At 40.3% G+C, this 72,089-nt stretch overlaps 2 protein-coding genes across 8 annotated transcripts; both read right to left on the bottom strand.

Moving 5' to 3' along the window:
* Positions 1-23,744: 23,744 nt before the first annotated feature.
* On the bottom strand, positions 23,745-45,656 carry LOC134069169 (tenascin-N-like). 5 transcript variants are annotated; one of them, XM_062525048.1, is made up of 14 exons: positions 45,633-45,656; positions 45,231-45,303; positions 41,535-41,624; positions 41,350-41,436; positions 40,726-40,773; positions 40,243-40,495; positions 37,857-37,896; positions 37,447-37,710; positions 34,925-35,185; positions 34,378-34,647; positions 31,338-31,607; positions 27,574-27,843; positions 25,356-25,622; positions 23,745-24,411 (listed from the first exon to the last, which is right to left on the bottom strand). In XM_062525048.1, exons 4-14 carry the CDS (start codon positions 41,427-41,429, stop codon positions 24,383-24,385), a joined length of 2,052 nt encoding a protein of 683 aa, XP_062381032.1. In that variant the 5' UTR covers positions 41,430-41,436; positions 41,535-41,624; positions 45,231-45,303; positions 45,633-45,656; the 3' UTR covers positions 23,745-24,382. The 5 variants fall into 5 exon arrangements, 4 of the variants coding, with proteins under 4 accessions (XP_062381032.1, XP_062381035.1, XP_062381033.1 ...); XM_062525051.1 differs by lacking the exon at positions 31,338-31,607; XM_062525049.1 differs by lacking the exon at positions 45,231-45,303.
* A 1,386-nt stretch (positions 45,657-47,042) lies between these two features.
* Positions 47,043-59,567, bottom strand: LOC134068422 (uncharacterized). Of its 3 annotated transcripts, XM_062524026.1 has the most exons (10): positions 59,385-59,567; positions 55,765-55,863; positions 54,059-54,157; positions 51,845-51,892; positions 51,197-51,256; positions 50,337-50,435; positions 49,835-49,882; positions 49,448-49,544; positions 49,314-49,353; positions 47,043-48,639 (listed from the first exon to the last, which is right to left on the bottom strand). In XM_062524026.1, the coding sequence occupies exons 2-10, from the start codon at positions 55,854-55,856 to the stop codon at positions 47,462-47,464; spliced, it is 1,761 nt and encodes a 586-aa protein (XP_062380010.1). In that variant the 5' UTR covers positions 55,857-55,863; positions 59,385-59,567; the 3' UTR covers positions 47,043-47,461. The 3 variants fall into 3 exon arrangements, with proteins under 3 accessions (XP_062380010.1, XP_062380011.1, XP_062380012.1); XM_062524027.1 differs by lacking the exon at positions 51,845-51,892; XM_062524028.1 differs by lacking the exon at positions 55,765-55,863.
* Positions 59,568-72,089: the final 12,522 nt, after the last annotated feature.

Genomic DNA, 72,089 nt, shown 5'->3' with positions numbered 1-72,089 from the left:
TCGCGTGTCAAAAAAACTTGGCGATGCCCATCCGTATGCAAATGATTCCGTTGAATGCGAGGTGACTATCCAATGACAGCACGAGGTTGTAGGTCCTTTGTTTTTACAGTGCATGTGAAACTTTAGTTCCGCTAACAAGAGAAATTTATGTTTTAACAATCTCTTCCACGACCATCTAGTGGTCCATAAAACAAACGACACATGGACTTGGAGAAATACATTGACTGTTGGTGTTTCTGGTGAGGATTTGAGATTGCATTGAGTAGTTATTCGCTATACCGTATATATTGACATGTGCTGTGCCAAAGTTGTTTGCTGGAAAGTGTGCTGGTTAAAAGATATTTTTTTTATTTGAGAATTTATTACCAATGACAATTTGCAGATGGAGTTATAGCAACATTTTTCTTCTCAGTATTTTTGGTAGCACTTGCGATGCAGGATATAAAACGTGCATCTACTGTACAACTTTAACTTTCTAAATATTGTCTCACCTGTCTTAATCTTCTTAGAAGCAGGCTTGCTCTTTCCTCCTTGTTTAAGCTCAGTGTAGACTAAAACAGTGTATTCAGTTCCTGGTTTCAGGCCTGTGATGTCGGCGCTGCATGACTTGGTAGTGATGGACTGTGGCTCAGCCCCTTCACTCTGGTAAGACACCAGGAAACTGTGTGGAGTCTGCTTCATCTCAAGAGACCCCTCCCAGCTGAGGCTTGCAGATGACGTGGTGATGGAGCTCACAGCCAGACGGTCAGGGACTGGAATCTCTGAAAGGATTGAGAAGGTTGTTGTGAAATACAATAATGAAGTATGATCTAACTTATATAAAAAAAGCAATTTAGCCGAATGCCATCAGAAAACCTAATTAAACGTCTTTGTGAAAACTTTGTGATCAGCGGTTTCAATATTAGATCTGATCACTGAATTCATGTGATCTCTGACAGACTAGGGGTGAATCCAATTTTATTTATTAGGGCAAAATCGAGATAGTTAAAGTAAAGATGTTTTAATATCGGGAAAAGAAGCCAATTTTCCTGGGAATCTACTACATCTCTTGGAAGAAGCACCTGATGTTTTCATCCCAGGAAAAGAAGCCAATTTTCCTGAGAATACTGGGATTCCTGGGAGTCTACTGCATCTCCTTGAAGGATCACCTTGAACATCTTGGGTTATGCTATAATGACTTGAAAGAGCCGACTAGACCCATGGGTGACGTCAAGCGACTTTAACGTGCCCGCAAAGCATTTCGGGAAGGCAGCGCTGCAATTGGAAAAGGGTCGCTTGTCAAAAAAACTTGGTGATGCCCATCCGTATGCAAATGATTCCGTTGAATGCGAGGCGACTATCCAATGACAGCACGAGGTTGTAGGTCCTTTGTTTTTACAGTGCATGTGAAACTTTAGTTCCGCTAACAAGACAAATTTATGTTTTAACAATCTCTTCCAAAACCATCTAGTGGTCCATAAAAGAAACGAGACATGGACTTGGAGAAATACATTGACTGTTGGTGTTTCTGGTGAGGATTTGAGATTGCATTGAGTAGTTATTCGCTATACGCAGGGCTGTACGCTAAGCTTTTTCACTAGGAGCACAGGTGCTCCTAAATGAAAAAGTTTAGGAGCACAGAAAAAAATTTAGGAGCACTATGAAATTTCCTTGAAAACCTTCTTGCCTTAAGCAGGATACAGATCATTCACAGCAGTGGTAATCATAGTCTCTGCTCAAACCCTACACACACAGAAAATGGCTTGTCTTGTTTCTATTTCATATTTTGAATTCAGAATTTGTACACATTTTCTTATCAATTTATAGCATTTTAGGATCTGCATAATTACTTATAGCTTAAAATATTCAGTAAACTGAATACTTCATATTGATTACACTGTAATAATATTACAGGGGTGGTGTGTAGGTCTAATTGAGTGCCTGTCACTTTAAGATGTACGTGAACATAATTAGGTTTCATTCGGTTTTAGGAAAAGAGTCAAGCATAGTTCAAGGATACATCATGTTTTCATTAAATGACTTAAATGTTCAAAAAACGAACAAAGGTAAAGACAAATATTTCTGGTGTAATAGAAAAGATGAGTGTCCACTGTCCAGTAACGTTAACTTCTATGATTTAGGTAGCCTACCATGGCATGGCATCGTGAGTTGTCACTTTTTCCTTGGTCATGTTTAATTGGCTGGGTGCTTAACTTACTCTACCATGACTCGTCTTGGAGTTTGGTAGGCTATATCTGTTATATCCAATGAGTGACAACCAGAGCTCAAAATAAAACGTTACGGTATTCTCCTGATAACGTTAGTGGAATGGAATTAATGTGAATGTAACCTCCATACAAAGACTCAGAGTGGCTATATGATGCGCACATTTGCAATGAAAATGTTCCGCCTTTTTAAAGCAGGTGTAGCCTACACCAAATCGTGGTTAAATCCATCATTTAGACAACAGAATCAGTCGGATTTCTCTCATAGAAGTCAACCAGGCCTATGTCAAATGCAGGCTGGGGTGAAGCTAACACGGTTTCCACACCGTGTTTATCAACCGTGATAATAATAATATTTGAAATGAACACGGTAATTGTAGGCTATATAGTCAACATTCTTATCATGGTTTGCCGTTTCAACGGTAGGCTAATCGCTACAAAGTCACCAACTGATAACGAACAGATTGAAGAAAAAGAAGAATGGTTTTGGAGTGACATTTCTTGCGTGTGTGAGAGACAGCGAGGTTGATGCTGAAAGCGTGAGTTTCCAGCCAGGAGCGTTAGAGTTGTCAACTATGAAATTTGTATACAGATGCGCGAAAATTGTACTAGCATATACTTTGATCCACTTGGTGTGAATTTTTAGGAGCAAAATGCGAATAAAAGTGTTGAATTCAGTACTCGCACCTGTGCTCCCATTTCATATTTTCAATTAGCACTAATATACTGTATATTTCCTCGGATTTGCGACGAGGTGCTCGCAGTGTACAGCCCTGGCTATACGGTATATATTGACATGTGCTGTGCCAAAGTTGTTTGCTGGAAAGTGTGCTGGTTAAAAGATATTTTTTTTATTTGAGAATTTATTACCAATGACAATTTGCAGATGGAATTATAGCAACTTTTTTTCTCTCAGTATTTTTGGTAGCACTTGCATTGCAATGCAGGAAATAAAATGTGCATCTACAACTTTAACTTTCTAAATATTGTCTCACCTGTCTTAATCTTCTTCGAAGCAGGCTTGCTCTTTCCTCCTTGTTTAAGCTCAGTGTAGACTAAAACAGTGTACTCAGTTCCTGGTTTCAGGCCTGTGATGTCTGCGCTGCATGACTTGGTAGAGATGGACTGTGGCTCAGCCCCTTCACTCTGGTAAGACACCAGGAAACTGTGTGGAGTCTGCTTCATCTCAAGAGACCCCTCCCAGCTGAGGCTTGCAGATGACGTGGTTATGGAGCTCACAGCCAGACGCTCTGGGACTGAAATCTCTGGAAGGATTGAGAAGGTTTTTGTGAAATACAATAATGAAGTACAATGTAAATGATATACAGTATAACAGCAATTTGGCTGAATGCCACCAGAAAACATTCTTAAAAGTCTTTGTGAAAACTATGATATGTGAGGCATAATGTATTGTCCGCTGGTAATTATCGGAAAATAAGTCCCAACAGGATGAACAGAACCCTGATGCGCAGCGGAGGGGTTTTGCTTTGTCCTTAAGGGACTTATTTTCCGATAATTACCGACAGCCAATACATTATCCCGCTTATTATATGGCTACTTGCTAAAACAAAACTAAAAAGTTTCACTTTCAATGAAATGAAATTTCAATGCAATAAGCGAACGGATTTGTCGCAGATTGATATGGAAGACGCAAATTAAAAGCACAAAACCTGTTGCCATTGACAGCAGTCATTATATACTTTGCAGCGGTCAGCCGTGTAATAAGTGGGTTTTTATATTAGATCGGATCACTGAATTCATGTGATATCTGACAGACTAAGGGTGAATCCAATCTTATTTATTAGGGCAAGATTGAGATAGTTACTGTAAAGATCTTTAAATCTCAGGAAGAGAAACCAATTCTCCTGGAAACCTGGGAGTCTTGAGAGAGCCAGCTTGACCATCCAGTTCAAGAAAAGTGTCCTAGACAAACAAGAAGCTTGATATTTGGGGTGTGCCTGAGTGGAGGAGTCATTAGGCCTCAACAGGGAAATGTGCAGGCCATCCTGGGCTATAGGCTACATGCAGCCTGATAAGGAGTTGCTATCCTTAACTGGATTTTAGCAGCAGTTTGTGTTGAATTTGCCACAAGAGCAGCACCCTTGAACGACAAGACCAAGAGGTGAAATTGGGTCCAGTGATGGCTGGAGCAGGAGAGGGCCTTTCATGATCTGCCAGGATCATGTCCTCCAACGAACAAATTTCACTGCCCCTTTCCCATTGCAGACTTTAATCCTCAGAGCCCGATTGACGCAAAGTGCATCAAAAAACACACCCATTCTTCTCTGTTAAATTGCTCTGTGATTATTGGGTGCATCAAGATGAGACCTTTACTGCACCAAAGAGCAGAAGTGGGACTTTCCAATGAGACTAGGCACTTGTCTGTACTATCAAGTACAGTATGAAAGTAAAAAAAAAAAAAGAAATCATGAAATTAAATCAAATTCTATCATATTTACAGTCTAAACTGCTCTGCGTTCACCCGCACACCCATTACACTCGCTTGAATTACTCACAAACCCATGATCGCATAGATATGGCACACATGTCAGATGAAAGAGGAGACACAGAACTATCTATTGATACCAAATACATCCACCATTCTGTGTAAGAGAAAACAGATGAAGTGACAGAAACATATTAATGTTATATAGCTTAGCCTATTGCGCACATTACTCTCGCTTGATTTACTCGCGAAACTGTGATCAGATAGATATGGCATGCATGTCAGATGAAAGAGGAGACAAAGCTATCCATTGATACCAAATACCTTTGACAATCCTTATGCTAGCTATGTTAGCGGCAGTCATAATTAATAGAAAATTCAATGTGTCCATGTATGTATACATCTCACCTGTATTCAATTTATCAGAAGCAGGCTGGCTCTTTTCTCCATATTGGTTCAAAGTGTAGACTTTGACATTGTACTTAGTTCCTGGTTTCAAGCCTATGATATCTGCGCTGCACAACTCAGTAGAGATGGACTGTGACTCAGTCTGGTAAGAGACCAGGAAACTGTGTGGAGTCTTTGTCATCTCAGGAGGCACCTCCCACTTGAGTTTAGCAGATGACGTGGTGATGAAGCTCACAGCCAGACGCTCTGGGACTGGAATCTCTGGAAGGATTGAGAAGGTTGTTGCAATACAATGATGAAGTAAGATGTAAATGACATTAAACAGAGAGGTAACTGAATGCTACAGTATAAGAAATAGGAAATGATGATGTGTGAAAACTGTATAATGTGTGCTTTTAAAATAGGATTCAATCACTGAATGTGCGTTACGCAGGGAAGGCTCTTTAGCAGCTCATATATTTCAGTGAAGCATCAGCTGTGTTGTAATGGCATATTTATACAATTTTGACACACACATCTGAACATGCTTATTCACTAGGTGCAACACCCAACTGGGTCCGTGCAGACAGGTACGCTAATTACCATTAACAATAGCTGCTACAACAAATAGAATAGAATAGAATATATACTTTTTTGATCCCGTGAGGGAAATTCAGTTCTCTGCATTTAACCCAATTTAACCGAATTAGTGAACACACAGCACACAGTGAACACACAGTGAGGTGAATCACACAACCCAGAGCAGTGAGCTGCCTGCCCAACCAGCGGCGCTCGGGGAGATCTGACACCGAGAAATAAATGAGCTAGCTAAAGAGCCTTTCCTGCACAAACCAAATTCATGTGATATCTGACAGATATAAGATCAATCCAACTTTCTTTATTAGGGCAAGCGTGAGTGAATTACTGTGTGTTTTGTCTGCTGTGTGAACTAAGTGTTATTTTATCTGAAATAAATAGTTAATTTGCCTGAAATACTTATTTGCATACCTTTCATAATGATTTGGCTCCTTGGTTTGCTTTGCCGGCCATTTCTCAGTATAGTGTGCACATTGATGAAGTACTCTCCATATGATAGGCCAGTGATAGTACAATTTGGGGAATCTCTGTGGATGGCTCTCTGGCTTTTCTGACATTTGAAAAGCTCCACCAGGTAAGATACCTGGTCCAATCCGGCGGGTTTGGTCCACTCCACATAGGATGATGTTAATGACCTAACATCCACAGCAAGATTCTCTGGTGGAGGAACCTCTGCAGAGAATAGTAGGGACAGGGGAGGCATGTTGTCAGTGATCACCACTACATGGTTTTCACTACTCTTTGTTAGTTTTTTGATAACACTCACATCACATTGAGTGGACATCTCAAGCATAGTGCACATACAACAACAGAGTACACACCCTAAATGCACATTTCAGATTGTCAAAATAGGGCCCAGAGTACAGTAGTTAGTCGAAGCCTTGGTTGCATTGTAGATTCGCCTACAGGTAAGCTGTTGGGGGACTCTGAACAAGTGGACCCTCGGTTTTCCTACTGGCAGACCACAGGTGATGCATGTTGGTCACAGCAGGTCATGCTCCCTCACCCTCAACAGTCCCCAGGGCTGTGTGCTGAGGCTCCTGTTACATTCTCTACAGTGCTGCTTGAAAGTTTGTGAGCCCTCAGACATGGTCGGTTACAAAAAAAATCTAAATAACCTCATCTAATGCACATCTAAACCCAAATTTGTCAAACTGATCTGCCAAATAATAGACAGAAACAAAATAAAGTGATATGGTTTCATTATATATTCAACACAAGTGGTTTAATTTACAAAAAACAGTGCAGTAGATTTCTTGTAGCACCTCCTTGCAACCACTAGCACCTCCACTGCAACCACTCGCCTGTAGCCATTATCTAATGTCTCACATTTTTTTTGCAGATCTCAGCCACTTGAGAGAGGTTGGTGGCTCAACTGCCATGTACTTCGGATCACAACAAAACATTTTTTTTTATTATTGAACTGAGGTCTGGACTTAGACAAGGTCAATCCAGAGTGTAAATTATCTTTATTTTAAGCCATTTTGCTTGAATGTTTATAGGGGCAGTGATATCTGAAAATAGTCCCCATAGTCAACAAGTAGTAGTGCGTGATATCACTGCACCCATGGTACGTTCGCAACTTCCCTTGATTATTACGCCAGATGAGAATGTTTCATGTCAAATCAGCCTAGGTTTCATTTTCAGTTGGTCTTATTGCACTTTCTAACTTGAGAAAAGACACGTTTTAAATGGGAAAATGACCGGAAATCTTAGTCACTTTTAAGCATAATGCTAGCAGGCGAGAAGCTAATGGTCTAATCCGATTCAATGATCTATGCTAGGCTGAAGCTAAAAGTTGTATCGCCAGACTCACAGAATGGCTGGATGAACGGAAAAAAGGTAAATATCAATTGTTTTGCTCAAGGGGAGGTGGAAAATTAGCTTATTTCCAAACATGGCGGAATATCCCTTTAAGCATTTGTAAACTATGGGTAAAAGGTTTGTTCATCATTTGTAAAGAATTGTGCATACATTATTTCTCATTAGCAAAGCATTTGTACAGATATGAATGGTTTGTTCAGTAAATAAGCCTATCTCAAAAATATGCTTGCAAATAGATGTTTTATACTTAAGAAATAATGCAACAGCCATTTATATATGAAATAAGCTTCCCATCAAACCAGTTGCAAGCCATTACCGAATGCTTTGTTTCGATCATTTTTAAAGTATTACTCCTATGTTAATTCTCATCAATAAAGCATTTGTACACACAGTTATAAAAGTTTTGCTCATAGTAAAAGCCTATATCTAAAATATGTTCATAAATTATTGCTAATCCTTAATAAATCATGCAATATCATTTTGTCGATGAAGTAATATTTCCATTATTTAACAGTTGTTACATACACATGCACTAATTATTAGTTAGGGTTAGTGAATACATGTTTTATAAACCACTTCCTAATACTTTAATTCATTAGCTCAGGAGTTACAAGTGGTTAGTTAATGATATTACGTGAGCTCATCTAAAGTGAGGACTTTATATGCCTTGCTACACATTTGCAAATGAGTTGTAAGGATTACATTCACATTCATTCATTCAGCTGACAATTTTATCCAGAGCGACGACATACACATGTCAATTAAATTAAATACAACTGTGGAAGCCAGGAATTCAACCACCAACTTTTCAGGATGCTGCATGCTCGCCCTGCTCCTTAAAGGAGAATTCCGGTGTGAAATTGAGCTTAACTGTACCGAAACATGTTAAGGTGTACTCACACGTGTTTTAGACGCACTTTCACTCACCCCCAGCATTCCGAACTCCTCCGTTTTCAGCCTAGCTTACAGTAGGCTTGAATCTATGAGATTGGGCATTACGTAGCCTATGCAGCTAAATAGCTATTTTTAAACCATTAAAAAGCTTCCAAGTAACTCCACACTGCATTGGTTGACTTCTGAGGGTCCTGACATTTAAAACGAGATACTTAGAACTTTGGAAGTGCACAGGAAGTTTATTAAAAAAGACTGTTTATTCAAGCAGTACCTTCATAGAATCTCTCCGCTGGGCGCCATCTTGTGGTGAAGTCGCGATAAGTCGACTGACGAGCACAAACGAACAGGAAAGACAGGGGGACATATTGCAAACATTTTGAGCTTTGTTACTCATCATGCTCATGTAGACAGTATAACTATATATTTCCTATGGAATTACTTTAGCAATATGTTCCCCTGTCCTTCCTGTTCGTTCGTGCTCGTCAGTCGGCTTATCGCGACTTGATTCCAAGATGGCGCCCAGCGGAGAGATTCTATGAAGGCACTGCTTGTAAACAGTCTTTTTTTTAATAAACTTCCTGTGCATTTCCAAAGTTCTCAGTATCTCGTTTTAAATGTCAGGACCCTCAGAAGTCTACCAATGCAGTGTGGAGTTACTTGGAACCTTTTTAATGGTTTAAAAATAGCGATTTAGCTGCATAGGCTACGTAATGCCCAATCTAATAGATTCAAGCCTACTGTAAGCTAGGCTGAAAACGGAGGAGTTCGGAATGCTGGGGGTGAGTGAAAGTGCGTCTAAAACACGTGTGAGTACACCTTAACATGTTTCGGTACAGTTAAGCTCAATTTCACACCGGAATTCTCCTTTAACTACACTACCTCTACTGTTATGTATGTTGATACAGTTGATACAGGGATCTATTTTTGGTTATTCAAAGAGACCCTATGCAACTTTTTCATAGTCATGAAATCGCTTAGAAATCGCTGTTTTGCTTGACTGGCCAGTTTTATCAAAAACAGTAATATTTCCTCCCGCCCCCAGTCTCCCTATCCGCTATTGCAACCTTGTTTGTTCAGGAGACGATCGCTCCTTGTTTACATCTGGAAGGCTGAGACGTGTAAGGAACAAGAAGAACCACGCTTGCAATTTATATATTTATATATAGCCTATATATGTACAAACATACACGCTAAAGCTGTCGGAGAAGCTCTGCAGAGAAATATGCAAGCATAAAACGAGCGAAAACGAGCGAAAACGAAAACGAAACCGGAGATGAAATCGCCAATGCTGCATAGTTTCTCTTTAAAGAAAACTACTTTTCTGTAGTTCGTATTCTACATTTGATATACTGTCACTAAGCAGCACACTGATACAATAGGTAGCGAGTAGACAAGCAATTGACTGTAACGTATACTGAAGTTAACCTCGCCTACAGTAGTAAAGACATTGTCACTTTACTCTGGTGTTTATTGATTGTTTGTTGTGAAGTGAAGCCCACAACTTTCGCTCAGTTAAAACGCAACACAACACACAACTATGCAAGAGTGTCTTCTACTACACACTGTTAAGCATTTGTTAAATATTTTTAAACTGTTATCAAATGTTGCATTCCTCACTTTAAAGCATAATTCCTACATTAAATCTCATCTGTAAATCACACACAATTATAAATGGTTTGCTCATCGTAAACACATGTAGGCCTATCTAATTTATATTTCTGAATTGATAGTTGCAATATCACTGTGCAGAGGTAGTATAGTGGATTAGGAGCAGGGACAGCATGCAGTAAGTCAAAGAGTTGGGGGCTCAATCCAGTTTCCACCATTGTTGCTTTGCCCTTTATGTAGTAAGTTCATTGATAGTGTAAGTCGCTTTGGAGAAAAGTGTCTGCTAAATGAATAAACACTAATGTAACCTTTATAACTCATTTGTAAATGTGTAGCAATGCATATAGTCCTCACTTTAGATGAGCTCACAAAACAGCATTAACTACTTGTAACTCCTGATTTAGTCATGAATTATAATATGAGAATTAACATAGGAGTAATACTTTACAAATGATGATCAAATAATTTACTAATAGTTTGCAACTGGCTGTTTCAGTATTTATGAAGGTATAAATTAAGGTATAGATCATGTATTTACAAAGAAACATATTTACTATGAACAAACCATTCATAACATTGTGAACAAATGCTTTACTGATGATAAATGTTGCATGAACAATAAATTACTAATGATGAACAAACCATTAACTACAAATGCTTAATTACGGTGGTGTATTGCTGTCACACTAGAAATAAAAAAAGGCTCAGTATCAAGTAATTACGTGAAAGTTTCTTGTTATAATGTGAAAATATCATGTTATTTCAAGATATGATATTTTCACATTTTTATAAAATATTTATCACGTTATTACATGAAATTATCACGTTATTTTATGATAACGAAACTTAACGAGACCAGGCTGCAGAGCCCATGGCTGGCTGAATGAGAACAGGCCCGTGTCCATGAACATGCACCGTGGCTGCTATTGCAGTAGCCTATGCTTGATGAGTGTATGTTTTTGTGCATGTGTGTAGCCCCAGTGCGTAGACGCCAGCTGACCAAGTAGCAGGAGCAGGGCTGTGTGTATCGGCAGAGAGCCACTGCAGAGGCGAATAGATAGGTGAGCAGGAGTAGCCTGCTCACACAGTCTGTGTATTGGCAGAGAGCCGCTGAGGAGGCGGATAGAGAGGTGTAGGAGCCTGCTCACACAGCCTGATAGATCTGCTTCATCTTCTCATCCACTTAACGCAACTTAACGGAAGAGGGAGAAAGGGCCTTGATTCATTTGCGAATGTTTGCGCAATTTAGGCGCTTTAGCTCCGTAGCTTGCATGTCAGGTCATCGTGGTAATTTTTAGGGCTGTGTGGAGATCCGCTGGGAGTGGAAAGTGAAGCGCTGCAGTCACAAAGTGCAGGCTGCTGGAGAGCACAGCAATCGGCAAAGGAAATGTTTAAACAACAAGCTTTTTGAGATCACTTCATCACTATAATCACCAGTACGGCTATTCGTCTATTGCCACTCCACTGCATACAGGCGCAGAATATTCTGGACAATGCTCAGGTGTTTGCATAATAACAATATCATGATCCACAAGTTTAATAACTGAGAATCGCCATAAAACGAGCTTAACATAGAATTTGATTGACTCGTGAGCCATTCTTGCCCCTCCTTCCGTGATTATCATGAAATAACGTGATAATTTCAAGTAATAACGTGATAAATATCTTGTAAAAACGTGAACATTTCATATCTTGAAATAACATTGGTCACTACTCTCTTCTTTGTGTCCTTGGATGTCTCCTTTACATCCCTCATCCCTACATACCTCCTCCCTTGGTACTACAGTGGTTTTGGTGGATTTCCTCTCTCTTTTAATCATGGCTACTCAAATCCTGTAATATTGCCTTTCCTGTCATTGTTGAGGTGACAAACTTACTTCTCATAATGTGTGTTATAGTAGACTCATTTATGGAGGGCAATCCAGACACCCTTTCCCTATGGCACTCGGGATTTAGCAGAAGCTACATTGTAATTGACTCAGCAGCTTGTAGGATAAAAATAACAAAAAAATAATTCCAGTCCAGTATACCAATTGATAATTATTTATATAATTGGGTACTATAGAATGGAAAATGAAATTAAACAAATTCTTTAGAAAGAACTGTATTGCATTTTGGGACCCTATTACTGTACATAACATCACATTGTATTGAATTGCATCAAATTATTCTGTATTAAAACCTATAATTTCTAAATCATATCACAGGTTATGCATTATGCATCTAGATTACGTGGTTAATGATGTATAATTTCTTTCACGCACCCCCTCACTGAGAATGAGGTTTCTAAACACCTATCATAGTCGTCCTACACGCCCACTGGATACCATTCCAACCTTCCTCCTCCAAGTCATATGTCCTACCATCATGTCAGAAATAACAATTTGTGAAATATTTTATTTATGAAATATGTCTCACTATGCCTTGGTACCTTGGGATTCGTATAGATAGCTCACCTGTGTAAACAGATTCCTCCATACATGAGCTCTGATAGCCATCTTCACCGAGGGTAGCCACAGTGAAGTGGTACTCCTCTCCAGGAATCAGTTCGGTCACTGTCAGATCTAAACCTGCCACTACCATGCTACGCTGCTTTTGACCTCCTCTCCAGGTCACTCTGAATTTATGGGGTCCAGGAGCGCCCTCTGGTGGTGACCATCTTAAGGACACAGAGTCTGGCTGCACTGAAGTGAACTGGATCTGCCCAGGAGAGGGAATATCTGGAAACACAGGTGAAACACAGATGCCAGACTTCAGGCGATGAGGTGATAGTTTACACTAAAGACTTCTAATTATGTTGCATTTCAGCTAGGTCACAAATGTATAATTTGGTCATTCCAAAACAAGATTCCTGAACCTGGTATACCTTTTCTGATTTTAGACTTCCAGGATGCCTCTTGAAGGTTCTGAACACAGAGAAACAAACAATACACAACAATATGTTATATAGAGAGATTATTGTTATTGTCTCAGCACCGTATACTACCAAGGTCTCCTAGTCCTGGTCAGTTAAGCCCAACCGACCCACTTTGTTCATCAAAATTCACACCAATCCTTCTCTGTTAAATTACTCCATCGCAGCAAGATGACACTTTTATCACATACTGTAGAAGAAAATGATTTACAGACCACTAGCCGCTGCATAGTTACACAGTGTTTTCCTTGAAACAAATCCAGCATAATTGCTTTGAGTGTTTCAGTGTTTCACAAAGTCTCGCTTTGCCCATCCCCATCAAAAATGGGAGGAGCGCTCTAAGAACATTCTAAGAATGCTCTTAAGAAGTTCTTAGCACTTAAGAGCTTCTTAACCAACCTGGAAAACCTGGCCATGTTGATTGAGTGGCGGTGGAGTAATCAAATGCATTGCAAGCCTACATCCTTTTCAAAATCTGATATAGGCTCAGAACTTCGTACTTCACCTACAAAGAAGCTACCATCTTTGCCCATATAAGGAGATCCGGTATATGCCGACTTTTTTCCTATGGGAAAATAACATGGGGATTTGGAATGATCACACCTGTTAAACTCTCGCGGGGATGATAAAATCGGAAATTCAGGTGTTTTCCTGAACACACGTTTGTCCTCTGCCTCTTCGAGAGGATAATGTGATCTCTGGTGCGTGAAGGCAGCAGACTTTGATTTTTGCTACCCCAGAGCTAACTTGTAATGCAACTTGCCATCAAGTTAGTTAGCAAGTTAGCTCTGGGGTAGCAAAAATTAAAGTGTGCTGGCTTCACGTACTGGAGATCACAGGATCCACAAGAAGGCCAAAAGTGTGTTCAGGAAAACGTCTGCATTTAAGACTTTGTCGTCCCCGCGAGAGTTTAAAAGGGGCGATAATTCAAAATCCCCATGTTATTTTCCCATAGGAAAAATTGCTAGATACCGGATCTCAAAGATGGCAGCTTTTTTGAAGGTAAACTTCAGAGGTCTATTGGTGCTGGAAGGGGGCAGGGCTGTTAAGGAAATCAATCTTGCCAAGCATTTTTCACAAGAAAAACTGTTTTACTTTGAGAAAATATTACTTTTTCTTAATTAGATTTACCAGCTAATATCAAGATCGATTTCACAAGCAACAAGGTATGGACATATTTTGCAAACTATCGGAACAAGATTGAAGTATCTCAAAAAGTGCCCTTGAGCAAGGCACCTATCCCCTCACTGCTTCCCGAGCACTCCTGTAGCAAGGCAGGTCACTGCTCTGGATTAGTGTATGCTTCACCTCACTGTGTGTTCACTGTGTGCTCTAATGCACTAATTTGTGGATGGGATAAATGCAGTGTATTATAAGGAAGAACATTTATTTACTGTATTTAAAATACATTATTAATTCACAGAGTAAATTGGTAAAATGTACTTACAGTTTTTCTCAGTCGCTTTGGTACATTTCTCAGATCAGAATTGAAATTCTCAAAACTACCTGTTCAATCTTCAGATCATTGTGTCAGTTGTGCACATCAAAAAAGCAGTTTCTCATTCCTTTGATCAAGTTGCAAATGTTTGGTACATCCATGCAAATTATCATGTACAATTCTCAGCTAAATAGTCTCACCCCCCACAACATTTAGGCATTAGTTCATAGTATAAGTCTTTACATGCAAAATGGTTGAACATGTTGATATCTCAAAGTTGCGACACTACCATTGACTCCCGTGTACAAACAATGGCGGCACATGCGGTATGTCATGGTCGTTGAAAGGAACTATTCTCATTGAGAATGAATGAATATCTCAGGTGTTATAATAAGACTTTTCTACATGACTTATGGTTGTGTGCAAAATAATGCATTTTCATTGAGTAATATATGTATGTGGAAATGCAGTTTATATTATAGTAATTTTCATTGAGTATTTACCGTAAATTAATGCGATCGCTGCTGTCAATCCCGTAGTAAACCAGGGACCAAGGGAACTACTGAGGCTACCCACTAACCATGTGACCACTCTAATCTGGCTTTAACATGGAAGTCAACGGCTGTCACAACTTTGAGATATCGATGGCTTTGGCTACAGTATGCTCCATTGAGCTAGGAGCTGAGAAACTGAGAAAACGGACGGCTCAATCACAGCGTGTATAGAGTCGGTGGGTGGGCTTAACATAATGGTGACTGACATGCGACCAGAAGTTGCGACGGTAACGCATCCTGCTATTTGAAAACAAGAAGATGATTCGTTTAGCGTTATCCTGCATTGAGAGGGAAGGTTACGCATCCTGCTACTTGAGAACAAGACGATGATTCGTTTATTATCCTATTGTGGAGAGGGAATTTGAAAGACAACTGTTTATCCCACCCCTCCGATTGAGCCCTGCTTACGGTGAGTTACCAGACCCTACATCTTGATGGGTCTGGCTGGTCAGGCTAAGGAACATCAGGAGGTGTAGGAAGTCTGCACTGTAATTCCTACAACACTGCATTTACAGTTTTCCCTAATTAGATTGTCCTATGGTCAAATTTCTACTTTATTTCATTTCTTTCCCTTTATACTATGCAGTGCTGTCTTTTCCTTTCTGAAGCACAATGACAGAGTCTGTCAACAAATTACAGTAAAAAACAGTAAAAGCGTAAATGAATATTGACAAATGAATATTGTCCATCCAACTCCCACATACACTAAGGTGTAACCTACAATTTACAAATAATGTCATACAAATTCTAGCCATAGTTTACATCAGAACATTCCTCCAGAGTACACTGCTATACTGAAAACATGACTAAGCCATTTGACTGTCTTATCCGTACACGATGACACAAGGACTTGACATTCTGATGCACTGACATGTTCATTGACACAAACATTTAGTTTTAAAAGATGGACTAAGGATTTTGAGCAAGAGACTGGCTTTTGCAGGTAATCCATGGTGTTTTGCTATGTGTACAAATAGTTTTGAGAAATGCACTGTTTACCAAATGTTAAGGATGATTCGAGAAATGTACCAAAGCGACTGAGAAAAACTGTAAAGACATTAAGATCAATTTCCAAAAGATGATTTTACATTCCTCTTTTTAGTCAACTTTAGTATGGGTTCAAATACTTATGAGCCTAACTGTGTGTATAACCATTACCATCTTGTGAAATGGACTAATTGTCAAGACAACTAGGTAGATTGATTTGTATTCGTGCCTACCTGCTCAATGACATCATGTGTCTTGTGGTCATGAAGTAAGCAGCTCGAGCAGATTGCTGATTGGTCAGTCCTGCAGTAGAACTTCAGCTTTTTGTGATGCAGCTCACAGCGGTCCTGATGCGTGAGGTCCTGTAGCTGGTGTCTCTCCAGGTCTGGGGATGTGTAGTGGTCCTTCACATGAGTCCCACAGTAGGAGGCCATGCAGGTCAAACAGGTCTTCACTGCTGTGTGATCACAAGCATCACATAGAACTTGTCCAGCTGATACACTGCAAATAACAGTCATTCAGTCAATTTAGAGTTTGAAAAAATCAGTGGCATGTATGTGATTGTAATTAAGTAGAAGAAGTAACATACCTAGAGGCTGACACAGATGGTGCATAACCAGAATCTGAGGACTTGATGCTGAGGGAATCAGAGATGAAAGCCATTCATTTCAATAATTTTCCACCCTGACAATGGACTGCTTAGACCACTAAGATCAGGTAGACTGTAGACAACTTTGTAGACATGCTAAAACTGAAATACTGAGGAAGAGTTTATATCCTCAGGTCATTTGGAGTCTACTTACAATTAACTACAGTATAAACAAAACATTTCATGGACATGTGGCATACTGCACTTACGTATGTCAGTCACATCCTCCACAAGGCTTGTAAATGATCATTTTCTTTCCTTTGTATTCTAATATCTACTGTACAACTAATTTTCATTTTTATTCAACTGATGATTCAACTGGCGATCCCTCAGGAATAGCTGAGCAACCATATACTGTAATTTCACTATATGTTTATGTTAATCAAAAGGGTTATTCTCCAAAGTCCCAAGCTCACTCTGCTGACAGTCACTCTGGTTGACTGTCAGCGACTTCACCACCAGCTGAAACTAGTTGCATTGTAGGATTCTGTAGGAGTTGAGTTTGTGAGACTTCTACCGCCTACCTTTCCTCTTTCTCCCTGAGGTCAGGTGGATAATCTTTTGACCGGTCACTCCTCATGGACGGGGCACTGGACACAGAGGAGCCTCGTTTCTTCATGATGTCTCTGTAAGAATCAAACAATTCAAAACCAGAGCAGGGAGAGGCTCAGCAGAAGACGAAGAAAACAGCTACAAGCTCAGCTGTAAATTCAGCCTACCTGTGAGGCTTCTCTGGGTCCTTCCCTCAGGGAGACTCAAAAAGAGCCTTTCCTGACTTTTTTCCCCCTTTCAGATCAAATTCAGCTCAGTTCACTCCCTGAAAGCAATACAAGACAATGCCAAGACAAAGTATTTCTTGAACATATGATGTCTAGACATTATTGCCTACTATGCTATATTGAACAGATCATGCTATATCTAGAGTTTTCATAGTCAGAGATCTTCTCATTCATGCTCAAGTGCACTGGTGTAGGCTACAGTTATACTACTCCAGACAACTAAAGAAAGCATAGCTCGCTTACTACTTCCTTCAGACACATCCTTCCATTATTCTGTGAATAATATCTGAGATAACGATATTCCTATTCGTTACAGATAACTTTGAAGGCATTTCTAGAAAGCCAAGAGTGAGAGTGATGCTAATAGTACCAGCTAACAAGCTAAAGTTCTAATTTGTTTGGACAGATTTGTAACCTACACCTCTTTTAAGAAGCCATTGTTAGCCATATTTATTCTTTGAACACACACGCGTATGGACGTTGTTTCATATACTCCGACTCCAGGAAGCACATTGAAGCCAGCCAACATTCCATTGTCAAATTTTCAGATGTTTTTAAATTGTTCTACTTCTATACTGTATGTAGCCTATAATAAAACATAAGATACGTAGTGTTTGAGTCAAATTAACAGGTTTTTTTTTTTTTTTTAAATCAACTAGGCTGACAACATTTCAACCAAATTCCAAATAAAATATTGTCACTGTATTGGAGTAGGCCTACGTTAGAAATGGCAGTGTTTTCCCTAGAATTTCTTCCACCAGCGGTGTATGTGTTGGGATTTTGGTTCCTAAATCTGATTGAAATCCTATGGGCAATGTTAAGCCACGAGAGGCCGCCGTTTGCATTGATTGTTGTAAGGGACGTTAGGCACGACGCGCAAGGGAAAGTTTGTGTTGAATTAACATCAATCAGACTTTGGAACCAAACTCCCATAGGATTTAGGAATCATACCTGGCTCGGTGAATCCAACCTGATCTGCCGTGACGTGGTGATAGCCAGACTATCCTATTGGTTATGGTTATGGTTATGGTTATGGTTATTTAGCAGACGCCTTTGTCCAAAGCTATTTGTCCTATTGGATACTAGTATTGTGCAAAAAAACATTTGGACAAGGGTTGTCAATTTCCCTGTGCCATCACCAACTAGCTTTTTCACACTGTGTGTATAGTTGGATTGTGAAAAGCCATTTCGAATTCCAAACGACTACAGATGAGGTAGGCTATGATGCAGAATGTTTCAGCCTCTGGCAAGCCTGCGACTTCACGTGCGTTACTGCGTAGCCGTAGCGGCTCAGTTTCGTCAAGCCCGTCATTTCAGGGCAATATTATGTGGCCAATCTCAAAGTCTCACTGGCCGAATTTCGTGTATTTTTAGTGTCTGGTTTCATGGCAGCTTAGCTAGTGCTATGGAAATGTGACACTGAAATAATTTAATTATTGAAGTCGCTCAGATATAAAGCTGGAGATGGCTACTCGGAAATTGTTGTGCAGACCATTGCAGCTGAAATGGCGCATTCAGATGTCAAAATTCGAAACGTAGGGGATCTGGGGGAGAAATCGTCGGACAACCATAATTTTTTTATTTACCCCCCCCCCCCCCCCCCCCCTAGTCTAAAATATGTTCACGCGTGCCTGGGCTGATCCCTGACATGCTTAGACTAATATTATCAAAGAAGATAAACAATGTAGGGTAACTTAATACTCACCGCCAAACCCCACTCTTCTTCAACAGAACGTGTCACTACGGTCAGTAGACTTTACCCACTTTGAATAAATGATTGAGTTCCAAAAGTTTTTGGCAGGTGACCCTATTTTAACCCTTACATGCACGCATTATGAAAAAAAATGTCTAGATTTTTTTATTATTGATTTTATTACTCTATATGAGCCCAACATTGAAAATCAATTGGAATTTTTTTAAATATGATTTTATATAGAAGTTATGTTACTGTCCACGTATGTAAGGGGTAAAAAGGGGTAAAAAAGGAATAAAATGTAATGATAGAAAATATGGAAAATATGGCTCTCTACTTCCTCCATACTACCCACCCAGCCCTCTACTACCCCCATACTACCCACCCACCTCTCTACTACCTCCATACTACCCGCCCACCCCTCTACTACCCCCATTACTACTCACCGACCCTCACCCACCCCTCTACTACCCCCATATTACTGTACCCACCCCTTTACTACCACCACTACCCAACCACCCCTCTACTACATCCATACTACCAACCCCTCTACTACTACCCCACCCACCCCTCTAGTACTCTCATACCCACCCCTCTACTACCCACCCACCCCTCTACTACCCCCATATTACCATACCACCTTGGCATTACCATGTAATTAGGTCATTATTTATAAATATGTTTACCAAATGTTTGTTTCTTTGTAATTTAAAGCAGTTAAAATCATATTTGAAGGAAAAAAAAAAGTCCTAGTTACAAAATCTGACTGTTGGCCATTTAACTCCTCTGTTGCGCAACGTCCACATACAGTACGTGGACAGTTGCTTTTTAGGGTCTACAAACTCTATTTTACATCAGATTTCATTTCTGATTTCAACACACTCTCCTGTACAGCATAATATTTTTCTTTACCTGATTTTGCCTTCTTGAGTACTAACTTTTTACAGATATGCCTGGAGCATTCAGCATATGGCCATTACTGTCACTCATGTTGAATTGATGATGTTATCAAGCAGTCAATATTCCAAATATGAGATGATACATATTGTTAATATATTGCCATGGACCTACTAAAACAGCCCTGAAGTGGATTGGTGTATATCAACATGATAAATAAATAGAAAACAGCGTTAAAGTTACTGTCCACGCATGTGGACGTTGCGCATGAAGTCACAAAATGTTGGCGACCCCAGCCATTCACATGTTGCGAGAGAGAGTGGAACTCATTCAGTTATAAGATCCAGACCAAAATGATATGGCTCTTTAGGTGCCTTGTTGTTTTGTTTTTTTGTTTCGAACATAGCATAATTCAAACACCATATGGGCTGTCTAACTTTATTTTTTACTTATTGTAATGAAGGATCAGTTACTTAACGTGGATATCATAGCTGGTTTTACTTTGTTTAATTTATGTTTACTTTTATGTAGGCCTAACAAACTGGTCAGTTGTAGATTCCCAGTATCTCCGCCGACCCCACGTGACGGAAACAAGGGGCTACCCTGACAATCATCCGTCATCAACTTTTAGGCTATCCATAAACTGTGCCTATAAAAAGTATTGACCCTGGGATTTTCCACTTTTATTGATTTTATAAATGGTCAATATATTTATTTTTACAGAATTTACAACAACAATACGACACAAATTTACAACAACAAAAACATCTGCCAAAGTGGAAAAAAAAAGATTTCTACAAAGTGATGCTAATTAATTGAAAATATATCATGTAAAATAAGAGGTTGACTACAGAGCCTCTAAAAGGTCAAGTTGAAATATTAAAACAAATAATAAAAAAAAACAATGTGGGCATATTAAAGTAATATTAACTAATGAAACATGGCTAGACTTGTGAAAGAAAAAAATAATGGAATACAATATGTACAAAGATTATAAATTGTATGCACACAGTCTTCAAAACCATGATAATTATTATTACAACTTACATGTTTTGGTATAGGAATCAAAGCAGAACTACAGTATGCTGCCTTATCCTATAGGATTTAGGAATCAAAATAATCGGTTTGGAATCCTATAGGATCGTCTAAAAGCCATGAAACAAAATTAATCCTATGGGATTTTATTACAGTTTTTTCTGATTGGTTATGCACTAATTTTGTAACTATTGGCTATTTTTGCAAAACTCTACACACAAATAGCAAAACCTTTTACCAAATTATCAAAACATTGTAGTTCTCTTGCAAAAGCGAACACAGCTTGATTAACTCTTCACACCTTTGTAAAAATGGTGTTTCTGTATCAATCAGTAAACACAAGCCATCATCTAGGCTACTACTGTAAGCACACATTGTGTCAACTACACACTGATGGCATGAATACAAGACACACCTGGCTTTTGCTTTCTCTGTGCACAAGGTAGAGTATGTCAGTTTGAGGTCATACTTTTGTCATAGTTCTGTAAACATATAGGAATCCAAACTTCAAGTATTGGTGTTCACACTCATCAAAACAAATACAAAGTCAAAACACAAAATAGTAATTTCACTGAGACAAAAAAAATCTGTCTACATCATGACACCTCTCTGGGTACGGCCACAAAATTTCATCTACAGTACATTGCATGCAATGTCCTCCTGTCCAAGGCACCGGACTCCTTGTCCTTGTCGTCCTCTCCCTCTCGCTCCTTCACCTCCACGTCCTCTTCCTAGGCCTCCTCTAATTCCCACTCTTCCTGCTCCTTCCATTGTACTCCACACGGATATCTTACCTGTGCCTTATTTACACTGCTTAGGCTGATTGCAAAGTGAACTAATGATCTAAAACAGTTTTCACATGTGAAAATGTGCCAGACATTTGGCAAAATAGTGTTAATGATAGCCATACATGTGTATGATTTTGCTAGGAGTGTGTTGGAAATTTGGTAATTGCGTGTAAGCAGTGAGTTGTGTTTAAAGTTCTGCAAAAAGAGTGTTGTGCAGTGAATTGTGCCTTCAGTTTTGCAAGTGTGTGTTACAAAATTGCAAACTGTGTTCAAAGCAGTGTTTGTGCTTTTAGTTTTGCAAACTCAGTGAGTGGTTTTGCTATATGTGTTAATAGTTTTAGAAATTGTGCTACAAGAATCACGATTAGTGCTATTTTGCCAACTGTCTGGCACATTTTCACATGTGAAAACTGTTTTAGATCATTAGTTCACTTTGCAATCAGCCTAGGCAGTGTAAATAAGGCACAGGTAAGATATCCGTGTGGAGTACAATGAAAGGAGCAGGAAGAGTGAGAATTAGAGGAGGCCTAGGAAGAGGACGTGGAGGTGAAGGAGCGAGAGGGAGAGGACGACAAGGACAAGGAGTCCGGTGCCTTGGACAGGAGGACATTGCATGCAATGTACTGTAGATGAAATTTTGTGGCCGTACCCAGAGAGATGTCATGATGTAGACAGATTTTTTTTTTTTTTTTTTGTCTCAGTGAAATTACTATTTTGTGTTTTGACTTTGTATTTGTTTTGATGAGTGTGAACACCAATACTTGAAGTTTGGATTCCTATATGTTTACAGAACTATGACAAAAGTATGACCTCAAACTGACATACTGTAGCCTACCTTGTGCACAGAGAAAGCAAAAGCCAGATGTGTCTTGTATTCATACCATCAGTGTGTAGTTGACACAATGTGTGCTTAGTAGATGATGGCTTGTGTTTACTGATTGATACAGAAACACCATTGCTGTGTTCGCTTTCGCAAGAGAACTACAATGTTTTGATAATTTGGTGAAAGGTTTTGCTATTTGTGTGTAGAGTTTTGCAAAAATAGCCAATAGTTACAAAAAAGTGCTTAACCAATCAGAAAAAACTGTAAAGTTCTACAAAAAGAGTGTTGTGCAGTGAATTGTGCCTACAGTTTTGCAAAGTGTGTGTTACAAAATTGCAAACTGAGTTCAAAGCAGTGTTTGTGCTTTTAGTTTTGCAAACTCAGTGAGTGGTTTTGCTATATGTGTTAATAGTTTTAGAAATTGTGCTACAAGAATCACGATTAGTGCTTAATCATTCAGAAAAAACTGTAATTGACTTTCATTTTGTTTAATCGACTTTGGTCATTATAGGCCTACCGTCCACCACTATGCAGCTGGAACGCCTAGCACTATACCTTTGGACAGCAGTATCATAATCATAGCCTAACTTTTTTAAATGCTGTGGATTTATTTTAAATAGGCCTAGGTCTACTTCCAACCGAGAAGAGTCAGTGTTGACAGATGTCGGTAGGCGTACCTGACCTGGAGCTGAGCTGAATGACTAATGTGGATAAAAGCGTGTCATCATCTCCTCTTGACATAAAGCACAGTTAATACACGCTTGAAGAAAGCAACATCCCCAACATGAGCAATGAGAGGTTGATTTCTGCTTTCTTTTCTACTTTCGCTTCCTCTCTTTACGGTGTTTGATCTGCATGGTATATCGTATAGGCTACTGCCACCTGGTGCTCAAGAAATGCAACAGCAGGAGTAAATAGGACTAAAACCTGGACTTGACCTCTGACCCTCTCCAAGTAAACCTTGGAGACTTGAAGAACAGACTCGACTGTACAGTGCTCCTCTCACATGTGGTACTTTTCCAGATGTCAAATGTGATTAAACTTTTAGAAATGGAACTTGTGCATTCCAAGGTCTCATGTTTTAACTCCCAGAGCCATTACCCTAATCCCAGAGCTCCAGGCATTACCTCCTCTGAATCTGTATCTTGTACATGTAATAATGAAGAGCATATTGATTGGCAAATGTGCCTGATGATGTGCCATGGATATACAAAATGTAAGAAAATGTATTACTGTTTTTAATATCAATAAGGTGTCATCTACAAATACAATAGATACAATACAAGTAGAAAAGCATACAATACACTTAAGCCAAAACCACAAAATATTCAGTTTACAGGAGGATAATAATACTAATAATACATTTAATGTAAAGCGCCTTTCATGACACCCAAGGTCACTTCACAAGGTTGTAAAATCATCTCATGAAAATAAAAAATTACAAGAAAAAGAAAAATTAAAGTCAGTCAGTCAGTCAGTCCATAAGCTTTCTTGAAGAAATATGTTTTCCAGTATTCTTTTAAAGTCAGTATTTGGGGGGAATGTAGCTAAATGCATAAATGCTATTTCGGAAATTCAAGAGGTGCGTTAACAGCGCCTAAGTGTTTTTAGCCTCGACTACAGCCCTGATTACACTGCTGTCTGCAGTTCATTACATACTCTAGCTGCTGAAGACAAAAAAAGTGTTGATGACGTTCACTTGTGTTCCACAGATAGGCCTTGATTTCATATTACATTCAGCGGTGACAGGCACAGAACTGGGTGCTGATACTCAGCTCTGTCTGTGATGTTTGCACTGTGAGACATCAACTGTGGCTCAATCCCTTCTCTCTGGTAAGTGACCAGGTAGTGGTGTCGAGTCAGATTCAAACCAGGAGACACGTGCCAGCTGGGCCTAGCAGATGAAAGTAGCAGAAAGTAAGAAAGTCAGAAGAAAGTACATTTTAACATCAACATTTCCATTTCTCAACATCCCCTAATTCAATCCCTTCTCCCGAAATTACAGTACATGTACTGTAGTCTTGCTCAAGGACAATTCGAAATGGTCAGGCTCAAATTGTGTGTGTGTGTGTGTGTGTGTGTGTGTATGCTTCGCATGTAAATACTGTATGTTTGCTTTGCACGTGTACATGTGTGTTTGTGTGCCAGTTTGACTGTGTGTGTGTGTGTGTGTGTGTGTGTGTGTGTGTGTGTGTGTGTGTGTGTGTGTGTTTGTGTGAGTGTGTGACTGTCCTGCCTTTTATTTCAGCAGAATGTACATTTACATTTTTCAACGTCTAGCAACAACCCTTCACTCAACACCATCATTTACAGGCAGATGGGTGTACAGTCACTAAATGTAGGCGCACAAATTACAGTTTTTCTCAGTATAAAGACTCTAGCTATGACAACTACAGTAGTTATGACAACAAGTTCAACACATTTGCATGTAATGACTAGCGATAAAATGAGACCAATGTGGTTGGACTATTCAGCAGGGGACCAATATAGTGCATTTTGACCAAGATGGCTTTCGCAATTGATAATTTAAACAGCAGATTTGTACACAAGCATGGATGCACTACTGAAACTACTTTAATGATGTGCACAAGTGATAAGATGATATGGAGTTTGAACAAGCAGTTTTGCACCAAGGCAACTAAGATAAACTGTAAAGTCACAAAAAAATGTGCCAATGTGACAGAGAACAACTGTAATTTATTGTGTAGCTTTCCATTGACGGAATTTCTCAAAACTTGGCAGGCTCCCAAATGCTGTCTGGCTAATCTTACACATCAAATTTGGTGCAGTTAAGAACATCTCAACCGAAAATAGTGACAATTATAAATAGGATCTCACGTGTGTTAATCTTAAAAGGAGCAGAGTTGCTCTTTCTTCCTTGATCCAGCACAGTGTCGATCCTAACAGTGTACTCAGTTCCTGGTTTCAGGCCTGAGATGACTGCGCTGCATGACTTAGGAGAGATGGACTGTGGCTCAGCCCCTTCACTCTGGTAAGAAACCAGGAAACTGTGTGGAGTCTGCTTCATCTCAGGAGACACCTCCCACCTGAGGCTAGCAGATGTTTCAGTGACGGAGCTCCCAGCCAGGCGGGGGGCTGTAATCTCTGGAAGGATTGAGAGCGTTGATGTGAAATACAATAATGAAGTAAGATGAAAATGACATTAAACAGCAATTTGGCTGAATGCTATTAGAAAACCTGCTTAAAAGTATTTTAGTGGTTTTAATATTAGATTTAATCACTGAATTCAGGCGATATGACAGACAAAGGGTAAATCCAATCTTATTTATTAGGGCAAAATTGAGATAGTTACTATGATGATGTTTTAATCCTAGGAAAAGAAGCCATTTCCTGTGATACTGGGAGTTTACTGCAGCTCCTGGAAGGAGCACCTTGAACATCTTGGGGTGTTCTGGAACAACTTCACAGAGCCGGCTTCACTCTCCAGCTCAAGAAAGGTGTCCTAGCCAAGCAGGAATTTTGAAATCTGGGGTCCTGAGTGGAAGAGTCATTAGGCCTCAGCAGAACAAGGTGCAGGCCATCCTGGACTACAAGCAGTCTGATATCTACTGTAGGAGTTGCTATCCTTCTAGGGATTAACTGTATTTTATCAGCAGTTTGTGCTGGTTTTTCCACAAGAGCAGCGTCTTTGAACACCCAGAAGTCGGAGTCAAATCATGATCAGTGATCTTAAAGGGGCCCTCTGCCTGGGTCCTGTCCTCCAAAGCCCAGATTTCACTACCACTTTCACAGTCAATACAACTTTATTTATGTAACGTGGGGGCGCTGTGGCGCAACAGGCTACAGCACTCAGGCCATATACGGGTCCGAGTGCCAACGGGTCCCAGGTTCGGATCTGATCTGCGGTCATTTACCGATCCCTCCCCATCTCTCTCTCTCACTTGCTTCCTGTCTCTATATGAATAAAGGCAAAAAGCCCCCGCAAAATATATCTATATATTAAAAACTGTATTTATGTAACGCATTACATATGCTTTACGTAAACACAAGCAAAGGAAAGGCTAATAAAAGCACAGAAAGGCAATAATGAAAGAATAACAAAAACAAAAAACATGTAAAACATTACATAAAAGCATAAAATGGAAAACAATGATAGCGTTGTGTTTGCAAATGTACGTAGGCCTACATCAGGCCCTCAGAGTTTCAGAGAAAGCCGGTAAAGCTGTAACTCTTGAACCGTAAAGAATGAGCTGTTACACTCTGACTATGCCCGATCAGTCTCTTCTGTAGAATGACAGGACAACTACAAGGAACAACTCACCCGAAGAGTGAGAACTGGGCAATGAACATTTCATCAGTTAGCATCTGAGAAATGTTTAGTCTAGATTTGAAACTGGCGACAGTTGGGGCAATTTTAATCTCATCTGAAAGTTGTTTCCGGAGCTGAACTGCATAGCAACTATACGCTGCCCATGATTAGTTCTAATAGTAGGTTTTACTCAAGGGGGCAGGCGAATTCCCGGAAGTTGAACAGTTTGCTCTGCTTGTGAATGAAGTTGTAGCCCACTTTTTGCTCAAACAGCCTATATTTGACATGTCTTTCGTCCGAGTGGTGGTAGTGTAGTGATCCAGAGCCTTTGAGGCCTTTGAGCATAGGCAACGTTAGAAAAACCTGGGCTATTAGACTGTCAGCTGAGGGGGAAAAAGAGATCCTGTTGGTCTGAGTGGACATTTAAATGTAGGCCTAGGCTATTTAGGTTAAATTACCATTGACTATGGTAAAGTTACATTCGGACTGGTAGTCTGACAGCTATGTCTGACTGAAGCAGCAGCTAGCAATGGAAGTCAATAAATAATTTCCGGGTCACAGCAATCGGAAAAAAATAAATATCAAAATTAGTTTTGGCCCTGAGTCCGTTTTTAAATGTTCTACTTTTGATCTGACCATGAAATCAAAAGTCTGGAAAAACATAGCGTTATTTATTTGCTTGTATCACATTCATAAACAATTATATTGAAACAAGTCATTTTTTTAATCTCAATTGAATATTTAGAAAGGGTCCGTGTACCATTCGTTCATTTGATAGTGTCTCACCTGTCTTAATTTTATGAGAAACAGGCTGGCTCTTTCCTCCATGTTGGCCCTGTGTGTAGACTTCAACAGTGTACAAAGTTCCTGGTTTCAGGCCTTTGATGTCTGCACTGCATGACTCAGTAGTGATGGACCAAAGCTCAGTCCCTTCACTCTGGTAAGAGACCAGGAATCTGTGTGGAGTCTGGTTCATCTCAGGAGGCACCTCCCAGCTGAAGTTAGCAGATGATGCAGTGACAGAGCCCACAGCCAGATTGTCAGGGACTGGAACCTCTGGAAGAATAGAGATCGCTAAGACATGTGACCAAAGTCATCAAAACACAAAGAATTATGGGTAGGTTTGGCTCGCCTGATGCCAGCCCATGTAAACTAGTGTTCTGGGTCTATGATCTGGCATGATAATAATGAAAACTAAGCGTGAAAAAATTGTGTGAAAAACAGAACATAATCTTGCGCTTCCTTAGTGCTGCTATCCAAGCCATTCCTCGCCTTTTTGTCACCTCTGAAACATGACGTATACTATTATTTTTCCACGCTGGAAAACTATACAAGATAAGCTTCATGTTACTCTATTGAATTTTATAACACAGCAGGTAAACGGCATTTCGACAACTGCACTTCGTTGTCCCCGCACGTCAGTAAAACAACTTAATTTTGGGCCACCTATTCCCAAAATGCATTGCGTTTTACGTCACGTTCTCAATCTCTATTGAGAGGGCTGTTGTGAAATACAATAATGAAGTAAGAAACAGCAATTTGGCTGAATGCCATAAGAAAACTTTTACTTTGTCAAAACTGTATGATATGTGGTAATAATATCGATCACTGAATTCATGTTATATCTGACAAACAAAGGGTGAATCCCAACTTATTTCTTAGGGCAAGATTGAGAAAATGATTGAAAAGATGTTTTAATCCCAGGAAAAGTGAAACTGGGAGTTTACTGCAGCCCCTCGGAGGAGCACTTTGAACATCTTGGGGCGTGCTGGGACGACTTCAAAGAGCCGGCTTGACCATCCAGCTCAAGAAAGGTGCCCTAGCCAAGCAGGAAGCTTGATATCTGGGGTGTGTCCTGAGTGGGGGGGTCATTAGGCCTCAGCAGGACAAACTGCAGGCCATCCTGGACTACATGCAGTGCAGTCTGATACTTTTTGGGATTAACTTGAATTTTGTGCAGGATTTTACTACGAGAGCAGTGCTCTTTGTGGTCTTATAGGAGCCCTTTGCCCTTTACATACACAAAGGTCATTAGGGCCCGAGCACCAATGGTCACAGGTCAGTCCTAGCACCCACTACTCACAGACAAAGGCTTGGTCCCGGGCTGGCCCAGGGACTCGCTAGCGCCCCCTTATGTGACTCATCCCAAGGTTGGCATATACTTTCAGCTACACACACCAAATTTGGTAGGTGTGTGTATCTCCCAAAGATGAACAACTTTCATAGTACAATGTATTCGCCACGGCCAACAGTTACTGAGATAATTGGGATATTACGTGCACTAAAATATGATTAATTGTGATGCCGAAAGAGGTGCCTCCCATGGGCGAAAACTCATGAAATTGGGCACACACATCAATTGGTACATTGATTTCACAGAAATAAAGGCTTGGCCTCAGTGTGGCCCAGGAACTCCATAGCGCTGCTACTTGTCACTGCTAATTGTTGTTGGTATATACTTTCAGCTACACACACACCAAAGTGCCTGTACCTCCCTAAGACAACCTTTGCATATACATTCCATTAGCTACGCCCACAGGAAGTGAGGTAATTGAGATTTTGTGATCCATTTTTAAGCACTTCTCCTCGACAATTGGTCCGATTTATGTCAAAATTGGTATATATGATGCCAAGGTACTGTTGAATCTAAATTGCAAAGCTATTTTGACATGTTGTAATTTGAAGAGGTAAATTGAAATTGGTGAAACTATGAATTTTAATACCCTTCCACATAAACAATACATTTGCTATAATTCACCATGCCTTGTTCGAAATGTTAAATCTCATAGGTCATTGAGTACCATGGTAATGATGATATTCACATGCTCATAATGCATATTTAGCAAAAGACGGTTTGTCAGATTCATGTGAAATTTGGCAAACATGATGCCAACATGTCACTGATGTTAAATTGCGAAACGATTTTTTGAAACTTAAAGGTAGGGTATGGAATGAACTTTTTTGCAAAATCACTTGAAATCCTATTCCTAACCCACTTACAGCCACTGAGTTGGAAGCACTGAAATGGAAATTAACACGTCAATCATCTGTGCAAAGGGCAGGGCTCGAAAAACTCCAGCTAATTATATTCTTGACCCTCTAGCATAATTTCACAGCTCATGCTTTTTTTTTTCGTGCACATACTCAAAGCTTGTGGAAACCAACTAGGCCTACTGTACGTCTCCTATGTCCACCCTTGTTGTATGTGTCACTTCATTTCTATACAAACTAAGACGGTGGATTTGTACAGAAACTCATGCACCCACGTAAGAAATAAGCTATGTACCAAAAATCACATTTTACTGTGACTCAAAGAGTGTTGTAAGGCTGAAACCGAAACAAAACCGCTTGGAGCTCCAGTGGAACCACTGGACCAGCACTAAACTTGGATATTTCAGGAGTTAAAAGCCCCGGAAAGAGCCAAACCAGATTCTGTTAAAAAAATACACACCTATGGGTACTGAAAAATGTAAGGTTAGTTTATCAAATGTTATTTTGGTGTATTAAAAAGCATCATTGTTTTAGAATTTCTGAATGAAAGGGGCGGTACAGTAGGTAGCTCGGTGCTTTTACGATAATGTATAAATTCATCTGCCTTTGGGGATTTGTGGAACTATTACCGACAAGAATGTAGAACTAGCTAGCAAACCCTGCTTGGGAGGGAAGATGATGTGAGCAATTGTATGGAGACTAGAGCTCGGATACTGAACAGGCGCCAGGGCTGGCTTTTCATTTTACACAGCTCTACCCCTGTCAAGTGCCTACCTTGGCTCGCTCGCTCTCGCGCATCTGAATTCTCGTTCATGCATGAATGCGCGTCCATGTGGGTGGAGTTAGGGTAAAAAGGGTTGGACTGTTTGAGTTGTGTATTTTCAAAATCTGCCGGCCGTTTTGCAAATCCCATACCCAACCTTTTTACAAAATGTTGGATATCATGATTGTGATGAGAGTACCACTAACTAGCAAGAGAAGGAATGTGTTTTTTCTTCACTTCTGTTGGATATACAAAGGTTTAACACCCTGGAGTCTAAATCCCCCCCTGGAGATTTGAAAAACTCAAATCCAATCAAATCAGGGGTATTGGCATGCATGTACAAGGAATTTGGTCTCTGCATTTATCCCATCCGTGAGTTAGTGAACACAGTGAGGTGAAGCACAAACTAAGCCAGAGCAGTGAGCTGCCGTCATACAGCGGCACTCGGGGAGCAGTGAGGGATTAGGTGCCTTGCTCAATGGCACTTCAGCCGTAGATTGGTCAGGGATCAAACCGGCAACCCTCGGCTGCCCCCTGTTCCAAACTGTTCCAAACACACCTCAATCTCTCTAGTTTTTGTCCTAGAAACATATAAGTGACACCATTAGAAACCTTGAATCAACTAGTTTCCGTTTTGGGTTTTACCACGGAACTGTGAACAAGTTATTGTGCTTGTTTGTAATTGTGCAACAAAATCAACAGTCATACAGGTCATAAGTCATTTTTTGATTTTGGATTCTCAATCGAATATCAAACGAACAAATGATACACGGACCCTTTCTAAATAGTGTCTCACCTGTCTTAATGTTATAAGAAGCAGGCTGGCTCTTTCCTCCGTGTTGGCCCTGTGTGTAGACTCTAACAGTGTACTCAGTTCCTGGTTTGAGGCCTGTGATGTATGCGCTGCATGACTCAGCAAAGATGGACTGAGGCTCAGCCCCTTCACTCTGGTAAGAGACCAGGAAACTGTGTGGAGTCTGCCTCATCTCAGGAGACACCTCCCAGCTGAGGCTTGCAGATGACGTGGTGATGGAGCTCACAGCCAGACGCTCTGGGACTGGAATCTCTGGAAGAATTGAGAGGGTTGATGTGAAATAAAAATAATGAAGATGTGAATGACATTAGACAGCAATTTGGCTGAATGCTGACTTGACTTGAGAGACTGTGTAGACCAGGGGTGGCCAACCCGCAAACTCGTTTTCTTTTTGTTTATTTTATTTTAAAAAATTAACTGCACATTTGACGGTCTCATTGCATATCAGTTGTTAAATTGGAGCATTGCTCATACCAATAAGCCATTCAGTGAGGGGGAATTTGATGTGTGTCAGATATCTTTGTTGCTTGCTACTGATTCCTGAAAATGATAATTTGTAGCATCTGCCAAATGAAAAAAAGGAGCTATAACTGTAGGTCACTGTGCTGTTGTAGTTTAGGCACCTTTTTTTGTGCGGCTCTTTTGGCTCTTTATGATGGAATGGTTGGCCACCCCTAGTTTAGACTGTACTAATTGAGATGTCATACTCATCTCTTGGATTGTGTGTGTGTGTGTTTATTTGTGAATGCAGATGAATAAAAGTTAATGAGAGGAATCCCTGGTCTAAAATGTAATCGCAATCACCTTTACAAGTTGGTGGTTACAGTTCTCATAGATGGGGGTAGAAGATGCACTGCTGCAATGACTAACAGTACTGTACAGTATATGAACACCTAGAAGAACCCAACAGCTTTGTGAAGATAGTATTTTTCATTGACTTCAGCAGTGCATTCAACACCATACCCCACTTGTTGGTAGGCAAACTGTCTGATCTTGGCATTAATGTGAGGCTTATTCTATGGATAAACAACTTTCTCCTTAATCGGACACAACAGGTCAGATTTAATTCAGTTAGCTCTTCTGCTATGACCATAAACACAGGGGCCCCACAGGGCTGTGTGCTGTCTCCCATACTCTAAACACTACACCAATCAGTGTAGAGCCCTTGCCTCCAAACACCTATTTTAAGTATGCAATAAACACTGCCCTTGTTGGGCACCTAAAACCTCGAAAATCCATCACTGGCTGACTTTGAGAGAGTTAATACTTATCAATACTTAGGAGTTGCAATTGACAGGTTGAAGTTTGACAACAGCTAATGTTTTGAATAATTTAATCATTTTAATGTTGATTGTTATATCTTGGAGCTCTTGCAACACATGATCAAAATGACTAGCAGAGTCACTGGGTGTGATTAGATGTCAACTTCTCAGTTGTGTAAAGACCTAATATCGAGTAAAGCTGAACGCATCCTCAGAGATTTCACTCATCCTCTACATTATAAATTTCAAGTAAGCCAGTGGGGCAATGGGAGGATGCTCCAAAGGAAGATGAAAACCAGTATCCTCAGCAAATCAGTTATCCCCTCAGCGATCAGGCTATTAAAGGTTGGGTATGGGATTCGCAAAACGGCCGGAAGATTTTGAAAATGCAGAACTCAAATAGTCCTACCCTTTTTCCTCCAAGCTCCACCCATTCGAAGAACATGGACGCGCATTCATGCACGAGCGAAAATTCAGATGTGCGAGAACAAGCCAGGCTAGGCACTCTTGACAGGGGTAGAGCTACATAAAATGAAAAGCCAGCCCTGGCGTCTGTACAGCACTATATGAGCTCTAGTCTCCATACAATTGCCCACGCAGCTTCCTCCCCAAGCAGGTTACTTAGCTAGCTAGTTTAACGTTCTTTATTCACCTCCAAAAGGGTTGTAGTTCATAGTTCCCCAAATCCCCAAAGGTGCATGATTTACTAAGGTATGCAACGTTTTTCAGTTAATCAATTCGTTCCATACTGTTATATATGAGTAAATGGGTCATTACCGGTCGAACAGTGTTTTTTTTGGCCGCTCTAGTGGTCTGTAGCGGTAAAACCACACTTGCAACTTCAGGAGACACCAGGCACGCACCCATGCTCTACTCCAGGAAGTGTCATGTAAAGTCTCATGAAAAGGCACGGCAGACTGACCAATTGAGGAGTTTTGTCAAATATACACGCTAAAGCTGTAGGGGAAGCTCTGCAGAGAAATATGCAAGCATAAAACGAGCGAAAATGAAAAGTGAAAGCGAAACCGGCGATGAAATCGCCAATCCTGCATAGTATACCTTTAAATACATTATCGTAAAAGCACCAATTAGGCTACCGCCCCTTGCCTTTTGTTCGTAAATTTTAAAACAACAATGCTTTTTTAATACATTTAATACATAACATTTGATAAATGAACCTTACATTTTTCAGTATTCATATTTTTCAGTTTCATATTTGAACAGAATCTTGGTTCTAACCAGGTTGGCCAACCACGTTAGCAAACGTTACCAGACTCATTTAAGATACAAAGAACGCTGTTAACCTTACCAAAATACCTTTAGTGTTAACGTTAAGCAAACAAAACTTACGCGAGCTGATTGGCTGACTGGCCGTTCAGTAAGCAGTGCTGTGATTGGCTGATTAGGTAAAATTTGTTTTGCGATCTGTAAAAAAGTGTTGCACTTGTACATTTGTTTCGTACGCATAAGTCTGTTTCCCGTCTGTAGAAAACTGATGTGCACTTGTATATGGAAACCCTGTACGTGTAAAACCCGATACAAACTCACAAAACAATTCCACAGGGACAACACGGATTTGCAGATGTAGCCTACAAATCATTTTTACAACCACAATTTTGTTTTTACAAGAACAAAACACGTTTTGCATGTACACAAAACATTTTTACGAGCTCAAAATATTTCTACAGACACAAAAAACTTTTGGCGAGAATTTTATACCATATATACATTTATACATACCTTTCTAAATAGTGTCTTACCTGTTTTAATCATCTTAGAAGCAGGCTGGCCCTTTCCTCCTTCTTTGAGCTGAATGTAAACTCTAACAGTGTACTCAGTTCCTGGTTTCAGGCCTGTGATGTCTGTGCTGCATGACTCTGTAGAGATGGGCTGTGGCTCAGTCCCTTCACTCTGGTAAGAGACCAGGAAGCTGTGTGGGGTCTGGTTAATCTCAGGAGACACCTCCCAGCTGAGGCTAACAGATGATGTGGTGATGGACATCACAGTCAGACCCTCTGGGACTGGAATCTCTGGAAGGATTGAGAAGGTTGTTGTATTATACAATAATACAAGCTATAAATTACATTAAACAGCAATTTGGCTGAATGCTACCAGAAAACATGCTTGACTGTATGATGTGGGGTTTTAATATTGGATTCAACCACTGAATTATTGTGATATCTGACAGACAAAGGGTAAACCAAACATATTAGGGCAAGATTGAGATAATTTCTGTAAATATTATTTGTCACACTATCTACTGTAAATTAAGTGCAAATTTATCTGAAATACTTTTGCATACAGTACCTGTTCTAAACCTCTGGCTGCTTGGTTTGCTTTGACAGCCATTGTTCAGTACAATGTACACATTGATGGTGTAATCTCTTCCATGTTGTAGGCCAGGGATGGTGTAATTGGGAGAATCTCTAGTGATGGCATCAATTCTTTTCTGATCTCTGAAAAGCTCCAGCAGGTAAGATGCCTTGTCCACTCCGGCAGGTTTGGTCCACTCCACAGAGGCCTTCAATGGGCTCAAATCCACAGTGAGATTCTCTGGTGGAGGAACCTCTGCAGAGAATATTGTTTTTTTTTAATTAATATTATTCATTTTGGAGACAGAAAAATTGGCCAGCTACTGCCCCTAGACCTCTTGAGATATCGCCACGAGTCCAATTCTGGAGGATCTGGTCAGTAAGTTGCTCAAGAAGATGGGAGTCACTGACCCTTGTCATTCTTTCTCCACATTGGAATTGAAACTAAAACTAAGTGAAAGTGAAACTTTGAAACTTTCAAAGGTCACAAATTTTGTCTTCACAACCTTCACGAAACTTGACATACAGTACATGATTCCTACACTAAGTCTCACAAAAGTTACCAAAAGGATTTTCGAAAGCATGGCTGGCAAACAGGAAGTAGGGTCATATCTCAGGAACACTTTCACGTATCAAAACCAAACTTGGTACATGAACTCGAGACTCCTATGTGGCAAAGAAATGTGGTGCCCTCTAATCCCTAGGGGGGCGCTGCAATTAGCCAAGGCATATGGGTGTTGCATTAATGCACGTTAGTTTTGACCCATAGGCCCGATAATAAATGAGGTACTGTTAGAATCCTTTGATCAAGTCGACTTCAACACATTCTATGGCATCAATTTCCATCACATTGGATTTTAGAGAAAGCAAAACTAAAGTATCACAGGTCACAAATCCGATCCTCAAAAAACTTGACATACACGATCTTAAGACCATGCCTCACAAAAGTTATTTAAGGGATTGTTGATATTCAAAAGTATTAATTCAGCACAGCCAATCAAAATCAGTTGCGAAGCCGCTAAAGGAAGTGAGTTCATATCAGCAAACCCCTCAGGTATAAGAACCAAACTTGGTAGACTAGAGACTCGATTGTGAAGATGCACAAAAAATATTATCTTTGGGGGACACTTCAACTACCTAAAAAGTATTTTGGTGTTTCGGATGTGTGTCAATCCATAGGACTTTTACCTTATTTAGTTTAATCGGTGACTGCCTTAGCCCTGACTTCGTCACATTCAGACCACCAGAGTGCATGTAATCAGGTATGAAACCCCAGTCAATGTCAAAATAATGCAGGTGTTAAGAGGAGATGGCCCTTTCACACCCTCATAACTGACCCCATCTTTAAAGGCTTTTTGCATATGCCTCACCAAATGCGTGCTTGGTGCCGCTCCTCGAGTCGGGCCATTTTCATTATTCGTGGCCAGACCCTTGAAAGATCCAGGGTCTGGTTTATACCAGGTTATGACTTCAGTATTTCCCAGTGAACTACAGTAATATCAATCCAGGGTCTGGTTTATACCAGGTTATGACTTCAGTATTTCCCAGTGAACTACAGTAATATCAATGCTCATTATCTTAGGTTCTAAAACTAGGCTATAAAATAAACTAGGCCTTGTTGCCCATTTGGACTGTTAAGAGCTCCATACTGGTGTGTTACCATATTGGCTTGGACATTGTCCTACTGTCTATCAACATCCATGTCTTACTACCTAATCTACTTCAGCAACCAACATGGATAGGCTACCACTTTATATAGCAGAGTAACAACTATAATTGCCTTAGAAAAACCTAACAAATCTCAATTACCCTAGCAACAACCTAGCAACCAACCCAATCATGCTAGTGATATTAATACAGACCACTTTCCATTAAACTACTTCCAACCATTTATTAGACATTTTAAACCTCCCATCAACATCCATTAAATGTCTACCAAAGCCCATTTATGGAGAGCCGGTCCACTTAACTCCATTGTACCTGCATTGTACCTTCCTGTTGCAGTTCCACTTGGGGCGATCACGAGCAAGTGATCAAACAATGGGGGTCTATGGGGCTAGACAGCCTAATTGGTCTGTTTCAACTGATTACACACTAGCACCCTGCTAATGAATGACGTCATTGACACGTTTGAAAGACTTTTTAGAGCAATTAAGGGACTTAAAAAATCTAGTATTCAGCCGTGTGTATTTTCCTTGACCCCCCTTTCACATGCAATATTCCGATTTCTACACAAAAAATTATATCCAGAGAAAAGTGGATTTTAGGAGGAACTCCATCCTCCATTCATTCTCCACTTGCTCACGACCGCCCTCTAGTTGCAGTACCATGCGGAAGTATTCAGCGAGTGGTCGTTCTCCCCTTCTCCGGATGACGTGACGGAGGTGTGAAAGGGGAGGTGTGGAGTGCTGCGGATCACGTAGAAAGGGCAAGTGGGAGCGATAACTAAGTTTTATACAGTAAACTGTCTTGCCTCGGTGAATGAAAGTGCCTTAGTATATGTCCTGTGTATCTCACCTGTGTGAACAAATCCGTCCACACATGAGCTCTGAAGGCCATTTTCACTGAGGGTGGCCACAGCAAAGTTATACTTCACTCCTGGAATCAGTTCTGTTACCGTCAGATCCAAACCTCCCACTATCATGCTGTGCTGCTTGTGACCTCGTCCCCATGTCACTCTGAACCTGTGGGGTCCAGGAGCGCCCTCTGGTGGTGACCATCTTAAGGACACAGAGTCTGTCTGCACTGAAGTGAACTGGATCTCCCCAGGACGAGGAATATCTGGAAGCACATGTGGAGAATGTGCCATATTTCACAAAAAAAGTGCTTGTTTCCACACTAGTTCTATTTTCTTTGGTACATTTCAGCAATGTCACAAAAATATTACTTGGTCATTTCAAAAGAAGGTTCTTAATGATCTGGTGTACCTTTTCGGATTGTAGACTCTAAGGAGGTCTCTAGAGGGTTCTGTATGAAATATAAGCACAAAAAAACAACACTGATTTTTGTAATAGAGCAATATTTAAAAAATAAAATGTCAATAACTGTAGCCATAATACCATCTTGAAATTTCACAGTCTGAAAACCCATTTCATACTCTTTCTGGAGATGCGTTCATTTAATTAATATAGCTTGATACCTTTGTTATGGGGAGATGAAATATCTTCCAAATGGATTATTTTAAAATGTTTTGTTACAATGATCCATCAAAAATACAATATAGACACCTCTTAATTACTTTTCCAAAAAAACACATCTGTACTAGATAGATAAGCTTCAAGCCCCATATCAGTATCATTACTCAGACATCGTATTTCCACCTGATTAACATTGCCAAAATGCGGCCCTTGCAAGATGTAGAAAAACTACTCCATGCCTTTATTACTGGTAGGTTAGACTACTGCAATACACTACTGGTCTCCCAAAAAAACAAATAACATAAATATAGCCATTAAGTGGCAATGGTGGGCTTGAGCACCTGAGGTCCATGACCCGTGACATTTCGGAATCTAACAGCACTGACATGTGATGCTTTTCTCAAATGCACATATCTGATGTGTGTCCTATTTGTTTTTGCATGTTTTCTACGTTGGAAGCACTTGCTCACTTCTTGTTGTGTGTGATGTTTTACATCAGGCCTATTCAACTAGCGGCCCGCGGGCCAGATGTGGCCCGGTTAAAATTTCCTGTGGCCCGCGTGTCTTGTCATGAGAATGAACTCGCTTTGATGGGCGAGCATAGATCTTATGTCGGCCCGCCCCTATTGACCAGACTAATTCTTCCAGTTATCTTCACTCAGAGAACACAGCACATCACTACACAAACTGACATTTCCAAATGTGTAACTAGTTTTAATGTTATCATTAAATGTTGATTAAATTACGATTTCTTACCGCCAAAGATTCTACACCTCGAGTGTGCGCAAATCAACAATGTTACAATCATACCTCTCCGTTCCTCTGAGCCCTCGGGAAAGTTAGTGGATAAGGAGCTGTGGTTTGTAGAGAATTGCCTCTTGACTTTATATTCCTTCCTTACAGCGATAGATTCGTTGCACAATAAACATGAAAGTCTCGTAGCCTACTTGTTGCAGAGGGTAAAATTAACGATTCTCATTGTCAATTAGACGTTTCTTTAGACACAGCCATATTCACTCCACTCGTGGGAATGTTATTGTTTGTGATTTGTGCAGGCTCGACGTTTAGAATCTTTGATGGTAAGAAATCGTGAAATAGATAAACAGAGACAGAGCTGGCATTACTTTTCCTTTAAATTCAATGCTAATTATATTTGAGAGATTGGAGCTGTAGGCTGTGTGTGTTTAAAGCACCTATGAGCCTAATGATCTTGAAGTAGGCTAGTTACTGTAAGTCAACACTGTGCAATTGTCCCCACTGATACATGATATGGCAGCTACCAGACATCAGGTATGAAATATGGGTAGCCTGGGTGTTTTCAAATAGTGTAGTTTGTGTGGCAGCCTATCTTTTTTTTTAATGGATATGGATAGTAGGCTATGTTCTTAGTTTCTATTCCAGTGTTTGTTGACATAGGCTACTGATATTGCCACTGTATAAAATTCAATTGAACTGAATTTTGCTCTGACTGTCAAATATTGTTGGATACAATTATTTTGCGGCGTCTTATTTTATGCGGCCCCCGAGAACCCAGTGATTTTTCCATTCGGCCCTCTTGGTACTGAAGTTGAATAGCCCTGTTTTACATTGATGACAGCGACTAGGTGCCGCTACACCACAAACATGTAGGGTACCATGATACACTTCCAAGTTATTCATTTATGACATATTATGTGATATGCAATGCAATGCAATGCAGATAACAGTTGGTAGTTATGTGATGTGGATCTTGACTCTCCTTCGTAAATCCTGTTGGTCAGTGTTCTTAACAGTCTTCTGTTGTAAACTGTGTGCTCATGAGTTTTTCCCCGTGAGAAGTACCTATTTTGGCATCACAATTCATCATATTTTAGTGCGCACAAAATCCCAATTAACTAATTTCCTGTTGGGCATGGCTAATGCATTGTACATACAAAAGTTGTTCATCTTGAGGAGATACACACATCTACCAAATATGGTGTATGTAGCTGAAAGTATATGCCAACCACGGAATGAGTCCCATAGGGGGGCGCTAGCGATCCCCTGGGCCAGCCCGGGACCAAGCCTTTGTCTCTGAGTAGCGGGTGTTACAACTGATGTGTGTACCAAATTTCAAGACCTGAAAACAAACCTGTATGGAAGCTTTTGGTTAACCAACTTTATCTTAGCATTCGTATGTCTAAGTGACTGTGCCCACCTGCTCAATGACATCATGTCCCTTGTGGTCATGAAGTAAGCAGCGCGAGCAGATTGCTGATTGGTCGGCCCTGCAGTATAACTTCAGCTTTTTGTGATGCAGCTCACAGCGGAGGTTCTGTAGCTGGTGTCTCTCCAGGTCTGGAGATGTGTAGTGGTCCTTCACATGAGTCCCACAGTAAAAGGCCATGCAGGTTAAACAGATCTTCACTGCTGTGTCAGAGCAGACATCACATATACCCTCTCCTGATACACTACAAGGAACAAACAATTCCATCATTTAAGGGTTTCTTCTGTCTTTGACAAAGTGTGTGTTCTCTCCAACAGCTGACAAAGACACTTCAAAGGGACTGTGTTAATTAAAGATCTGAAAAACTGGAGCACTGATTGGCTGTTCTGGTTAATGTCATAGATACAGTAGATTTACAGTCTTCTCTGTTGAGTCAGTGGCATTTGTGTGAATGTTGTTTAGTGACATACATACCCAGAGGATGACACAGATGGCGCATGACCAGAATCCAAGGACTTGATGCTGAGGGAATCAAGGATGTCAGCCAATCATTTTAATCATTACAAATACTGTATGTCACACCCTGACAATGGACTGAGGTCAGGTAGACGGCTCTGTGGCCACTGGCCAGTAGCCACAAAGCCAAAACTGAAAGACTGAGAAACCATTTCTATTTCTCAGACCATCTGCTCTTACGTAAAAATCAGTTACCTCCTCCACTAGTCTTTCACATGTCTCTAATTTATCTAATTGTCTTATTTAGTAGGTGATCCCCAATATATCAACAGGCTACCCAAGGAATAGTTGAGTGACCATATCACTTAACGTTTTACATTGTATCTTTGTGATGAATAAAACTGCTTGAGAGAAATGCAAGAGAGAATACAGTGCATAAACACATTGAATCAGTACTTTTATGGCTGCCAATTGTGCCAAATACTATATAGGTGAAACTGGAGATCCTCCAATGTTCCAAGTTCACTCTTTCCTTGAGTACACTAAACAGTTGATTGCCTCATTACCAACTAAAACAAGCTGCACTGTTGGATTTTCTGAGTCTGTTTCTGATGTTTCTATGCCTACTTTATATCTTCCCACCTGAAGTCAAGTGACTGGTCTTTTGACTGGTCAGTCCTCATGGATGGGTCACTGGCCCCAGAGGAGACTGATTTCTTCATGATGTCCCTGTGAGAATCACATCAGTCATAAACAGGGCGTGCGAGGCTCAGCAGAACACAACAAGGCAAATTGAGATAGAGCTCAGCAGTATAACCTCTGCCTACCTGTGAAGTATCTCTGGGTTACTCCTGTTAGATTAATGTCCACAAGGAGCCCTTCCTGACTATTTCGGATCAGATCAGTTCAGCTCACCTCTTGAGATCAGGAAAAGAAAATGTTAAGAAAAAAGATTGCACAAAAATAATCATAAGAATAAACGGATTAATTTGAATCTGAAGGTGATATCAATTTGAGCATAGTGTTAAAACTATCAATAAAGCTTTGCATAGAACACTATGATTGCATTAACCAGACACACACACACACACACACACACACAAAGTGTAAAACATATATAAAGTCACGTATAGGCTTAGCCTGGCTCCACCTTCCTACGTACTTCCACTCAGTTTTCATTTCACTTCACTACGTAGTCTGGGTCTTCGGTATATTTGCGGATTTTCTCAAGATCGGTTTGCCCTTTGTTCTACCTGATTGCTCTGTGGAGTTGAAATCTGCCTCTGCTCCTTGGACACTTGACTTTGTTTATCTAAGTTGGATTTTGTGTCTTCTGTGCTTTGACTCTTCTAAGAACTGGACTATCTGAAAATAAAACCTGTTCATTGAATTTGCTTCTCATCTGGTCTGCTTTTGGGTCAAAACCAGCTAGCCTAACAGATTGGTTATAGCAGATCTGAGCAGTGGCTCTGAGCAGATACAATGCTCACCATACTGCTCCAGACAATTAAAGAAAACTTTGCCTACAACATAGACACTTTCTTAAAACAAAAACTTGACTCGTGTTACTCAATGGAAAAAGTAGTTATTAGTTATCCAAGAACATGATATTGCATATCGCTACAAATAACTTTGAAGGCTTTGCTTTGAGCCAGAAGGTTGACTGGTGCCATTGTTTGAGAGTGATTTTTGGCAATCTTAAAGTTAGAGAATAAGTTATAGCATTGCATTAGGGGGACATTTTGTGTTATAGCACTCTTATGTCAGTTAACCTATATATGCAGGGATATATTACAGTTGAATAGGCTAACAATTCTAACAAATATTCTCACAACACAATCGCAACATTTGAACTATATTTAAATGAGCAAATGTCTACTGAACTATGTCATAATTTGCACATTTCAAGTGCAGCAACTTTAGCACTACTGTAGATGAAGCCAGGTTCAAAATATTTTCTTTTCTAGCATCATTTGAATGACACATTAGATTTATGTCTTCTTGAATTTGTTGAAAGCCCATGTCACATGTTATACTGTACACTACTATACAGTATATACACTATTAGCTAAAACATTTTGAAACACCTACTCTTTTTTTGTGCTATTGTTAGAGCAAAACTGAAAACTATGATTTAACAATGTGGGATACGGTAATGCAGTAAACAAAGCTGTTACATTGTTTATATTTTAGGCTCTTTAAAGCAACCAACTTATGCTTGACAGCTGTTGCCATTACCACAAGCACCTCAACGTCAGACACTTGAAATTCTAGCAGTCCTGTAGTTCCCACATGTTGTATGGGAACTTGTTTGCTTATATGTAACACCTAAAAGAGTAGGTATTTGAAAACTTTGGACCGGTTTGTTCCAGAATGTTTTGTTACTTTTCATATTGGTTATATATTATGTATGAACATCTTCCTCTATAACAAGCGAGTAAAACTGGAGACTTTATGTAAGTGCAAATGAAGTGATTTCTTGTTGCCAATATTTTATTATTGTCTACTGGTCATATTTTGATCTAAAATACCCATATTCCAAATATTCCGCTGTAATATGTATCAAATGAAACACACAAAAGGATCATTTCAGTTACAAAAAAATTCCAGGTAGTCTACACTGACTAAAACATGTTCACATCCATGTTCACAGTCCTCTGATGTTCCAAATGATTGAAATGTTATTTAACAAAATGTAACCAGCAATTTGAAAGCACATCAGAGCTAAAGTCAATCCTAGTTTGAAAAACACATCAGAGCTAAGTCCATCCTTCAGTCTTCAGTACTTGCTGCATGCTGGGACTGGACCTTTGGGTATTCAGTGTCTGCCCAAATGAGAGGCACCCATAGCCTGTGATGTGGTGAACTCTTATGGCCTGATCCAGCTAGACAGAGAGATGATTAGAGTATTATGTATTGTTGTTACTTGTTTGTATTGTTGCTTTAGTTTTTCTTCAGTGACTGTAAGTGTACAGTACTTTTTGTTTGTGTACAGATTTTTATTTTTCTACACTTTACAGTAGCAAGAACTATAATTTTGCCATTTTCTGTTGATTGACTTGTCACTGTAACTGAACATATGGTACAGTGGAAGAAAGAAATATTGCCTGCAGCATCAGTTTTGTGCATTGCTTGATGAGGGTTCATCAAAATATTTCTAAATTATCCTAATGCTCTCAAACAATATGTCTGAATAAGATCCATATATTGGAAGAGGGGTTTTACAGATGTGTTTTGAATTTATTGTGTTGGTGTGTATAAGATGGACACAGTGTATAATCATTCAAAGAATGTGTTAGTGATATGAGAACAGTATAAGGTTTTATCAATGTGTTTATTGTTTTGACAGAAATATTCCATTTTGCTAACAATCTGTTATGTTCTGCTGATTGGGTGTGGTGTTTGGCTAATTGTGTGATATGTTTTGACAAAAAGAGCCCTGTTTTCAAAATTGTGTGTAAACGATTGGAAAAAACTGTAAACTCACCTCAGCATAACATTTACTGAGGGGAAAAAATAAAGCTGAAAAATTGGAGGGGACCTGAAACTAGCTGTCAGAACTACAGTATGTGATTACATGCTCTATGTGGCAGTATACACAAAATGAGGGCAGTCAAACCACAGCTTTCTTATTTGTCTGTGTTTGTGTGTGTGTGTGTGTGTGTTTGTGTGTGTGTGTGTGTGTGTGTGTGTGTGTGTGTGTGTGTGTGTGTGTGTGTGTGTGTATGTGTGTGTGTGTGTGTGTGTGTGTGTGTGTGTGTGTGAGAGTGAGAGGGAGAAAGAGACTACATACAGAGACTGTGACCAGATGCACAAAGTAGACAACCACAGCCTTCCTGTTTGTGTGGAAATAAGCGACACTTTTATCCTAAGCAACTTGCAAGGGTGGCAACCTGCAAGGGCATGCAACTCAACAAAACACAAGCAACTTAAAGCAACACTTAGGCACGTTTCCTCTGTCGCACAAGGGCCATTTGTTTATCCAGCTAATAACGATGTCCACAGACAAGGTAGCATATGTTGCATGATTTTAAGAAAGTATGATGCTTTGGGACATCGAAGCAAGTCAAATTTGTAGTTTATTATATCTCATTCCATCGAACTGCAGATCCGCTACCCCATCTGGTAAACTTACGTAGTGCGGTTATAGCCGATAGAGACTCGCAAAGCGAATGCAGAAGTGCCTTTCACCCTTAGTTGATGAACCACTGAAATGATTTTGGAAACATGATTTCATGGTCCAAAAAAACTCTTTGTTGCTTTAATAAAACATCTTCTTCACTTTGACAACAGCTAAAATTGCAGTCTATCTATCATCTCGCAGGTGTATTAAACCATTCTGCGCTTTAGCAAGGGGTCTCACCTTAGACATTAGAACTATTTTTATACACAAAATTCATTGAGTCAGTCAACCAAGTTTAAACTTTTTACAAATTAACATTGCATTTTGTTGTGCATTCATTATGGCAAAAATAGTACACACCAGGAAAATAACATATATTCAGGAATAAATTAATATATACCAGACTTTTCAAGGGCCCTCTTCCCCCTTGGGGCCCTAGTGACCAGTCCCACTTTCTCCCCAGTCTGACACCCCTGAACATACATGAAAGTACAATAAAACACACCATCTATCTATTAATGACAAGAATCTGTGTGTGTGTGTGTGTGTGTGTCTTGTCTGTCTGCCTGTCTCTTTCTCTCTCTCGCTGTGTGTGTGTGTGTGTGTGTGTGTGTGTGCCTTGTCTGTCTGCCTGTTAGACGGAGGTATCCTAATCCTTTTCATATAGCCTGACTTTTAAACACTGTGAATAAGCTAAATGTATTACATACGCTGCAAATGTATTTTAAATAGGCCTAGGTAGACCATACTGTATAATGAAGGAAGGTAAACAAGGCATAGCCTACGCTGACTTAAGACTCACCGTGAAACGTCCTTCTTCTTCAACAGGAAAACGACGTGTGTACTGAGACGTTGCTTGCTGCTTTCTTTTCTCACTCTTTACTTTCATTTTCTGTCTTTACTTAAGGTGTTTAATCTACATTGTAAATTCTATATGCTACTGCCACATGTTGCTCAAGAAATGCAACAGCATGAGTAAATGATAATAATAATACTAATTGTAATAACAGTAATAACTAGAAATGTAATTCCAAGGAATTACCAGTGCATGAAAATGCCAGAATTAAATGAAAAATATAATGTATAGTTATATAACAGATAATGCAAAAAAAAAAAAAGGATGCGGTAAAAGAGAGCAAATGGGGATTTACAGTGTAGTGTAATTTACAGTATGTTGTTATAAGTTATGACTTTTTAGGGTTGCTTGCTATGGAGGTTGCTAAGTAGTAATTGAATTAGACACAGATATTGATGGATGTTAGTAAACAGCTTAATGGATGTTGGCAGATAGTTTAATGGACGTTGATAGACAAACAGTTTGTGTTGATAGAAAGATAAACAGTTTAATAAATGGTTTGATGTAAATGGAGAGAAAATTAGTTGGATGGTACTTAGATGGATGGAGAAAAGGTAAAAGATGTTGATTACTATGGTGTTTTCTAGGATGACATAGTGGTGGTTGCTAGATTGTTGATAGTGTAATTGAGATTGTTGCTAAGGTATTGCTAAGACATACAGTGGGTTCAGTAAGTATTCACACCCATGCTAAAGTTGACTAAAAAGAGGAATCTTTTGAGAATTGATTGTAATGCCTTAATTTAAAAAATGAGTAAAAATCAAACCGCTAAGGACACTAATTTTCTTTGTGATTGAAGAATGTATCGTAAATAGATAAATGTTCTTCCTTAAATACAGGGGGCATAAGTATTTGACCCCTATGTTAAATTCCCATAGGAGCAGGAGTATTTTTTTATATGTTTTTATTTTTAAAGGCCAGCTATTTCATGGATCCAGCATATTATGCATCCTGATAAAGTTCCCTTGGCCTTTGGGATTAAAATAGCCCCACATGATCACATACCCTTCACCATAGCTAGAGATTGGCATGGTGCTTTTTTCCAGTTAGCCTATTAGCCTGTTTGATGCTCATTGAGCTCAATGCAAATCAAACAGGCTAATAGGCTAACTGGAAAAAGCACCATGCCAATCTCTAGCTATGGTGAAGGGTATGTGATGATGTGGGGCTATTTTGTCATCTCATCCTCTGGTTCATCAGCACAATCTCAAGCAATCTTAGAGCTGCTCAATCCATTTTAAGCATTGACAAAAGTACAGTATAAAACTTTCACATACAACAACTGAATTCCTGCATTAGTTGTTGTTTTTTAATAAACCAAAATAGCTTGTTCCATAGATTCTTTTTTTTTTTTTAACTTTAATTTTTATTTGGATTTGTTTCATTTCAATGCAGTAATACATAGTTTTTTGTTCCATAGATTCAACCAGTGGCATCACCCCCCAAAACAAAAAGAAAATAAATCCATCTTCTGGGAACAAAGGTGATGGATACTGAGCAGCACCATCGTATTCAGATGCAAGTGTAGTATAGTGTGCTACACAACTTTCTTTACGTAGCATAGTCACCTTTCCATCTTACAAAAGACAGCGTGTTGACCTTGTGGATACTAAGTCTCTTTTAGTTCGCTAGGTCCTTTGGCCTGATTCGATGTCTCTGTCCCCGTCCCTCAGCAGGTCATGCGTTCCTCTCCTTTTCTAATAGCCACCCCTCTGTTTTGTTGGTTGGCCTGGTTTATGTCCCCTCTCCTCCCTTTCCCAGCATCCTCTTGCCCTTTATGACACGGGGCAGGTGTTCTTTCTGTGGCGCTTCTCACCTTGCAGCGCTGCCCTAGCGGCCAGTTCAAACACCTCAGTGACGCCCTCCTTCGTCTTGACTGAGCACTCCATGTAGCCAAAGGCATTAATGCGAATGGCCATATCCCAACCCTCCTCTTTTTTAACAGGCTCCTGGTTCCTCTTTGCTAGTTCCTGACATATGTGGTCACCATTGCGCCGATCCTTGTTGGTGCCCACCAGAATGATGGGAGTGTTCGGGCAGAAGTGTTTGACCTCCGGAGCCCACTTGTCTGGAATGCTCTTCAAACTGTTTTGGCTATCTATGGAGAAGCACATGAGTATGACGTCCGTGCCGGGGTAAGACAGGGGTCGCAGTCTGTCGTAGTCCTTCTGGCCTGCTGTGTCCCACAGAGTCAGCTCCACCTGTTTCCCATCAACTTCAATATCAGTAGAACAGTTTTCAAAGACAGAAGGGATATACACGTCAGGTAATTCACCTTTGGTGAGAAGTATGAGCAAACTTCTCTTCTCACATTCATAACCACCAACCATGACTAGCTTCTTATGAATGGGTGCCATCGTCTTTAGTTCGGGCATCCTCACCTCTTCGTACATCTCCTCAGTGAAGTGACCTCCCCCTTTTCTGTTAACCATGTCATCTATTTTCTTGAACAGCTCCACAACTTGTGTGTGGTCTCTGCTCCTGTTGTTGAACACATGGTATCGTCCATCACAGCTCTTTATAATCCCCCTTAGTTTGGGGTGGGCAGAGTGCAGATATTCATCAATAGTCTGACCATGCAGTTCATCACTGTGAGTGAACAGGATCATCATGTACTTTGCAGCTCTTTCCCCAAAGAGCTCCTGTAGGGCTCTGACCGCCTTCTGTTCCTCCGTACTGAACCTCCCCACTGCAATCACCAGCAGGATAACATGGGGTCCTGGTGACGAGTATGTCATACATTTCACTCTAACATCATCTGCATCTCTGTCTGTTTGTAAAATACCAGGTGTGTTAATCACTTTAACTGGTCTTAGACTAACCATACACACTCCTTCATATACTTGTGTAACTGAGTTATCTGAGTGAAATGCTTCTCTTCCCAGGATGATGTTGCCCACAGCACTCTTTCCCACTCCAGTCGCTCCAATCAACATGATTCTCAGAGATTGACCTATAAACAAAAATATTCAGGAAATTATGGGTATGCGATATGGGCAAACATACAGTACATACATGCATCCTTAAATACTATTTGTACAAGTCTAATATTATACCAGTATTTCACTCATGCCAGTGGGATATTAATTGCTCCTAAAAGAGGTCTTCACTTTAAAAAAATCAACAAAAAAACTGACTAAGGGTAAATCCCTTCTGAATTTCAGAGGATGTACTATATGTGTACACACAAGGACCTACATGTAGGAAGGTGGAAGCAATGTGACCTAGTTTTTCTAACTAAAACGTTTTTCTTTCTTTTTTTTAATGGGAGATAAAATGTATGTGTCTGTGAAGGGACATGGTGAGATGTATTTATTTTTTATTGAAGTGAGAATTAATTTTGTTTTAGCTTTTCCCTCACAATAAATGTTGCATTCCCTGGCAACACTTTTGCATTCCCTTACTGTAACAGATTAAGGTTCTACTGTGTACATTTTCTGCAAGTTGGTTTCATGTTTCCTCAACTCTTCATAGAAAGCAATAAACTGCACATATCTTACATTAACATATAACATACTCTCAATTTCATGCTATAGCTGTCAAAGATTCTAGACTCTATAGAGTATACTGTGTCACTATCTGGCTCCAAAAATATAACTTGATCATATCGATAAAGATCCGCTGTACCTTTTCTGATTAATGATGTTGAGGAGGTCTCTTGATGGTTCTGTATGAAAATATCAAAACAAACATTAAATAACAATCTTTCAACAATGGGAATGAGAGAGAGAGCATCATTACTGTGCCAGCATTTTACACACCACCAGGGTCTCCTGATGCGTGAGGTCCTGTAGCTGGTGTCTCTCCAGGTCTGGAGATGTGTAGTGGTCCTTCACATGAGTCCCACAGTAGGAGGTCCTGCAAGTCAAACAGATATTCACTGCCATGTGATTAAAAGCTTTACACTGCTCCTATCCAACTGATACACTCCAAGGACAAAATAATAGTTTCCTTTATTAAGTAATTTTTGTGTCTTCTGTCCTTGAAAAAAAAAAGTATGTTCTGTCTGACCGTGGACAAAGATAACTCACAAGCATTGTGTTAATCACAGATCTGACAAACTGGAACATCGATTCATTGCTGTGGTTAATGTGTATTTACAGTTGAGTTGGAGGCATTTGTGTGAACATTGCTAAATAGTGACATACCCTGAGGATGAAACAGATGGTGCATAACCAGAATCCCAAGACTTGATGCTGAGGGAATCAAGGATGTCAGGCAATTATTTGAATAATTTCACACCCTGACACCTCTATCGGGGTTAATATCACACCTAGCCACATAGCAAAAACTGGAAGACTGATGATGAATGTCAATCCTATAGGCCATCCGGATTATCAACACTTAAATTTACATATAATTAAATTAACTTTAATTTACAACAAACCATCTCATGGACACATGGACACCATATCACTTGTTTTACAATGTATCTCTATGTGATGAATGAACGAATAAAACCACTTCAATCAATACAGTGTTTCCTCTTTTTTTTTAGCAAACCATATGTTGATAAATAGGACAGCCCAAACTTTTCTTCTAGCCTACTGCATGAGAACACGTCATCTAGGCAGGAGGAACAGAAAGACTCAAGCCGGGTTCACACTGTACACGGCATGCGCTGCACTCGCCGCTATTTCTACTACTCACCTTTCCACTTCCTCCCTAAAGTTAAGTGGCTTGTCTATTGACCAGTCACTCCTGGACACGATACTCGACACCAAGGAGCTTGGTTTCTTCATGATGCCCCTGTAAAAATCAAACAAGTCACAACTAGAGCAGGGAGAGGCTCAGCAGAAGATAAGGAGAAGCTGTGAGCTCTATAGAGCTGAACTGTATATGAGATTGTTTTTGGATTAAGTGAAGTCAGTGGACAATGTCTCTCTCAACATGATCTATTCTAGAATGCTTCAAAAAATGATTCAGACTCTTGATGCAGATAAAACAATCTGCAATAATAACTTCAACTTATTCAGCCAATTTAGCATAAACACTCTTGGGCCAAAAGAGCAAAAATTGCATTTAGCCTGTTTAATTTCTGATATTTTCAAAAACATTCTGTATCAACATGATGTCGAAAAACAACCACAGCCTTACTTTGCTGCACCCTTTGAGTCTGATCTGTTCCAAAAATGAACGGGTTTTCCTTAGCTCCTGCTACACCTTTCCATTCAATTTTGTGAAAATAGTACTGATGGTTTTTGCAGTGTTGTGGACAGAATTACCTCACCACAGTATCATATGGTGCAGTAAATGGAATCTCTTGATAGCTAACCCCATACACGTCTGTGAGAACTATGTACTTATGGAATAAGACTGGACAGGTCCTAATTAAATCTGGTCAGTATTGCCGGCGTGGCCTTGCCATAAAAGGTGATTCTCCAATGTCCCAAGCCCACTCTTTCCTCACGCTCACTCTGGTTCAAACCAGTTGACTCTCATCAACAGCTGAAATGAGCTGCACTGTACTGTAGGATTCTGTACGAGTTCAGTTTGTGAGGCCTACCTACCTTTCCACTTCCCCCCTGAGGTTAGGTGGCTTGTCTATTGAACAGTCACTCCCAGCCACACTGGAAAAAAATAATTGCTGGATTTACTTGATTTTATCATGTACACCGGTTTCACATGAATGAAATGTCTAGGTTCGCGAAACTGATTCTTGCTTTGATAACACACTTTGATCAAGTAATTTCAATGAAATTGATTAAGTTAAGTTTATATGAAGTATTTATGTAATTTCAACGTCATTGTGTTATACAGGCAGCATGGAAAGTAGGCATTCAGATGTATTTAGTATTGCAACATCGATGTTAAAAGACAACTTTTAATATGTTGTGCCACAGTCTTAAGAAGCATTCAATGAAGTTGAAAACGTGTACAGCATTACGTAACCTATACTTTCTGCATGCTCAATACCTACAGTATGCATGCATGGTGGGAAAATAACATGGTTAATCTCAGCATAACAGATGGATAACATAACATGGCTCCAAATTCTACTGGTCTCATAGTTAGCATAGTCCTCCTCTTTAAGAAACTCATGTGAACTGGACTGGAACATCGATTCATTGTTCTGGTGAATGTGTTCTCATGTGTGTTTACAATCTTCCCTGTTGAGTTAGGAGCATTTGTGTAAATGTTGTTAAATAGTGACATACCTAAAGGTCGACACAGATGGCGCATAAACCCAGTCCCAGGACTTGATGCTGAGGGAATCAACGATGTCCGACAATTATTTGAACCATTTCACATTTCACACCCTGACAATGGACTGTTTGCATCACTAAGATCTACAGTAGTGTACTGTATGTAGACACCTGACCTCTGTAGCCACACAGCTGTAAAACTGGAAGACTGAGGAAGAGTTTCTATCCTATAGGCCATCAACACTTACAATTAACGGTAACACTTTATTTTAATGTGTCGCTGTTACAGTTTACCTACCTAATTAGGTACAGTGGTACAACCTGTGTAACAACATGTACTGTCAGGTACTATCATTGTACTTGCATTATGTATTTGTGGGTACCTATAGTTGTTACATTGTAATACTGAGTGCTTTTACAAACCTTTGTCAATTTGCCTACATTTTTTATCAGAGGCAAAGGGCTGACCTGAGACCTGCTGGGTGGGGTAAATCTGGTCATGATAGATTTGATATACAAACCATTCTTAGCTCCAGTCAAGGCCTCATTGTCTTCTTTTTTTTTACATAGGTGTATTATCTCGAAATAATGAGATCTTGAAATAACGAGATATGCTCTCGAAATAACAAGATAATATCTCAAAAAAACTTCAAAAAAGACATTGTCTAGTGTTACAGTCTGCACCTGCAATCGGACATCCAAAATAAGTCTCTGCACAGTGGGTGCTAATGTTTTTTGCAATGTTGTGGACAGAATTACCGCACCGCAGTATCGTATGGTGCAGTAAATGGAATCTCTTGATAGCTAACCCCACTAACGTCTGTGAGAGCTATGTACTTATGGAATAAGACTGGACAGGTCCTAATTAAATCTGGTTAGTATTGCTGGATATTGTTAAACTATGAAGATGTGAGCATCAGCCAGCATGGGCTTGCCATAATTTTGAAGCAGTGGCGGCAATAATTTTGTGGCAGTGGGCCGCCCATACCAAATCTGTAGAAAGTAAACACTGCATGAGGGAATAGAATTATGTAAACACCTTGATTGTGATCAGTAGTTTTGAGGCTGTGAAATATTGTACGTAAAATAAGCAGTGGTGTAGTCTATGTGATACGCAGGACAAGTCAGTATACCCTCTTAAAACGCATCCCCATCTCAGTACACCCACTTAACATACTGTATGCAACGATATGTATTAACATTTGGGATAGATCACAAAATATCCACCACAGCTAACCACTACATCACATATCCACTACAGCTAACTAGACTACACCACTGATAATAAGTAAAACTGAATAACTTCAAAAAGGTGATTCTCTAATGCCCCAAGCCCACTCTTTTCTCACTCTGGTTAAAAACCAGTTGAATCTCATCAACAGCTGAAATGAACTGCACTGTAGGATTCTGCTAGTCTGGCTATCACCATACTAAACTCAATCTTTTAAGATTGAAAATTATTATGGGGAGTCTGCGCTTTATTTCTACTGCACAAGAGGCGTGTTCCTTTGGAGGAGGGGCAGGAGTGTTGAGCTCTATAGACTTTCTCAAACAAGTCTTTGCCCAAATAAGGAGATCAGGTCTCTTGAGAGTTTTTCTATGGGAAAATAACATGAGGATTTTGAATTATCGCACCTGTTTAACTCTCACAGGGACGAAGAAATCGGAAATGCAGACGTTTAGCTCTACACAGTTTTGTCCTCTGTCTTTGAGTGGATACTGTGATCTTCGGTACGTGAAGACGGCACACTTTGATTTTTGCTACCCCAGAGCTAACTTACAATGCAACCTGCCATAGGTAGTTAGCTTCAACTAACACTCGGATCTCCTTATATGGGCATAGATGGCAGATTTGGCTCCTTTTTTGTAGGTGAACTTCAGAGGTCATGACTCCGTACACTTGGATAATCCTTCAACCAATCAGACCAACGATCCGGTGCATCTTTTGGATAAGCTAGTTTGTGATTGGAACCAAAGGTTCTGGCAGGGAACAGAGGAGAGAGATGTGCAGGTTTCCAGCCTGAGCTGCTGGGCGAAATCCAAATTTGCCAGCAGGTCAGGCAGGGTTCACCCAGTCTAGGATTCTGCAGGAGTTGAGTTTGTTGGCGATATAAAGTTGAGTGGTTAAAAAACAGTGGCTAAAAAAACAGTTCAGTCTCATCGACACCTGAAATAAACTGCAGGATTCTGTAGGAGTTGAGTTTGTTTGTGATGTTTCTACTATACCTTTCCACTTCCTCCCTAAAGTTAAGTGGTTCTTTTATTGACCAGTCACTCCCAGCCAGTGTACTGGACTCCAAGGAGCCTAGTTTCTTCATGATGTCCCTGTAAGAATCAAACAAGACACAACTAGAGCAGGGAGCGGCACAGCACGGCAGCAGCCTATGGTGCAGTAAATGGAAGATAGCACACCCTACTAGCGCCTGTGAAAACTACAGTATACTATATACTTTGAAAAAAAACTGGACAGGTCCTAATTAAATCTTATTAGTATTGCTGATTATTGTTCATTTATTGCTGTGAAATGCTGTAAAATAAAAATGGATAACTTCAAAAAGGTGATTCTCCAATGTCCCTACTCTTTCATCAAGCTCACTCTGGTTACAGTTGACTCTCAACAGTTGAAATGAACAGGGGCCGGTTTCCCGAAGCCTTCTTAACGCTACGTAGTTCGTAACCTCTATCTTAAGCTCTACCTTAAGTACCTCACGCATTTCCCGAAACCTTCTTTGCTACGAATGTCTTTCGCACGTCGTTCGTTGGTAAGAGTGGTCTGGAGCACGCTCAGATCTCTCTTAGCTGCACCTTAGCAATGTTTCGACTCGCGACGCTAGTCGCCGCCACTGTACCCTACAGCAATTTCCGTTACCCATGCAACTCATATGATACAAAATCACTATTTTGGTTCGCCAATGATTTTATGTAAGTATGCTAATTTAGAAAATAGTTTCTGGAAATGTTTTCATGCAAATATGAAACGTGCACGCATTTGAAAATAGTTAAAAGCGCTTTATTCTTTGCTTTCCCCCACCGTCCTACAATGTTTAGGCCTAATGTGCGGGCTTGCTGTCATGTTTAATGTTAACCAAAGGCACACAATACTGAATGAGGATGTTGGTCAATCAGCTGTGATTAAAAAAAAAGTCTACATAGCCTATTTCAACTAGAAAAGCACAAACCTCCCCCAAGCAAACACATGTAGCCTACGCCTCCTGCATCCAGACGGTGATACGAATCACTCACAAAATTAAATAGTTTCTTCCTTGGGTCATTTCAGATCTTCCCTGGAAATGTAATCGAAATCCATCTTTAACTTTTAGAGTTAGCCTATCTTGCAAACAAACGGACAAACAAACAAACAAACAAACAAACTAGAAAAGCACTCAGAGAGCGCAGACTTTCAAACATGAAGCGTTCGAATCGTTTTATCCATGCGGGAAACAAACTAACACACCAACAAACAAACCCAGATGAAAACATAACCTACTTGGCGGACGTAGATCATTTAATTTCTAGACTAGGCCTACTTTTTTATCATTGTGTGCTAATAAGTTCATCCACGTTGAAGTTGCATGAATGTTATGGGGGCAATAGGCTATTATAAGCAATGTTTTTTGGTGCAAAGAACGCTTTCATAAGTCTGTCAAGCCTCCGCGTGAAATAAAAAAATCTATTTCTGAGCAATCGATGTCACCTAATTCAGCACCTTCATGGTGGACAGTGCCTTATACGTAGGACGTAAGGAGCTTTTCGTAAGAAGACTCCTAAGTGATAGTTCGGGAACCACGACTAGAAAGGTAAACAACTTTGGTAAGTTATACCTTTGGAGTCTTCGTAGCTCGCTAAGAGTGAACGTTATCGGGAAACCGGCCCCAGCACTGTAGGATTCTACAGTAGGAGTTGAGTTTGTTTGTGATGTTTCTACTACCTACCTTTCCACTTCCTCCTTAAGATCAGGTGGCTTGAATATTGACCAGTCACTCCCAGCCAGGGTACTGGACACCAAGGAGCCTAGTTTCTTCATAACGTCCCTGTAAGAATCAAACAAGTCACAACTAGAACAGGGAGCGGCTCAGCAGAAGACAAGGAGAATTTATGTGAGTCAAGAGATGAGCTATGAGTCAAGAGATGAGCTGTATATGATATTGTTTTGGGATTACATGTAAAGCCAATGGAACATGATATTCTAGAATGCTTCGAAAATCATTCAGACTCTTGAGGCAAATAAAACATTCTGCAATTAATAACTTCAACTTATTTGGTCAACTTAGCAGAACTTATTTGGTCAACTTAGGTCATTTCTTTTGGAACATAAGGCATTTTGATATTGTGGGCCAGGGTTACCTTTAAAAAAATTTTTTTTTTTAAAATTTAACGAATCATGTTATACCCAGAGTTTGTTCATTTGTATTCACAGATCTTCTCATTCATTAACTCCTGCCTGACATTTGAGTGCATCAAGGAACCTCAGATAAGAGAACAGCCATGAATAGGCTATATTGTACATTCAAGGATATCAGGACAGTATACTGTACATATTCCCAGGTACTTGTTTCAGTTTAGGTCTGTATATGTGTGAACAGACTGGAAGTGCAGTGTTTCCCCTAGGTTACATACATGCATTGACTAGCGCCTAGCGGCATACCAGAATATGCCACAGAAGTTCACATGATCAGTAATAAAAGAAGACAAATCCAAGAGATGCGGGAAAAGCAGTCAGGTAAACTTGTTTGTTCCTCTTCAGGAAAACAAAAAACTACATCTATCTATGGTACGGTGTTGCCTGTAGGAAACATAGCCTATTTTGCCTCGTTGAAATAAAATGAGACATCCCTTAAATACGTAAAATAATGAACAATAAGCAAAATAATGGTCACATGCCTCACAGGCAGCTATTTTGACCCTTCTTTCAGCACGTTTGGCTGGGATCATATTTTCACCTTAGAAAAGTGTGAATTTCAATATTTTTCACTAATTTCACAAATAATGGACAGCCGTCATTGCAACAATGTATTTTCAATCATTTGTATGTATATAAAATAATGTATATTTTAGAAAATAGCAAAAATCTGCATATTGCCCACAGGCAACATTGTACCATGATGGAATCACAAGGCCATACTTGATATAATTGAGGGGACGGAAGGTGTTTTTTACTTATTGTAATGCTTTTTATCACTAGTAATTTGAATAAACAGTCATTTAAAATAATATACATGATGATTTGAACATATTATGATTTGGTTATGATAGTGTTCCACAATGATACAACGTTGGCTATGGGCAATGGGTGAAAACGAATTGACACTTTTTTACAAAAATTATAGAGGAGGAAGGGGAAAATACATGAAATAATAACAATAAAATAATAACAACAATAACAATAATAAAATACTACTACTACTACTAATAATAATAATAATAATGATAATAATAATAATAAAGACATTTACTTAAAGCAGGTACAAATTGACATAGGAAGGTTTGTGATTACAGATTTGAATTGATTATAGGAAATTATAGAGTTCACTTTTACATTATACTGAAGATTGTTCCAGGAAGTAGGGGCACCATAACAAAAGGCCGACTTGCCCAACTCTACGATGCACTTCCCGTGCATTTTGCATTTGACTTGCTTCCTTAATTTTGTGAGTCTGAGATTGACAGATCATTAGACTCTGTTCTTCGATAAACGACCAATAGGCTATTTAGTTTACTGCTGTCCTCAACTGATCGGGGCCGGTTTCCCGATAACGTTCACTCTTAGCGAGCTACGAAGACTCCAAAGGTATAACTTACCAAAGTTGTTTACCTTTCTAGTCGTGGTTCCCGAACTATCACTTAGTAGTCTTCTTACGAAAAGCTCCTTACGTCCGACGTATAAGGCACTGTCCACCATGAAGGTGCTGAATTAGGTGACATCGATTGCTCAGAAATCGATGTTTTATTTCACGCGGAGGCTTGACAGACTTATGAAAGCGTTCTTTGCACCAAAACCATTGCTTATAATAGCCTATTGCCCCCACAACATTCACGCAACGTCAACGTGGATGAACTTATTAGCACACAATGATAAAAAACGTAGTCTAGAAATTAAATGATCTACGTAGGTAAGTAGGTTATGTTTTCATCTGGGTTTGTTTGTTGGTGTGTTAGTTTGTTTCCCGCATGGATAAAAAGATTCGAACGCTTCATGTTTGAAAGCAGAGGTCTGCGCTCTCTGAGTGCTTTTCTAGTTTGTTTGTTTGTTTGTTTGTCCGTTAGTTTGCAAGATAGGCTAACTCTAAAAGTTAAAGATGGATTTCGATTAAATTTCCAGGGAAGATCTGAAATGACCCAAGGAAGAAACTATTTAATTTTGTGAGTGACTCGTATCACCGTCTGGATGCAGGAGGCGTAGGCTACATGTGTTTGCTTGGGGGAGGTTTGTGCTTTTCTAGTTGAAATAGGCTATGTAGACTTTTTTTTAATCACAGCTGATTGACCAACATCCTCATTCAGTATTGTGTGCCTTTGGTTAACATTAAACATGACAGCAAGCCAGCACATTAGGCCTAAACATTGTAGGACGGTGGGGGGAAGCAAAGAATAAAGCGCTTTTAACTATTTTCAAATGCGTGCACGTTTCATATTTGCATGAAAACATTTCCAGAAACTATTTTCTAAATTAGCATACTTACATACAATCATTGGCGAACCAAAATAGTGATTTTGTATCATATGAGTTGCATGCGTAACGGAAATTGCTGTAGGGTACAGTGGCGGCGACTAGCGTCGCGAGTCGACACATTGCTAAGGTGCAGCTAAGAGAGGTCTGAGAGTGCTCCAGACCACTCTTACCAACGAACGACGTGCGAAAGACATTCGTAGCAAAGAAGGTTTCGGGAAATGCGTGAGGTACTTAGGGTAGAGCTTAAGATAGAGGTTACGAACTACGTAGCGTTAAGAAGGCTTCGGGAAACCGGCCCCTGAGCGCAATTTCGAATAGCCCACGGAACTACGATTAAAATATTTATTTGTAAGCTACTGTATTTCATAGAGGGCCTAGCCTAGGTATTTGACCACCTTGAAAAATGTCTCTGCCCCACGGGAAAGTAGGCCTATAGCCTACATGTTCACCAATCCATGTGGATTACTCCAAAGCATAGGCCTATTAACCAGCGGTGGTAATTTTCGTGGAGTTAACATGATGAATTATACATGGGACACAGACCGGTAGCCTTCGCGATTTCAGCATCACTCTGGCTTTGGTTTCGTTTTTTTTTTTTTTTTTTTTTTGCGCGAGCTGATCCTCTCCACTACAAATGCGCTAACGGGGCGAGGACATGATAGATAGAGGCCAGCGAACTAGCCTTCATTCTCCCGGGAATGAGCCATTCAAGTAGCCTAGGCTACGAAGCTGATAAAGTAAACTTATCAAACCTGTAATTTGTTTTCCCCGGCACTTTGAAAACTAATCTGACGCCCTTGGCCCCTTACCTTTGGAAGGGAAGCAATAATTTACGTAGGTACTAGCCTAACTTTTAAACGCTGTGGATAAATTTAGACTCACCACAAAACTCCTTTCTTCTTCAACCAAAAGACTGACAAGTGCCAATTTTGACAAATGACGCCCAATCCTACCCTTGGAGCTGGACGGATTTTCTCGATAAAAGTGTTATGTGCTTATTAGCCTATCTCCTCTTGACATAATGCGAAGTCGTTACACACTTGAGGAAAACAATGTCCCCGACAAGTGCTGGGAGCAAAGCGACTGGTTGCTTGCTTCCTGCTTTCTTTTATCACACTTTAGTTTCGTTCTTTCTCTGTACAAACAACTTGTATTTTGTTTTCTGAATTGTACAATAACTTAGGCTATATTGCCACCTGCTGCTCAACAAATTCAACAGCATGAGTAAATGACTTCACCCAGTAGGCTACATCAACAAGTCCTAGCCTATTAGGATTCCAGTCAGATTTTGGAACCAAATCTATCACCAGATTACACTACACTCATTTTCCATCTCCCATTGAGTTAAACAATTGATTTTTTTTTAACCTATCCAGCCGTTCTCTGTGTCTGGTGTCCACCCAGTCAGCACAGTATTTTTAAGAGTTACAACCATTATTTATATGGGCTACTAAATTTGTTTGTTTGAGTTACCTTATTTTATAGTAGCCTAAACCCTTATTTATAATTATTCTAATAGTTTACAGGTGAACTACAATAACAAGAAAGAAACCAGATACAAAGTAATGGTATAATTTTAATAATAAAGGCAAAAAATATACTCTATAACCTTATATTCTGGGAAAATAACACTTTGCCATTTGTTGTGCCGCATGTCATATCATATCAATTTAGCCTATCACACGAGTGGGAGTGGTGTTGTTGGCCAATATCGCCACGGCTGTGGTTCGCCGCAGGCACGAAGCCGAAGGCTGGTATGAATATCTTCATACGTCTTACACTGTTCAGAATGCCACTCAGGCACCGCAGCATGATGTGCAGGTAGGGCAATATGTGTCTATGATGGAAAATGGTGGGTAGGGTATGCCTTGGAGAAGTCAGAGGAGCTGGAGGACTACAAGGTCAAATTCCTGCACCCCAGTGGACCAGCTGCCATTCATGTGCTGTGTGCTGTGCCAGCCCCAGCCACTACCAGGACAGGACGGCAGTACGTATGAAGATATTCAGATGGCCTTTGAGAACTTCACAGCCACCAACTAATGAAAGGCCTATTTTAGATTAATGGTTAAAACATAATTTCAAGTACATAATTTGGTGGATTTGGCACCCTTTTCAATTTCAAGGTATTAGGAATTTCTGCTTCTTTTTGAATATGAGAAGTAAAAAATAGCCTTTCCATTCCATTCAAATAGCTACCAGAGTTAATGCCTTGTAAAAGTAGCAAAATGCTACTGTTTCGCCAGAGGGGGGTGCCAAACTTCACTTTTTTTTAATTGTAAATGTTTATTCTGGTGTTACCAAAACACCTGTAACTACATGCATTTATTCTGTGAACGGGGCTTAGATGCAATATTAGAACTTTACACACTACATGTCCATATACTTTTCTATTTCCACATAGATTTTCATGATCCTACTACCTACCCCACATAGCTTTTCAGCTGCATGAAAATGACACAAAATACAAACATGCCTTGTTTTATTGTTATTGTCATGGTTATTTGTTGTGGGGACTTCAAATTGTGGGAAAACATTAATTAACTGCCGTATTTGAAGAGGAAATAGTGACTGATACCAAGTGAAAATGATAAACAGTTTTTTTAATACCCTATATATCACACTTAATGCACGTTTTTCCAAAATTGAGGGCCCTTTCGAGAGTCAAGAGACATTTAGTACAGACTTTAAATTGTTTACACATGCTTATTATGAGTTGATCTTCCACCCTAGAAAATTTGGGGAGGCTAGGGAACATATTTGTCAAGATATTAATGCCCAGACATGGCTTGTGTTTTTCAAGCTGTAAACATGAAAGAATTTCAAGGTCTAAAAAAGATATGAAGACAGATGATTTCCACAGAAATATTTCACAGGCCTTGGTTTTAGGACCCATTGATGATGTACACAAAGTTTGAACAAAATCTGAGACGGTGCAGCAACAATCTTATCTGATTTGACACGGAATGACCCAAAAGTTACAGTGGCGCCTAGCTGTCACACACACACACACACACACACACACACACACACACACACACACAAACACAAAAAATAGGGTTCAGTATCAAGTAGGTCTAGCCTAATTACGTGAAAGTTTCTTGTTCTAACATTATATTTTTCACGTTTTAACAAGATCAGTATCATGTTATTACATGCAATTACAGTATCACGTTATTTCATGATCATGATATTTTCACGTTATAACATAACAGGATTGTCCTTGTAGCCTATTCATGGGATTCATCAGGTCCCTTTCCACAGGTGTATTAATCAAGCACCATGCAGGCTGCATTCATAATCAAGGTGCTTGATTGTATACACCTGTGGAAAGGGACCGGATGAAACCCATGAATAGGAACCTGTCCCGTTCCTCCCCAGAGCTTCCAATTCTACTGAGCCGGTCTTTCGTCTTTACATAAAGCTGCCTAAACGTTTTATTTTTACTTTATCCCTGCGCTGGTCCATGCACAGAGCTGTTGAAGCCATAGTCTTGTAGGCAATTAAAGACTTTAAAGACAACTTAGCCTAAAGAGTGTTATCCAACATAGAGGATTTCGCCTCATCGGCCCAGATGTTTGGAAACATCTCCCTGTTCCGATTCAAATAGCCAGGTGTGAAAGCGCCCTAAGGCTCACGAGTCAATCAAATTCTTCTTTTTTATATGTATATAATTATTTTTTATTTTATGAAGTCAAGAGGGTCAGCACTTAACAACTGAAGAAACTGAGTATGAGTCAATGAAATTCGATGTTAAGCTCGGTTTATGGTGATGGTGGTGGATGATAGTTATATAGGCCTAAGTATGCGAACACCCTAGCATTGTCGAGAACATTCTGCACCTGTATGAAGTAGCGGAGTGGCAATCGGGAAGATTCCGAAGATTTCCGGTGTGGCCTTTTGGGCCACACTGATGATTACTGTGGTAATGTGATCTCAACAGTGGCGTAACAAGGCAGTGGCGGGCCCCCGTGCGAGAATGCCGGTCGGGCCCTGATCCGATGTCATCTAGCCCAGGATGAATTAGCTCTGATAGCCACCAAATCACAATACATCTCCACCCTGGTCTCCAGCAACAGTCACAAATCCCAGGTTCTTTTCAATACACTAAATTCTCTCATTAATCCCCGAAATGTCTCCCCTGTTGTTCCCTCACCTGCCCTCTGTGAAAGCTTTCAAAAGTTCTTCATAGACAAGACTGCAGCACTGAGGCCTTCTGGTACCTCCACCACCCCACTCCCTGCCCCTCTTCCCCTCCTCCAGCCAGTTGCCCTCAAGCAGTTTGAGCCCATTTCTCTGTCCTCCCTATCTGCTGCAGTCAGACATCTGCAGCCCTCCAACTGCCCCTCTGACTGTCAACCCTCCCGCCTATTCAAAGATGCTACTGTCTTTGACTCGGTTGCCCCCTTCCTCCTACTGCTGGTCAACAGCATCCTGTCCTCTGGCTGTGTCCCAGGTGCCTTCAAGCATGCTGTGGTGCAGCCATTACTAAAGAAACCAAACCTGGACCCTTCTACTCTCTCAAACTTCAGGTCAATCTCCAAATTACCCTTCCTGTCTAAAGTCCTTGAGCGAGAAGTTTATGTCCAGCTGCAATCATTTCTTACCAATAACAACATCTTTGAGAAATTCCTGTCCGGCTTTAGAACAGCCCACAGCGCAGAGACTGCTCTCCTGAGAGTGCTAAATGACCTGCTCCTAGCCGCTGACTCAGGTAGCCCTGTGATCCTGGTGCTGCTAGACCTGACAGCAGCCTTTGACACCGTGGATCACGGGATCCTGCTGTCTCGGCTTGAACATCGTGTAGGCATCAAAGACACAGCCCTGAATTTCTTTCAGTCTTCTCTGGCTGACAGGAGCTTCTCTGTTCAGCTCGGAGATTGCATCTCTTCTGTTGCCCCCCTCACCTGTGGGGTCCCTCAAGGCTCTATACTAGGTCCCATCTTATCTCTTTTATACATCTTACCCTTAGGGGAAATCCTGGCAAGACACAACATCTCTTACCATTGCTTTGCAGATGACGTCCAGCTGTATCTCCCCCTAAAGGCCAATGGGCAGGCTGCGCTCCATTCACTGCTTGACTGTCTGGCGGACATCAAGGCATGGATGGGTGCAAACTTCCTCAACTTAAATGAGAACAAGACAGAGATAATTGTCTTTGGCAAAACCTCTCCGGCATTCTCCACCGATGCCCTGGGCCCTCTCGCCTCCAACATCAGGCCCTCTGTCAGAAATCTGAGGGTGATCTTTGACAGTGCCTTCAAGTTCGAGCAGCAGGTCAGTGCAGTGGTTAGGAAAAGCTTTTTCCACCTACGAACCCTAGCCAAGACCAAAGCCTACCTGCCCCGCAGTGCTCTGGAGAGAGTTATCCATGCATTCATCACTTCACAACTTGACTACTGCAATGCTCTTTACACCGGCATTGACCAATCTCAACTCCGCCGCCTACAGTTAGTGCAGAACTCAGCTGCTCGACTACTCACCTGTACAAAAAAGCTTGAACATATCACCCCGGTCCTTGCATCACTCCACTGGCTACCCATCCGCTACCGCATCGACTTCAAACTCCTACTGACTGTATTCAAATCCCTCCATGGTCTGGCCCCCACTTACCTTTCTGATCTCCTCCATCACCATATCCCCTCCAGAGCACTACGGTCAGCTGACCAACTGCTACTGGAAGTGCCCAGGACCAGGTTAAAAACAAAGGGGGATAGAGCCTTTGCAGTTGCAGCCCCTAGTCTCTGGAACTGCCTCCCCTTCCACATCCGTGCGGCCCAGTCTGTGCACAGCTTTAAATCCCTGCTAAAAACCCACCTCTTTGCACTTGCTTTTAATTAGGGTTCCCCTTCTTTTAAGCACCTGTTTACAGTGTCCCATAGTTACCTTTTGATATCTCTCCTTTTGTTTTATTTGTTTTATATTATCTTTTTTAACTAAATGTGTGTTTCCTTTTTTACTTTTTTACTTACTCTCTGCATTTGTGGACTTTACTGTGAGGCACTTTGGTGCGGCTCAGCCGTCTGTAAATCGTGCTATAGAAATAAACTTGACTTGACTTGACTTGACTTGATAGGCCTACATGTGAGTAACTGCAGTACCACAAATTTCCACAAGAGAGCACTATCTTACTTTGGAATTATAAGATCAATCAATGTGTGTGTGTGTGTGTGTGTGTGTGTGTGTGTGTGTGTGTGTGTGTGTGTGTGTGTGTGTGTGTGTGTGTGTGTGTGTGTGTGTGTGTGTGTGTGTGTGTGTGAAAATCACATTGATACATTTTGATGATCTTATTATGTCATGATACTGGACGGTGAAAGTGTAGTGGCTAAGGAACTGGACCAACATTCAGTAGCTGCGCGCACGCACACACACACACACACACACACACACACACACACACACACACATTATTCTCTGACAAATGCAATAACACAGTAAAACACAAAAATAGACATACTAATACTAAGCCAAGTAAAATCTATCTCACTGAATTCATTGAATAGTTTGAACAGTTAACCAATAACACAACTGCTGTTTTTCCATGGATCACATCCTGAGCAGATTTGAACTCTCAGTCTCCTGCACAGAGTCTTATATCTGTTCAATTCATTTTTTAGCATGGCATATACAGTAATATATACAAGAGTATAAAACATTCACACACAAAAATGGCATTAGTATCTTTAATATAGTATGCATTTGAAATTAAGGGCAATATCTACATTTGGTTTATTTTTTAATTAATACATAGGCCCCAAAGGTGTTGGCTATTGAGGAGCACCACATAACCAGATACAAGTTTAGTAGTCTATTATTACAGAACTTCCTTTATGTAGCATACAGTAGGACCAAAACTGTACTCTGTCCATTTACATTCAATGTCTTACAAAATATAGGACGTTGGACTGAATGAATGGTAAGTCCCTTACACTTGGCTAGGTCCTTTGGCCTGATTTGATGTCTTCGTCTTCTGTCCCCTGAATCTTATTCAGCAGGTGATGCGTTGCCCCCCCTTTCTAATAACCACTCCTTAGTTTTGTTGGTTGACCATCTTTACATCCCATCCCCTCCCTTTCCCAGCATCCTCTCACGTTCTATTGCAAGAGGCAGGTGCTCTGTTCTCTGGTCTTGCCTTGCAGCGCTGCCCTAGCGGCCAGTTCAAACACCTCCCTGACGCCCTCCTTCGTCTTGGCTGAGCACTCCATGTAGCCAAGGGCATCGATGTGAAAGGCCATGTCCCGACCCTCCTCTTGTTTAACAGGTTCCTGTTTCATCTTTACTAGTTCCCGACATGTGTACTCGTCATCACGCAGATCCTTCATGTTGCCCACCAGAATAATGGGAACGTTTGGACAGTAGAGTTTCATCTCTGGAGCCCACCTGTGTCGAATATTCTTCAAACTTGATGGGATTTCTATGGAGAAGCACATGAGTATGACGTCTGTGTTGGAGTAAGACGTTAATCGTAGCCTGTCATAGTCCTCCATGCCTGCTGTGTCATTCATATCCAACTGCACTTTTCCCCCATCAACTTCAATTCCAGCAATATAGCTTTCAAATTCAGGAGGGATAAACTCTTCAGAAAACTGGCGTTGGGTGAAAACTGTAAGCAAACTGGTTTTCCCACATGCAGGATCACCAACAATGACTAGCCTCTTCTGAATGGGCTCCATCGTTTCCAGTTCAGACGTCCTTGTTTCCCACATCTTTTCCTGTCCCTCCCTCATGACTTGTTGTATCTCTTCGTACATCTCCTCAGTGAAGTGACCTCCCCTATTTTTTTCCACCAGCTCATCCATTCTCTTCAACAGCTCCACAACTTGACTGCGGTCTCTACTGTTGTTGTTGAACACATGGTATCGTCCACCACAGTTCTCTATCACCTCTTTCAACTCAGGATGGGTAGAGTGCACATACTCATCAATAGTCTGACCATGCAGTTCATCACCGTGAGTGAACAGGATGATCATGTACTTAGCAGTTCTTTCACCAAAGAGCTCCTGTATGGCTCTGACTGCCCTCTGTTCTTCCCTACTGAACCTCCCCACTGCAATCACCAGCAGGAACACATGGGGTCCTGGAGATGAGTACTTCATGCATTTCACCATCTCTTTCACAACTGCATTTCTATCTGTGTGTAAAATACCAGGTGTATCAATCACTCTAACCAGGATACCCATACACACTCCTTCACACACTTGTGTGACTGAGTTATATGAGCGAAATGCTTCTCTCCCCAGGATGGTGTTGCCCACAGCACTCTTTCCCACGCCAGTCGTTCCAATCAACATGATTCTCAGAGATGAACCTATAAGCAACACAATTCAGTGAATTATGTGATATGGGTAAACATTAATACATAAATCAATAGTTGCATCCTTTAATATTCTAATATAAAAAGTCGGTAACACTTTACTTGACGGGTTCATTCATAACACATTCATAACAGCTGTCATGAACTGCATATGAAGCATTCATGACTGATTCATGAAACATGACTCGACATTCATACCAACACTTTCATGAATGTGGAAGACAAAACGACGAAAACTTGTCAAAATAAAAGTCCAACAATCTAATCCATATACAGGGTAGGCTATTATGAATCCTCTCCAGCGTTTGTAAACATCTCATGAATATTGTATGAAGTCTACTTCAAATGTCACTTTACAATACGAGTTGTGAAGTATTCATCATACTGGGAAGTGAACTACTGTAGTATACTGACTATCTGTGGACCTCTGAATGGTTGGACATTCCTGTTTTATGTATCTATTTAGTCATTGGTGTAGACAATTATGCATTCTTCAGAGGTTACTATCATTTAAAAAACAAACAGACTAACAAAAAATTGAATTCTCCTGGACACTGGACTTCCCCTTTGACTAAGATGTGACATGATCAGGTTGGCTAAAATAAAAAAGACAGCAATGCTGCTTTGCGATTGTTAGACTTTTATTTTGACAAGTTTTTGACGTTTTGTCTTCCACATTCATGAAAGTGTTGGTATGAATGTTGAGTCATGTTTCATAAATCAGTCAAGAATGTTTCATGTGCAGTTCATGACAGCTTTTATGAATGTGTTATGAACTCGGATAACGGACTCGAATGGCTTATTCATTTTCTAAAACAGGTACTACATATATCTGACATATGGATGGATGATGTGTGTACTATCAGCATACTGAAGCATGTTTGCAGGTGTACACCCATACAGACTGTGTACAGTACCTTAGGCTACTAGTCAGCAACAAGGGAGAGAAAGATAATTTCCCCTTGGCCCTTTTCCACTATGGGGGTAAAACCCCTGTTGTCTGGGGGAAAGCCTCCACTTTTTCTATGTCCATGATTGTGGCCGGACCAGCCTCAGGTCGGCGCTGGAGTAGGGCAGGACTGAATCGCTGCTAAACTGAGGACTTTTGAAATGGAAAAACAGACTAGTAACGTTTGTTTAGGGTTGCCTAACAACAGAAGTGACTTTGCTATATTTGTGAAGAAAAACGATCTACATAATATGAAAACTTTGGAAAAGAATTAAGGATACGGCTTCTTCCAATTTCATGACTTTAAATATCCTTGTAATTAACTGTATGCTCGCAGTGTCGTACTGTTTATTAGAAGTTTCTAGCATTGTTAGTTAATGTCCCTAATGTTACAGCTCTTTATGGAAACACAACACCGAGGCCACACGCCAGTGTGCCATAGGGCAGCTTTCAGAGGAGCACCGAGCAAGGAGGGCGAGGGTGACCACTCTCTGATGTTCCTGCCAAGCTGACACGCATACTGTACATCACAGTTAGGACCTGTACTTGTTTGTGCACCATAGGGCTAGCGTGTGGGTAGCAGATAGCTTCTTCTCTGTGTGTTTTGGTTTACATTAAGAGTTGCAGGAGTTGCAAGAGTGGCGGTGCAGCACCGTAACATAAGTCACAAAAATATCAGTTGGTCATTTCAAAAGAAGGTTCGGTAACACTTTATAATAACTAGACACAATTCATCATCTATTAAGCATTTGTTAATTATTAGTTAATGGTTTGTTCATCATTAGTAATTTATTGTTCATGCATAATTCATCATCAGTAAAGCATTTGTTCACAAAGTTATGAATGGTTTGTTCATAGTAAATAAAACAAATGTTTGTAAATACATGGTTTATGCCTTATAAATAATGGCTATGGCTATGGCTATGGCTATGGCTATGGCTATGGCTATGGTTATTTAGCAGACGCCTTTGTCCAAAGCGACATACAAATAAATAACAATACAAATTAAATTAACAGTGAACAATTACAAACTAGGGAGAATAGTAATATTATCAGTAAAACAATCATTTTAAGCACTAACCTAATGAGAAATAAAACAGTGAAATGAGAATAGCAATCAAATAAGTCACTCAGTTAATTATATATAATAATAATAACTAAAGCATGGTATGGCTAAATTTAAGGACAATAGCAAAATAAATTTCAAATTCTATCAATAGACAAATTATAACAAAACAATACATTATACAAACCATAACACATCACAAACTCAAAGGACTAAGTGCATATTAAATAAATATGCCTTAAGACCCCTCTTAAAAGATCCAAAGCTGTTGCTGGAACGGAGAGCACTGGGCAACTCATTCCACCAACACGGAACCACTGAAGAATAGGATCTACAATTTGACCTAGCATGTATGGTTGGTCGACATAACAGACGCTCCTCAGAAGATCGCAATGGGTGGTTGGGAATGTACATCGTGATTAAAGAACTGAAGTAGCTGGGAGCAGATCCAGTCAGTGTCCTATAGGCCAGAGTGAGAGATTTAAATTTAATTCTGGCTACTATAGGGAGCCAGTGGAGAGTAACTAGGAGAGGGGTTACATGTGTCCTCTTTGGCTGATTGAAGACCAGTCGTGCTGCAGCATTCTGAATCAACTGTAGTGGTCTTAATACACAAGCAGGTAGGCCAGCTAACAGAGAATTACAGTAGTCCAGCTTGGAGATAACCATTGCCTGTACAAGAAGCTGAGTGGAATCTTGTGTCAGATAAGGTCTGATCTTCCTAATGTTGTACAGGGTATACCGACATGACTTTGCAATTGAGGCAACATGCTCAGAGAAAGTAAGTTGGTCATCAATTATGACACCCAAGTTACGTGCCGATCTGGTTGGAGTCAATGAGGATGAATCAAGCTGGATATTGATCTGTTGGGGAATAGCTGTTTTTGCTGGAAACACCAAGAGCTCAGTTTTGGAAAGATTAAGCTGAAGGTGCTGATCCTTCATCCAGATTGAAATGTCCTTCAGGCATGCAGAGATCCGATGGGAAACACTAGAGTCCTCAGGTGGGAAGGATAGGAAAAGTTGAGTGTCGTCCTCATAGCAATGATATTCAAATCCATGAGAGCGAATAATCCCACCTAAAGAAGTGGTGTAAATAGAGAAAAGGAGGGGCCCTAATACTGATCCTTGGGGGACTCCTGTAGTGAGGTCATGAGACTTTGATATCTGTCCCTGCCAAGACACGCTAAAAGAACGCCCTTTAAGGTAAGACTTGAACCAGTCAAGAGCTTTCCCAGAAATTCCCAGTTCATATAGTGTAGAAAGGAGAATGTCATGGTTAACCGTATCAAAGGCTGCAGATAAATCTAACAGAATTAACACTGATGACTGAGCAGAGGACTTAGCTACTCTCAATGCTTCAGTCACAGATAGAAGAGCAGTTTCAGTAGAATGACCACTCTTGAAACCAGACTGCATAGGGTCTAGTAGGTTATTCTGATAGAGGAAGTCACACATTTGCTTGAAGACCACTTTCTCCAAAACCTTTGACAAGAAAGGAAGAAGGGAGACAGGTCTGTAGTTCTTCACATCAGTTGAATTAAGTGTACTTTTCTTCAGCAAAGGCGTAATTCTTGCCTGTTTAAAAGAAGAAGGAACTATTCCAGAACTGAGTGAAGTATTAAATACATGTGTGACTGCCGGTATAATAGCGGGTGCTATAGACTGCAGGAGAGTAGACGGGACAGGATCCAAAGGGCATGTTGTTGGACGGCTTCGCTGAAGCAGTTGAGAGACCGCTTCCTCATCAAGAGGAGAGAAAAAGTCCAATGATGGCATCATGCTAACACCAGGCAGAGTCCTTCTTATAGGGTCATCAAACTGAGCACTTATCTTAGCAACTTTCTCAGTGAAAAATGTTGCAAAGTCATCTGCTGACAGTGAAGTAGCTGATGGCGGTGGTGGAGGATTGAGAAGAGACTTGAACATAGCAAAAAGTTTTCTGCTGTCAGTGGCGTTCTCAATCTTACTCTGATAATATGTTCTTTTTGCAAGTGTGACAGTGGATGAAAAAGATGATAGCATAGACTGGTATTTACTAAGATCATTTCTATCTCCAGATTTACGCCATTTCCTTTCAGCAGCTCTAAGTTCCTTGCGTACTGAGCGTATACTGTTTGTCAGCCATGGATGGCGAGGTTTAGAACGAGTGGGTCTTGTGGAAAGAGAACATGCTGCATTCAGACAGGATGCCAGTGTAGAGCAAAGAGTGTCTGTAGCATCATTAACCTCAAGTGATGAGAATGAGCTTGGAATAGGTAGAGCAGAAGTTACTAATGTTGCAAAATGTTCACTTGAGAGGCTTCTGAGGTTCCGTCGGAATGACATCGTCGGAGCAGGAACTGTAGGGTTATCAAGGAGACGCACAGAGAATCTAATGAAGTAATGATCTGATACATGTAGAGGATTAACCCAAACGTTGTCTGCAGTACAGTTACGTAGCAGAATCATATCAAGATCCTTACCAGCCTTGTGAGTAGGAGGACTGTGAACACGTGTTATACTAAAGGAGGAGAGTAAGGACAGGAAGTCAACTGAGGAGGAGTTGTCCAGATGAATGTTAAAATCACCAAGGATCAACAGAGGGCACGTATCCATTGGAATAGCAGACAGTAGAATGTCCAACTCATTCACAAAGTTGCCAAGCTGTCCTGGAGGGCGATAAATAACCACCAAGTATAATTTGTATGGTTCAGTTATCATGATGGCATGATATTCAAATGAGCTGTGGTTTTGAGTCGGTAGCAACTGAGTAAACCTCCAGTCATCAGAGATCAGAAAGCCTGCCCCGCCTCCTCTACCAGAGGAGCGACAGGTATGCGAAAAAGCATAATTGGTCGACAACGCTGCAGGTGTAGCAGTATTTTCTGGCCTAATCCATGTCTCTGTAAGCGCAACCAACTGAAGTGATAGCTGTGAGGCCAGAGCAGGAATGAAATTAGCTTTGTTCACTGCAGATTGGCAATTCCACAGCCCCATAGAAAAAGTAGGATATGAAGCTTGTTGCCTTTCGGCATTAGAGCGCATATAAACTTGTTTATGTTGAATGCACATTATTACCAGTAGGATGGCAGATAACAAGACAAGGTGAGACAAGAGTGAACTTATCTGAGAGGTGCCTTGCTTGTGTCCTTGCTCGGTGGACTCGTCGCAGGTAGACTCAATTCGTCTTGACACGAGTAAGCATGAAGCAACCATTTATAAATGAAATCATCTCCCTATTATGAACCAGTTACAAACTATTAGTAAATGCTTTGATCA

Source organism: Sardina pilchardus, chromosome 21, assembly GCF_963854185.1.
Source record: "Sardina pilchardus chromosome 21, fSarPil1.1, whole genome shotgun sequence".
NCBI classification, from domain to species: domain Eukaryota; kingdom Metazoa; phylum Chordata; class Actinopteri; order Clupeiformes; family Clupeidae; genus Sardina; species Sardina pilchardus.
This window is presented reverse-complemented; position numbering and strand designations above follow the sequence as displayed.

Bases quoted from the DNA above. Each gene is read 5' to 3' on its own strand.
- LOC134069169 (XM_062525048.1), bottom strand. From the start codon at position 41,429: ATGAAGAAATCAGTCTCCTCTGGGGCCAGTGACCCATCCATGAGGACT. The intron at 40,496-40,725 runs GTATGTATGTCA...TGTTCCTTGTAG, and splicing joins CCATCTGTGTCATCCTCTGG to TGTATCAGGAGAGGGTATAT. The intron at 31,608-34,377 runs GTAAGACACTAT...CAATTCTTCCAG, and splicing joins TTCTAAGATGATTAAAACAG to AGATTCCAGTCCCAGAGCGT.
- LOC134068422 (XM_062524026.1), bottom strand. From the start codon at position 55,856: ATGAAGAAACTAGGCTCCTTGGTGTCCAGTACCCTGGCTGGGAGTGAC. The intron at 51,257-51,844 runs GTATGTCACTAT...ATTTTTTTCCAG, and splicing joins CCATCTGTGTCGACCTTTAG to TGTGGCTGGGAGTGACTGTT. The intron at 49,354-49,447 runs GTGTGTAAAATG...ATTTTCATACAG, and splicing joins CGCATCAGGAGACCCTGGTG to AACCATCAAGAGACCTCCTC.